The sequence below is a fragment of the Pristiophorus japonicus genome, chromosome 3, assembly GCF_044704955.1.
Source record: "Pristiophorus japonicus isolate sPriJap1 chromosome 3, sPriJap1.hap1, whole genome shotgun sequence".
NCBI lineage: Eukaryota > Metazoa > Chordata > Chondrichthyes > Pristiophoridae > Pristiophorus > Pristiophorus japonicus.
In genome coordinates, this window is record NC_091979.1 from 68,138,288 (window position 1) to 68,210,376 (window position 72,089).

Consider the following 72,089-nt stretch of genomic DNA (forward strand, 5'->3'; position numbering starts at 1 on the left):
CACAACCCTCTGAGTAAAGAAATTCCTCCTCATCTCAGTCTTAAATAACCGACCCCTTATCCTGAGACTATGCCCCCTAGTTCAAGACTCTCCAGCCAGAGGAAATGCCCTCTCAGCATCTACCCTATTAATATCTTATATGTTTCAATGAGATCACCTCTAATTCTTCTAAACTCCAGAGAGCCCAATCTACTCAATCCCTCCTCATAGGACAACCCTCTCATTCCAGGGATCATTCTAGTGAACCTTCGTTCCACCGCCTCTAAGGCAGGTATGTCCTTTCTTGGATAAAGAGAAAAAAACTGTGCACAGTACTCCAGTTGTGGTCTCACCAAAATCCTGTACAATTGTAGTAAGACTTACTTACTCTTGAACTCAAACCCCCTTAGAATAAAGGTCAGTTTATGTAAGCTATCATAATCTTACCCTTGGAGCCGTGGTAACATTCTGGTGAATCTGAGCTGCACTCCTTCCATATCCTTTCTAAGGTGTGATGCCCAAAACTGTACACAGTATTCCAGATGTGATCTAACCAGGGCTTTGTATTGTTACAGAAAACCTTCCTTCCCCTTTATATTTTAGCCCTCTGGTTATAAAGGCCATTAGCCTCTTTGATTACTTTTTGTGCCTGACGACAACGTTTTAATGATCTGTGTAAATGGACCCCTCAATCTCTTTGGACCTCCACTGCTCCTAGTTTATTAAAAATACTCGAATCTATCCTTTTCTTGGTCCAAAATAGATGAATTCACATTTACCTGTGTTGAAATCTGTCTACCACAGTTTTGCCCATTCACTTTATCAATTATCTCTTTGTAATTTTATGCTCCTGTCTACATTACTTACTATGCCACCAATCTTTGTCTCATTGGCAAACTTGAATATATGGCTCTCTATTGTATTACCTAAGTCATTAATAAATATAGTGAATAGTTGAGGCCCTGACACAGATTCTTGTGGGGCACCACTAGTCACTTCCTTCCAATTCGAGTACATACCCATTATCCCTAACCAATCTACTAACCAGGTCAAAAATTTGCTTTCAATTCCATGATCTTTAATTTTAGCTAACAGCCTCTTATGTGAAACCTTATTGAATGTGTTCTGGTCCATATAAACTACATCCATAGACATTTTCCTATCTATTACTTTAGTTACTATCTTAAAAAATTCACTTACATTCATTAGACATGACCTACCCATACAAATTCATGTTGGCTTTCTCTAATCAGCTCAAATTTATCTAAGTGTCCAGTAACTGTCTCTAATTATAGAGTCCAATAATTTCCCCAGCTTTCACTCTCTCCCCCTCCCCTCAGGGTTGCTCCTAACTTACTGTTGTCACTAATAAAAAAGATATGGGCCTAGAACCTGCACTTTCTTTGCATGCTTAAAGTCCACTTAACGACCATTTTACCACTGAAATTATGTATAACGCCCAGATGTTGCCCATTTAGCCACAAAATGGAAACTGACATCCATTTTTAGGAAACTTATCGCCGAGCGTTACTTTCCTCATGTGCTTAACACCGGGAAAAAATATTACCGCCCGCCCACTTTTTTTGGGTGGAATCATCAGAATGGGCGAAATCAACGCCCATAATATCGTCCAGCGTTACTTTTTGCAGTGATTTAACGCCAAGATTCAATATTAACACCCGCCCACTTTTTTTTGTCGTGAAGAGCATATTTACCGAAACTAATGCTCAGCAGGTCGCCCAGTGTCAATTTCACCACCTCGCACACACATCGCCCACAATATCGCTCGCCCAAAAAACCGCCCACAAAAAGTGGAACTGTTCTGAATGAACGGCAGCAGTGTGGCTGGCATTTTAAAAATCCCACTCTTACGTGAGGAGCTGATAACCGAACGATTTGCTTGAAAGAGCGTTGATGTGAGTGACAACGCTGAGACACTGCTGTGTGTGTGCAGCTCAGACATCAATGGTGCCCATCAACTTGGTGCCAGTTAAAGTTTATGTTGATTGATGTTAAGTTGTATTTAACCCTTTCATGGTAAGGAATCACCAGTGTGTAACGGTGCAGCTATGCGCAACAAGGCTGTGTCAATAACAAAAATTTAATACTAACATTGGTGTGAAATCATAAGCATCACAGGCAATAACACCCAACCCCCGCCCACACCCCACCTTTTCCACCATTGACATAAATCACATGTTCAACATGTCCAGCAACACAGAATACAAAGGCAAAGCAAGAGTGTTGTCCCCAGCCCCATACATTGCAACAAATTGCATACACCCAGATGGAGATATAACACAGCCATCACCTGTGGACATGCACTTCACTTTCCTTCTCCCTTCCCCTTCTCCCCACTTCTACCCCTTCCCCTCCTCGCTCCACAGCATCTGGCCAAAGAGCTCCTCAGGCGGTGCCTCATTGGGGGGGATGAGGGCAGATGTGGTCGTTGGACGGGTACGGAAGCGGGGGCAATATTCTCTGATGCAGAAGTAGGATCTTGGTCCTTGCTCTCATCTGTCGTTCGCAGTGGTGGTACGGAACCTAGGGGTGGAGTGCGATGCTCGGGAACCACTGGGAGGCCTGTGGCAGCAGTGTTCCTGGCTATCGCATTCAGGGCCTCCGCCATCCGCGGAATGTAATCGGTCATGATGCCGGAGATGGTGGCCAGCTGTTGGGATATGCCCCCCAATGCTTCGATGAGCTGGTCACTAATGTCTACAGTCCTCCTGGACAACTGTACCATCTCTCCGCTGTTATGTGGGGCTCGTGGCACAGACCTGACGAGTCCATGGGACCTCTGCGGGGTCGGCGCCATCCTGGGGACAAATGGGGTGCCTTGTGGCGAGATGCTTGCGCCCGATAGCTCCAGAGTGGAGGCAGGAATGACCAGAGGACCACTAGATGGCCTTAGGGTGGAATGGCTTCTGGAGCATGGCGATGCAGGTTCCTCAAAGTCCGTGCTCTCATCCGTGGAGAACAGACCCAGCAGATTGATGGGCGAGAATCGGAGCTCCTCAGCACCAGATGTAGTAGGATCGTCCGCCGACTCCTGCCCCACGCCCCCACCTTCTGGCCTCTGTGGTCTTGCCTTGGGACGTGCTGCTGACTGAGCTGCAAAACACAAATGAGGTTATTAGAGGAGAAGGGGGTGCTAGGGTGACAAGGTAAGTCCAGCGCTACACACAGCATATGCACGACAAAAGCACCACCGCGATCAAAATCATCACATACATCACATTTCATGACCATCAACACATTTGCATTCCAGTAATTTTCATTAGGCCATCATTATTTATATGACAATTTTAGAAATCATCTATTATATATGATTATTCCGATATGAGTGGCTGTGGCATCTATTGACTTTACATCACGCAATGGTCTAAGCTTTACTCACATGGCATCACTTCAAGGTCTGCAGATGCATCTGTGGCTGTCCGAGTGTGCTCCCCCACGAGTGCGAGCACACGCTCCTCCATGTCAGTGATGTCGCTTGGGACTGGTGGCCCTCCACCCGTTCGCCTCTGCACGGGCCTCATCGTCGATAGCTTCTTCTGTAAAAGGTGACAGGACGACATGGCATGAGATCATTGCATGATATCATTGCTATGTGCTGTCATAGACACAGATACAACACATAACCGACAGATGTAATCATGATTATTATGATAATTATCATTCTTTACCTTAAGACGTACACTGTGACTGCAGGCTTTGAGTAAAACATTCCCGGTAAAAGTGAAAGACCTCACGTCTGATGATAGTCTCTCATGACTGTTACAAATCAAATTATATAAATACACAAGCACATGTAAATCAATATAATACTTACTGTTGTGGATCCCACAAGGTCGTTCCATTGTTTGCGGCATTGGTTGCCCTCACGCACTTCATTGGTCGCCGACGATGCCACCTCTGCTATTTCCATCCATATCTTCTGATATACCTTTTGGGGTGGGCTTCCCACGCCCTCCCTGTGTCAAATCACCCCAGCGTAACTCGACCTCCTGCAGGGGGGAGGCATTTGCCTCGTCTGAGAACCTTCTGGCTCTTTTGCGCCCTCCAATGTGCTCCTCTCCCACCTCACTGTTCTCTCCAGTGTCAGTCTCCATAGCGTGCTGTGATATGCCTCCTCCTCTCTCTCCATTATAGGCCAAATTCGGTCAAATATTTGGCTGGTAACAGCTATTTTTTGTTTGCCTACTTGCTGTGAATCTCTAAAGTCTCCCTCCTTCCTACCAAAGCAGTCACACCACACCCAGACATGCCTTCAGTCTCTCTGAGCTCCCTCTCTCTCTGTCTCCTCTTCTGCACATGTCATGATGACCCTTGACCTCCAGAATCACGGGAATCGAGCATTGCCATGCCGTTGCTAAGGACGGCCACACTTTACGGCATACGGTCAAAAAAATTTAACGCTACTGCCCATTTTATATCGCTCGCGATAACGGCAATTTTCAAAAGTGGAACTAGTTGCTTTGAGAATGGGCAAGAAGCCGGCGATCTGAAAATCCTTTTTTAATGCCCACGCCGGAAATATCGCCCATTACCACAAAAGTACAGGTTCTAGCCCCAAGTCCCTTTTGCTTCAGCACTGACCCTCAAGTAATACTGATACAAACAGACAAGACCCTCTCATCTTAGCACCACTTAGGTTTCTATCCTGAGTATTGGTGAATAAAATCATTTCCCCATACATTTCTTTTTGCATTTTTATGATTTCTAGTGTTCGATTTTCTTTTTATCTCCCCTTCTGCAACTTACAGTATTGCAAACACTGTTCCACAGTTCCTATACTCACAGTGCAAGTTCTGAGAAGGCTATTTTCTTAGCAGGTCATTAATGATAAAAAGGCATTCTTCTATTTTTCCTTCTTGAAGAATTTCAGCCCCGAAATCACAGCTGATGTGTGTTTTTTTAATACCTATGAGATGTTTTCTTTTATATCCAGTTGAAATTAAAAAAAGAATAGGCAAAGTCCCCGAAAAGATTTGAAATGGTTTATTGTATGAGGTTTCAATAAAGTTTTCATGCATGAAGTTTAATTTCCATTCACTGCAATTTTATTACAAGGTAAGACGAGCCATTTTTTAAATTTGATCTTTTTACAATTTTGATAGGGAAACATGAAAAATGGACAAAATGAATCCAATGCTTGACTTCTTGGTTACTGCATCAGAAAGCAACCTGGAAACGGTAGTACAGAGTCAAATGCTGACAAATGAAACAGCACCTATGAACATCAATTTAGAGCATCCTGACACATCTCATAGTGGAGCAGTTCAGAAGGGTTATACAGAGGTAGGAATCATAATTGTATCATAGTTTTGTGAACACCTTTTTCTGGCCTTTCCTTTTTTTATAAATTTAGCAAGGTCGCACCTTATTAATAAAAACAGAAAATGCTGGCAATACTCAGCAGGTCAGGCAGCATCTGTGGAGAGAGAAACAGAGTTAACATTTCAGGTCGATGTCCCTTCATCAGAACTGGAAAAAGTTAGAGACGTAACAGGATTTTAAGCAAGTGTAGGGGCAGGGAAGGGGAGGTGGGGAGGAAAGAACAAAAGGGAAGGTCTGTGATAGGACGGAAGGCAGGAGAGATTAAGAGACAAAAGGAATGATGGTGCACGGCAAAAGGAGATGGTAAAGGGGCAAGTTAAGAAATAAAAGATGAGTCTGATAAGGTGTAAATGGAAATGGTAGAATCATCAACAGCTGCCAATGGAAAGAGAGAAAAAAAGAGGGAAAAAAAATTGGGGCAAGGGTTATGGTCTGAAATTGTTGAACTTGGTGTTGAGTCCAGAAGGCTGTAAAGTGATTAAACGAAAGATGAGTTGCTGTTCCTTGAGCTTACATTGAGCTTCGTTGGAACAGTGTAAGAGTCACAGACAGAGAGATCAGAGTGGGAGTGGAGCGGAGAATTAAAGTGACAGGCGACCGGACGCTCGGGGTTATGCTTATGAACTGAACGGAGGTATTCTGCAAAGTGGTCACCCAATCTGCGTTTGGTCTCCCCAATGTAGAGGAGACGTGTCTTTGAGCAACAAATATTGTACACTAAATTGAAAGAAGTACAACTGAACCATTGTTTCACCTGGAAGGAGTGTTTGGAGCTCTGCAAAGTGGGAAGGGAAGAGGTACAAGGGTAGGTGTTACATCTCCTGTGCTTGCATGAGAAGCTGCCATGGGAAGGTGAGGGGTTGTTGGGGATGATTCAGGAGTGGACCAGGGTGTGACAGAGGGTGCGGTCCCTTCGGAATGCTGAAAGGGGAGGGGTGGGATCATGCTGGAGGTGGTGGGGTCACGCTGGAGGTGGCGGAAATGTCGGAGGATGATCCGTTGAATGTGAAGGCTGGTGGGGTGAAAGGTGAGAACAAGGGGAACATTATCGTGGTTCTGGGAGTGGGGGGAAGGGGTGAGACCAGAAGTGTAGGAAATAGAACGGACACGGTCAAGGGCCATGTCAACCATGGTAGAGGGGAATCCTCAATTGAGAAAAAAGGAAGACATATCGAAAGCATTAGTATGGAAGGTGGCACCATCAGGACAGATGCGACGGAGATGGAGAAACTGGGAGAATGGAATGGAGTCCTTACAGGAAGCGTGGTGAGAGAAAGTGTAGTCCAGGCAGCTGTGGGAGTCAGTGGGCTTATCGTGAATGTTTGTCAATAGCCTATCGGCAGATATGGAAACAGAGAAGTCGAGGAAGGGAATAGTCGGAGATGGACCATGTGAAGGTGAGGGATGGGTGGAAATTGGAAGCAAAGTGAATAAAATTTTCTAGTTCAAATGGCACCGATACAGTCATCAATGTACTGGAAAAAGAGGTGAGGGAGGGGACCTGAATAGGACTGGAACAAAGAATGTCCCACGTATCCCTCAAAAAGGCAGGCGTATTCCATGCATATTCTCACAGCAGCACCTGTAATTTGGAGGAAGTGAGTGAGTCAAAGGAGAAGTTGTTCAATGTAAGAATGGGGAGAGATTACAAAATGCTGCGGTACAGAGGGATCTGGGGGTCCTTGTACATGAAACACAAAAAGTTAGTATGCAGGTACAGCAAGTAATTAGGAAGGCAAATGGATGTTGGCCTTTATTGTAAGAGGGATGGAGTACAAAAGTACTGCTACAACTGTATAGGGTGTTGGTGATACCAGACCTGGAGTACTGTGTACAGTTTTGGTCTCCTTATTTAAGGAAGGATATACTTACATTGGGGGTAGTTCAGAGAAGGTTCACGAGGTTGATTCCTGAGATGAAGGGGTTATCTTTTGAAGAATGGTTGAGCAGGTTGGGCCTATATTCATTGGAATTTAGAAGAATGAGAGATGATCTTATTGAAACGTGTAAGATTCTGAGGGGGCTTGACAGGATAGATGCAGAGAGGATGTTTCCCTTCATGGGAGAATCTAGAATTAGGGGGCATAGTTTCAGAATAAGGGGTCGCCCATTTAAAATGGAAATGAGGAAGAATTTCTTCTCTCAGAGGGTCATGAATCTTTGGAATTCTCTAGTCCAGAGAGCGGTGGAGGCTGAGTCATTGAATATATGTAACGTGGAGATAGACAGATTTTTGAATGATAAGAGAGTCAAGGATTATGGGGAGCAGGCGGGGAAGTGGAGTTGAGGCTAAGATCAGATCAGCCATGATCTTATTGAATGGCGGAGTAAGCTCGAGGGACCAAAAGGCCTACTCCTGCTCTTAATTCTTATGTTCTTATGTAAGAACAAGTTCAGCCAGGTGGAGGAGGGTGGTGGTGGATGGGGACTGGTTGGGCCTCTGTTCAAGAAAGAAGCGGAGTGCCCTCAGGCCGTTCTGGTGGGGGGATGGAAGTTTTGAGGGATTGAACGTCCATAGTGAAAAGGAGACGGTTGGGACCAGGAAACTGGAAACTGTTAAAGTGGTAGAGGGCATCGGAAGAGTTGCGGATGTAGGTGGGAGGAGAGTGGACAAGGGGAGAAAAAATAGAGTTGAGCTTGGAAGAAATCAGTTCCGTGGGGCAAGAACAGGCTGAAATGATCGGTGCACCAGGGCAGTCCTGTTTGTAGATCTTGGGAAGGAGACAGAAGCAGGTTGTGGGGAATTGGGGAACTATTAAGTTGGCGGCCATGGAGGGAAGATCTCCAGATGAGATCTTCAGTTAGTGACGATCTGGGAAATGATGGCTTACATAGAAAATAGGTGCAGGAATAGGCCATTCGGTCCTTCGAGCCCACACCGCCATTCAATAAGATCATGGCTGATCATTCCCTCAGTACCCCTTTCCTGTTTTCTCTCCATACCCCTTGATCCCCTTAGCCGTAAGGGCCATATCTAACTTGCCCTTGAATATATCCAATGAACTGGCATCAACAACTCTCTGCAGCAGGGAATTCCATCAGTTAACAACTCTCTGAGTGAAGAAGTTTCTCCTCATCTCGGTCCTAAATGGCCTACCCCTTATCCTAAGACTATGTCCCCTGGTTCTGGGCTTACCCAACATCGGGAACATTCTTCCCGTATCTAACCTGTCCAGTCCCGTCAGAATCTTATATGTTTCTATGAGATCCCCTCTCATCCTTCTAAACTCCAGTGAATAAAGGCCCAGTTGATCCAGTCTCTCATATGACAGCCCAGCCATCCCTGGAATCAGTCTGGTGAACCTTCGCTGCACTCCCTCAATAGCAAGAACGTCCTTCCTCAGATTAGGAGACCAAAACTGAACACAATATTCCAGGTGAGGCCTCACTAAGGCCCTGTACAACTGCAGTAAGACCTCCCTGCTCCTATACTCAAATCCCCTAGCTATGAAGGCCAACATACCATTTGCCTTCTTCACCGCCTGCTGTACCTGCATGCCCACTTTCAGTGACTGATGAATCATGACACCCAGGTCTCGTTGCACCTCCCCTTTTCCTAATCTGCCGCCATCTAGATAATATTCTGCCTTCCTGTTTTTTCCCCCAAAATGGATAACCTCACATTTATCCACATTATACTGCATCTGCCATGCATTTGCCCACTCACCTAATCGTCCAAGTCACCCTGCAGCCTCTTAGCATCCTCCTCACAGCTCACACCGCCACCTAGTTTTGTGTCATCCGCAAACTTGGAGATATTACACTCAATTCCTCCATCTAAATCGTTAATGTATATTGTAAAGAACTGAGGTCCCAGCACTGAGCCCTGCGGCACTCCACTAGTCATTGCCTGCCATTCTGAAAAGGACCCATTTATCCCGACTCTCTGCTTCCTGTCTGCCAACCAGTTCTCTATCCACGTCAGTACATTACCCCCAATACCATGCGCTTTGATTTTGCACACCAATCTCTTGTGCGGGACCTTGTCAAAAGCCTTTTGAAAGTCCAAATACATCACATCCACTGGTTCTCCCTTGTCCACTCTGCTAGTTAAATCCTCAAAAAATTCCAGAAGATTCGTCAAGCATGATTTCCCTTTCATAAATCCATGCTGACTTGGTCCAATCCTGTTACTGCTTTCCAAATGCGTTGCTATTCCATCCTTAATGATTGATTGCAACATTTTCCCCACTACTGATGTCAGGCTGACCGGTCTATAACTACCTGTTTTCTCTCTCTCACCTTTTTTAAAAAGTGGTGTTACATTAGCTACACTCCAGTCCATAGGAACTGATCCAGTTGATGTTCAGTAGTAGGCGCATGGCCCAGGGAGAGGTAGGAGGAGGTGTCAGAGAGTTGGCGATCAGCCTCCGCAAGGTAGAGGTCAGTTCACCAAACAACAACAATGCCACCCTTGTCAGTACGCTTCATGACAATGTTGGGGTTGGATCTGAGAGAATGGAGTGCTGAAAGTTCCGAGGGGGTAGGTTGGAATGAGTGAGGGAAGCAGAGAAATTGAGACGGCGATGTCACATCGGCAGTTCGCAATGAAAAGATCTTGAGAGGGTAAGAGGCCAGAGGGAGGAGTCCAGGTAGAGCGGGAATTCTGAAAACAGGAGAAAGGGTCAGTTGTGTGGGACGGGGTGGCGGCGGGGGAGGGGGGGGGGAACGGTTGGGGAAAGACTCCTGTTCAAAGAAGTGGGCATGGAGATGAAAGCGACGGAAAAATAGCTCAGCGTCGTGCTGAGCTCAAATTTCATTGAGGTGTGGGCGTAAGGAGCTGAGGCACAGGCCGTTTCTGAGGACCGATTGTTCAGGGTCAGAGAGGGGAAGGTCAGAGGGGATAGTGAAAACACAGCAAGGGGTGAGATTGAAAGAAGGGATGGGATCAGAGGAAAGTGAAGGGGAAGAAGGTTCTGGAGGGGCGTTGGTATCCAAGAGTTGTTGAAGCTTGCAATCCTTGACACCTGAAAGGAAGAAAAAGAGGTTTTTATTAAAGCGCCAGATGAAGCAAAGGATGAAATGGAACTGCGGACCAGGACAGCTTAGAGAGAGTGAATCGGTGCTGCTGAAGAGTGAGGTCAAGAACGTGCATGTGGTGACTGATGGCGTTGAGCATGGATCGAGGAACGCTGAATATCTTGGAGATATCTGTAATCCTGGGTGGATCCAAAACATGAAGGGTGGAATTTCAGTTGGATTCCACATGGATTAAGTTGGAGCTGGAGATAGTTGCTGAGGAAAGAGATGTGGCTATGAAAGCGAGTTTTGGTAGAAACATGATCAAACACGAGAAGGGAAACAGAAAGCAATGAAGATGAACAAGGTAAGTGAGACAAACGGATAAGTTGTCTGAGGAAAGAGCAGAACATCTTCAAGTTGGGCATTCCTAGAAGAGAAGTGGCAGTGAATTAAACACTAATACAAAAGTAAAATATTGCGGATGCTGGAATTTCTGAAATAAAAACAGAAAATGCTGGAAATACTCAGCAGGTCAGGCAGTATCTGACACCTCCTCCTACCTCCCCCTGGACCATGAGCCCACTACCGAACATCAAGCCATCATTTCCCAGACTGTCACATCTTTCCTCCACGGCCGCCAACCTCATAGATCCCGAACCCCGCACAGCCCGCTTCTACCTCCTTCCTAAGATACACGAACAGGACTGCCCGGATAAACCCATCGTTTCAGCCTGTTCTTGCCACATGGAACTGATATCTTCCTATCTCGACTCTTTTTTCTTCCCTTGTCCAGTCTCTTCCCACTACATCCGCAACCCTTCCGATGCCCTCCGCCACTTTAACAGTTTCCAGTTTTCTGGCCCCAACCGTCTCTTCACTATGGATGTCCAATCCCTTTACGCTTCCATCCCCCACCAGAACTGCCTGAGGGCGCTTCGCTTCTTCCTTCAACAGAGGCCCAACCAGTCCCCATCCACCACCACCATCCTCCTCCGCCTGCTGAACTCGTTCTTACATTGAACAACTTCTTCTTCGACTCACTCACTTCCTCCAAATTAAAGGTGTTGCTATGGTAACCCGCATGGGTCCTAGCTATGCCTGCCTTTTCGAGGGATATGTGGAACATTCTTTGTTCCAGTCCTACTCAGGTTGCTTCTCTCATCTCTTTTTCCGGTTCATTGATGACTGTATAGGTGCCGGTTTCTGCTCTCGCCCTGAGCTAGAAAATTTAATTCACTTTGCTTCCAATTTCCACCCTTCCCTCACCTTCACATGGTCCATCTCCGACTTTTCCCTTCCCTTCTTCGACTTCTCTGTCTCCATTTCTGGCGATAGGTTATTGACAAACATTCACTATAAGCCTACTGTCTCCCACAGCTACCTGGACTACGCTTCCACTCACCCTGCTTCCTTTAAGGACTCGAATCCATCGCATCTGTTCTGACGATGCCACCTTCCATACTAGTGCTTCCGATATGTCTTCCTTTTCCCTCAACCGAGCATTCTTCTCTATCATGGTTAACATGGCTCTCAACCGTGTCCTTTCTATTTCCCGCACTTCTGCTCTCACCCCTTCCCTTCCCTCCCAGAACCATGTTAGGGTTCCCCTTGTCCTCACCTTTCACCCCTCCAGCCTCCATGTTCAACGGATCATCCTCGGACATTTCCGCCACCTCCAGCATGATCTCACCACCAAACACATCTTTCAGCATTCTGCTCCCTCCGCGACACCCTGGTCCACTCTTCAACCACCCCCAACAACACCTCCCCTTCCCATGGCACCTTCTCATGCAAGCACAGGAGATGCAACACCTACCATTTTACCTTCTCCCTTCCCATTGTCCAGGACCCCAAACACTCCTTCCAGATGAAACAGCGATTTACTTGTACTTCTTTCAATTTAGTATACTGTATTCGCTGTTAACTGTTATGCTCATAATAAAGTGATACAACTGAGTACTGTATGCAATGAGTAAGTGTGACCTTAGCTCCTTTAATCAAACTCCAGAGTGTTGGTCCAGAATGGGAGGCCTGCTTATATACAGTGCTCCCAAGGGATGCTGGGATCCCTTGGGACTCCAACAGGTAGGCCCTCTGGTGGTGGTGTGATACAGGTTGCCAAGGGTTACATGCATAACATCACTCCCTCCCAAAGTCAATAGTACACTTATTTACAGGGTGAGACGACCTGGGGCTTTTTTGCTCCCTTGTCGATCGTCTCGGTACAAATGCAGGTGTGGTTGAGTTGGTTGATTCTTTGCTGGGCTGCTGGGCAGCTGGCCTTGCCGGGCTGCTGGGGATGGTGAGTTCAGCTTCGTGGTCAACCGTGATGTTGGTTTCCGCTTGTGTATGTGTTGGAGGGTCAACGTTGGTGGTGTCCTCTTCGGGTTGCTCGTGGCTGATTGTGAATCGCTATTTGGTTTGGTCCAAATGCTTTCTGCACGTTAGTCCATTGGCCAATTTGATCTGAAACACCCTACTCCCTTCTTTGGCTATGACCGTGCCAGCAAGCCATTTGGAACCATGTCCATAGTTGAGTACAAATACAGGGTTATTGACCCAATATCGCATGACAAGTTTGCGCGACCATGGTACATGCTTTGTTGATGCCGCCTTGACGTGATCATGGAGATCAGGGTGGAGAAGAGAGAGCCTTATTTTGAGCGACCTTTTCATGAGCAACTCGGCTGGGGGAACCCTGGTGAGTGAGTGAGGTCTGGTGCGGTAGCTGAGCAGGACTCAGGACAGGCGGGTCTGCAGGAAGCCTTCCGATACACGTTTCAAGCTTTGCCTGATGGTTTGGACTGCCCGTTCCGCCTGGCCGTTGGATGCGGGCTTGAACGGGGCAGATGTGACGTGCTTGATTCCATTGCGGGTCATGAATTCCTTGAATTCAGCACTGGTGAAACACGGCCCATTGTTGCTGACAAGGACATCGGGCAGTCTGTGTGTGGCAAACATGGCTCGTAGGCTTTCGATTGTGGCTGTGGATGTGCTTACAGACATTTATTACACATTCAATCCATTTTGAATAAGCATCCACAACAACGAGGAACATTTTGCCTAGGAATGGGCCCGCAAAGTCAACGTAGATCCTAGACCACGATTTGGAGGGCCATGACCACAAACTTAGCGGTGCCTCTCTGAGTGCATTACTCAGTTGAGAGCAAGTGTTGCATTGGCGCATGCATGACTCTAAGTCTGAGTCAATGCCGGGCCACTACACATGGGATCTGGCAATAGCTTTCATCATTACGATGCCTGGGTGGGTACTGTGTAGGTCGCGTATGAACGTTTCCCTGCCTTTCTTCGGCAAAACCACGCAATTATCCCACAAAAGACAATCCGCTTGTATGGACATTTCATCTTTGCACCGCTGGAACGGCTTGATCTCTTCATGCGTCTCCGCTGGGATGCTGGACCAGCTCCCATGGAGGACACAGTTTTTTTTACCAGGGACAGTAAAGGATCCTGGTTGGTCCAGGTCCTGATCTGGCAGGCCGTAACGGGTGACTTTTCGTTTTCGAATGCATCCATCACCATATCCAGCCCGGTGGTGGGCAATGGTAGCCGACTGAGAGCATCAGCGCAGTTCTCTGTGCCTGGTCTGTGGCGGATTACATAGTTGTATGCAGACAGCGTGAGTGCCCATCTTTGGATGTGGGCAGAGGCATTGGCGTTAACCCCTTTGCTCTCTGAAAATAGCTATGAGCGACTTATGGTCAGTTTCTAGCTCAAACTTGAGACCAAACAGATACTGGTGCATTTTTTTCACGCCGTAAACGCACACCAGAGCTTCTTTTTCAATCATGCTGTAGGCCCTTTCGGCCTTGGATAAACTCCTGGATGCATAGGCGACTGTTGCAATGTTCTCAATTTGTTAGCCTGCTGTAACACACACCCGACCCCGTATGATGACGCGCCACAAACTAGCACTAATCGTTTACATGGGTTATATAGAACAAGCAGTTTGTTGGAACATAACAGATTTCTAGCTTTCTTAAAAGCAACCTCTTGTGATTTCCCCCATACCCAGTCATCTCCCTTGCACAGTAGCACATGTAGGGGTTCTAGCAAGGTGCTTAACCCGGGTAGGAAATTACCAAAATAGTTGAGGAGTCCTAGGAACGACCGCAGCTCCGTCATGTTCTGTGGTCTCGGCACGTTCTTGATGGCCTCCGTCTTGGCGTCGGTGAGTCTGATGCCATCTGCCACGATTCTTCTTCCTAAGAACTCAACCTTTGGCGCCAGGAAAACACACTTTGAGTGTTTCAACCTGAGTCCCACGTGATCTCGCCAACTTAGAACCTCTTCTAGGTTCTGCAAGTTTTCGATGGTGTCCCGGCCTGTGACTACTATGTCGTCCTGGAAAACCACGGTGCGTGGAACCGACTTTAGCAGACTCTCCATGTTCCGTTGGAAAATTGCCACGGCCAAACGAATCCCAAATGGGCATCAGTTGTAGATGAACAGACCTTTGTGCGTGTTGATACAGGTGAGGCCTTTCGAAGATTCCTCCAGTTCCTGCATCATGTAGGCCGAGGTCAGGTCCAACTTGGTGAACGTCTTTCCTCCTGCCAGGGTCGCAAATAGGTCGTCTGCCTTGGGTAGCGGGTACTGGTCCTGCAGCAAAAAACGGTTAATCGTTACTTTATAGTCCCCACAAATTCTGACCGTGCCATCGCCTTTGAGAACCAGAACAATCGGACTGGCCCACTCATTGAACTCCACCGGCGTGATGATTCCTTCTCGCTGCAGTCTGTCCAGCTCAATTTCCACTTTCTGTCGCATCATATATGGCACCGCCCATGCCTTGTGGTGGATGGGCCATGTACCGGGAACCAAGTGGATCTGCACCTTCGCCCCTGAGAAACTTCCAATGCCTGGCTCAAACAACTAAATGCCGAGAATTGCAATTTCTAAGATACTCCATTCTAAACTAGTTGCTCAAAAAAAATAGGAGCAACTCAGGCTGAAACTTGACCCCAATGAGTAGGGAAATTGCAAGTGGCAGACATGTTTAGTAAAGTGCATTCTTGAAAAGTGTGATTCGCTCCTCTGACCTGATACAGTTATTAAACTTTTTGTGACATTGTGTAACCATATGCCGAATGGTGAATTGGCACTAACAGCCCTGGGCCCCTCCTTTCAATTATCTACTGCATCCTCCTTGGGGTCCCCCTTCTATCATTTACAAGCAGTGTTTCACTCCTAAGATTGACTTCCGGAGGCAGCTGTTCAACCTCAGTATCCACAAATCAGAGAGTTCTGTGTCCTACAACATATCTTGCAGCCAAAACTGTGACAGTAATGTTTGACTCTTTAAGCCGCTGCAGCCTTTTAAGTCATATAGCAGAAAACAATTTTCCAGCCCCCAAACAGGAGAATTTCCAGTGAGAGGCATTTCCAATACCTGAGTGTTACTTTGTTGGGACATTTTATTACATTAAAGGCACTGTAATTAAATTATTTTATTTAAATTAAGCTGACCCCGGAGAATATGGTGGAGTCAGTGCTAGTGTCATCAAGCTGGAGGAGGTTCCACCCCATCACATTTCGCTAACGATCATGCAACTAAGGAAAATGCAGGCTAAACCATCAACCAAAGAGTATTTGTTGCTATCACAGCTCTAGTTGAATTCTAGTACTCAAGCAAATTCCTCTTTTCAAGTATAGGTTGAACCTTCCTTATCCGGAAGCCTTGGGACCTGGCCTGCTCTGGATAAGTGATTTTTCCGGACGAGGGGTGGTCACATTAATTTGAATGGTATAGGTACTGAGCAAGGGGATATCAGGGCTGGCTGGCATGGGGCTGGGAGTGTGGCAGAGAGATCATGGGGGGGGGTGGTGTGGGGGTGGGTGGGGGGGATGCAGGGGTGGGGTGGGTTGGTGGTGGGGGAGGGTGAGGTGGGGGGTGGAGGGGTGTGTGGGTGGGGGTGGTTTGATGGTGGGTGGGGTGGGGGGTTGGGGTGGGGTGGGTGGGGGCTGGGGGTGGGGGGGGGCGCGTGGATCGCAGGGTCAGGCCAGCGATTGCGGGAGTCGGCAGCGAGGAAGGACTTCAGTTTGTTCATGTCGGAGTTCTGAGCATGTGCCACCCGGTGGCCAGGAATGGTTCTGGACGTGGGGTGGTTCTGGATAAGGGGTTCAACCTGTACATAGCACATGCTTAAAAATATTTCTTTTGAAAGTAAATATTGTGGAACTAGCTTGGTCACAATTTTTGTTATTGTCAGAGAGAAAAAGAAAGCACAATGAGAGAAAGAAAAGGTTAAAAGTAAATTAATAGACGCCACTGCGGCTTGTTGGTTGGTAATAATTTCACAATGGGTTAAAATGACCTGTAAAACCTAAACAGATTTCCCACTGGCACAGAAAATAAAGCGTTTATCATATCCTTCAGGTCTAAGATAGAGAGTCTGCTTTTTTATTTTTGTCATAAACATAAGAGAAACTTTATCACTGTTCTACAGGTTGTATGTCTGTTTTTGAAGAAAGGGGTTGATATCTCGCTTTGTTATCACAACAGTGAGACAGTCATACATGCGGCTCATTCTGTCGTCCAGGGAATCCTGCTGTTTGCTGTAACTAGAACCAGATTTCCCAAGAGGTGTCTGTTATAGGCTTCCTGGCTGGGGATTCTCCATCAACTCCAACAGGTGCTGGTAGCTGTTGTAATATGAATAATAGTATTGTGGAAGTGAAGGGAGCAAACAATGACAGTGGAACCTAGTTACAATTAATGTAATTAGAGAGTGGCAGGCAAAATGGTCAAGGTTTGAGTGGAATAACTACAAATCAAACACCATCTGCTGACTGCTGCAATAAATTAAAATAATGAATTGGGCTTTATGTCGATTTTCAGTTGAACGTCACTACTTTGTATTTGTTTTTGACTTATTTCAAGTGATAACAGCTGAGTGAACACTGCATGCTTTTAGAATTTTGTAATTTCATTCTCGAAATGTGGGCTTGTAATGTGAATCCCTAGCCATCCTGAGAAGATGGTGGTGGGACTGCTTCTTAAACCGTCTTTTTCTTGAATCGCTGGCAGCGATTTAATACAACCGAGTGATTTGCTAGGCAAATTCAGAGGGCCTTATAAGTCAATCATGTTGGTGTTACACTGGAGTCACATATAGGCCAGACTGGGTAAGGCCAGCAGGGTTCCTTCCTTAAAGGATGTTAGTGAAACCGACAGTTTCATGACCACATTTACTGATGTTAACTTTTTATTTCCAGATTTTTAGAAACTGAATTCAATTCTCAAACTACCACCGTGGGGATATGACTTACATTCTCTGCATTATTAGTCCAGGCCTCTGGATTATGAGTCCACTAACATATATAACCACTATACTACTGTACCCCATATGTCTATTGCAGTTTGCAAAATACATGCACATTTTGAAAAAATATATAGAACTTGCATATGGTGCCTTTCATCTTCAAGCTGTCACCAAGTATTTTTCAGGCATTTAATTACTTCTGCAGTGTAGTCACTGTTGTTTTGTAGGCACATGGGGCAGCTAATTTGCACACAGCAAGGTCCTACAAACCGCAGTGAAATAAATGACCAGTTAATCTGTTTTATGGTACCTGTAGTGTTGGTACAGAGATAAATGTTGGCCAGGACACTGACCGAACTCCCCTGCTCTTCTTTGATTAGTGCAAAGGGATCTTTTACAGCCATCTGTACAGCCAGACAGCACCACAGTTTAACATCTCATATAAAAGAGCGCAACTCCAGCAATGCAACATTCCCTCAATAGGTACACTGAAATGTCAGTTGAATTATGTGCTCAAGTCCCTGGACAGGGGCTTGAACCCACGACTGTCCTAGTGTTACCAAATGATTGCGGTGTGTACCAGGATAGTATGCCAACACTTCAATTAATTAATTGTTTCCACACTGACATGTTTCATTGGCAAAGTTTAATCTGCATGTATGCATACAAACTGTAACCCTACTTATGTTCTCTGTAACAGCAAGATGAATGCCTCAAATTCTTTGGGCTCAAGTTTGCCCCACCGCTTAGAACGGCGCACCTCCGTGAGGTGTGGCAACTTTGTAAAAGAAAAATCACGCCTAAAACTTACCGAGGAATTCTCTCCTCTCCTCAGGACGTCTTCGGCCTCGGCATAGCGCACCACATCCAGTGGGGGGGGCGGAGCCAGGTCCCGGCGCTGAAAACAGTGCCGTGACCTCGGCACATGCGCGGTAGAGTCTGCGCGCATGTGCAGTAGCTCCTCGTCCCCGAATCTCTGCAGGCTGTGTGGGAGGGGCCCAAAGCACGCCGCCCCTAGCCCTGGCCGAATGGGCTCCCTCATCGGTGGCCCGCTGCCTTATCCAGCCACACGGTTGCAATAAGGGTTAAGATCAGGGCTCAGGCGTTTAAGTAGGAAGTGTTAATAGACTCAATAATGGCGTCTTTTGAAAAAAATCCAGACAGGAAAGGCATGCCCGTAAGGGCCAGGCTTCCAATGGTTAAAGAGGATGAGGTAAATGGCAGGAGTTTATGTAATCCACCCATTTTTCAAATGTCTTGTTCGTCACTTAAGCTGTGGATAATTGAGCCCGAGCAAAGAAAAAGTATTGCCTTAAAAAAAGCGTGGGTGCAAATATGAAGAAACGCAAGTTGGGACTGATTTAGTCCGATTGTAACTATTATTAGGCCCAGTTGGCTTGATGTTGAAAAGGCAATGATTTTTTTAATGTCATTTTGGGTGAGTGCACATGCGGCAGTAAATAGGGTAGTTAAGGCCCCCAGGCAGAGGCATGTTGTTAAGATTAGTTGATTGCCTTGTATTAGCGGGTGTGAACGAATTAATAGGAAGATGCCAGCGACAACCATGGTGCTGGAGTGGAGTAGGGCAGAGACTGGCGTAGGGCCTTCTATGGCTGCCTTACCTGCAACCACCTGTGATCAGACCCCCATAATCAGCCGACTCCTCCCCACGATGGGACATGCCTCCCCCCACCCTTCCTGATGTCAGCTCCCCTCCAGATAGCGGGCGCCAGCTGTGGCCTGGAGCCGCAGGTCTACCCACCTGACAGCCAGGGGAGGTGCGTCGGAAGCCAAAATCGGTCAAAGAACCTGGCATGGCCAGGGACGTGGAGGCCCTGCCCCCCGCCACCCCACCCCACCTGCCTCCCCGTCCAACCGGTAGCTTCCCCCCCCCCCCCCGTCCCCGCCCCCCCAGGTCTCCCAATCGACGGCATCCCCCCAGCCTTTCTAATCTCCGACCAGGGCTGATGCTCCCTTCCTAGTACTGGGGACCAAACCCAAGGGTCCCAGGCTGCAGTCTTCTGCTGCTGGAAGTCCCTCCCACTCACCAGCCAGACTGTCCATATGGCCGGCAGCTGGGCAGGAGATGGTATAGACTCTGTGCAACAGTACCCAGCTGCTAGTGTTTATCTGCAGTAAAGCTTTGCTGAAGGTAGGACTTCTATTTTTTATTTGTTTATTTATTTATTTATGGATTGATTATGTGGTCCTAAATTCTTATTTGATTTACATTCAAGTTTACTCTTCATCTGCTTTCAAAAGGAATTCTGTAAAATAGTTTGGCTGAAACTCGTATTTACAGGACTTGCTATAATGTATTTGTTAGTTTACCAATTCATTTTTAATCTAGTTGTTTAGTGCTTTGTAAGTCTTGGTGCTAGGTGCAGGTCCTCTCAGCTTCCTTGTATTTTTTATTTGTTATTGAATGCTTATTTTTATGCTTTGTTTAGTGCTTGGTGCTTTAAATGTATTTGTGCTTCTTTAATGTTGTTGTGAAGGTGTTTAGTGCTTTGCAAGGTCCTCTCACTGCCCTCCCCCCCTCCCCCCCTCCCCCCCACCACCATCTCTGGCTACCTGCGCTGATTTCTTAGCTCACCGCAAGGTTTTTCTGTGCGGACACAAGTGGCCACATACGCTGGCCTAAGTTAATTTGGAGTAACTTTTAGCTGTCTAAACTTGCTTAAACGGCCAAAACAGGTGTAAGTGGCTGGTCCTGCCCTTTTTGAAAAAAAAACTAAACTTAAAAAAAAGCTAACTAACTCACTTAGAATGGAACAAATTAAATGGGCAGAATTGCGACTTTTAAGATACTCCAAAAAAATCTAATTGCTCCAAAAAAATAGGAACAACTCCTGGACAAACTTGGGCCCATTTGAAACTAGAACTCAGAATTCCTGATAAATACATTTAAAAACAAAAGAAACAAAAAAGCTTTTAACCAAAGATGCATTTTAGAAACATGCTAGTTGCAAATTTTTGAAGATTGCGTCAAAAGTGAAGGTGAATCTATGCCTTCCATTTGAAGACACTCAGAAATACAGATGGAGTATTAGTTATGAGGAAATGTTAAGAAAGTTAGGCCTATCCTTGTTAAAAGTGAGATTTCAAAATGACCTAATAAAATTACAAAGGAGTTTGATAAAGTTGAGCAGGCAAATTGTTCACATTACCTTACCAACCTTCAATTACGTTATGCAAACACTGCTGAGTGAATGAATTAACTCTTTCTTGGCAAATGATCGAGACAAGTCATGCACTAATAACTGTTTAATAACTTCAGAATCATAATTAGAAACATAGAAAAATAGGTGCAGGAGGAGGCCATTCGGCCCTTCGATCCTGCACCGCCATTCAATAAGATCATGGCTGATCATTCCTTCAGTACCCCGTTCCTGCTTTCTCTCCATACCCCTTGATCCCCTTAACCATAAGGGCCATATCTAACTCCCTCTTGAATATATCCAGTGAACTGGCATCAACAACTCTCTGCGGCAGGGAATCCCACAGGTTAACAACTCTGAGTGAAGAAGTTTCCCCTCATCTCAGTCCTAAATGGCCTACCCCTTATCCTAAGACTATGTCCCCTGGTTCTGGACTTCCCAACATCGGGAACATTCTTCCTGCATCTAACCTGTCCAGTCCCGTCAGAATCTTATATGTTTCTATGAGATCCCCTCTCATCCTTCTGAACTCCAGTGAATAAAGGCCCAGTTGATCCAGTCTCTCCTCATATGACAGCCCAGCCATCCCTGGAATCAGTCTGGTGAATCTTCGCTGCACTCCCTCAATAGCAAGAACGTCCTTCCTCAGACTAGGAGACCAAAACTGAACACAATATTCCAGGTGAGGCCTCACTAAGGCCCTGTACAACTGCAGTAAGACCTCCCTGCTTCTATATTCAAATCCCCTAGCTATGAAGGCCAACATACCATTTGCCTTCTTTACTGCCTGCTGTACCTGCGTGCCAACTTTCAGTGACTGATGAACCATGACACCCAGGTCTCGTTGCACCTCCCCTTTTCCTAGTCTGCCACCGTTCAGATAATATTCTGCCTTCCTGTTTTTGCCCCCAAAATGGATAACCTCACATTTATCCACATACTGCATCTACCATGCATTTGCCCACTCACCTAACCTGTCCAAGTCACCCTGCAGCCTCTTAGCGTCCTCCGCACAGCTCACACCACCACCCAGTTTAGTGTCATCTGCATAATTAGCAGCACCTAAACTTAACTATTGAATATGCAAATAATTAGTAGATAGGGTTACTAACAAAATGAATAATAGAGGTTCTAAAGGCAGTTTAGTTGTGTCACTGGCCTCAATTTTGGCCGAGCCTGATTTTCGGTGCACTTACTGGAGTTGCGGCACTTATTTACATGCCGAGATGCGCCGGAAAAAAATGCTGCAACTTTGGCCGCTGCTTGGTCTCTTCACTGCAGCTGCGCATCGTAGCCAGTGGACTCGGGGGGCGGAGCCAGCGTTCTGCGCTGCAAACTGTGCCGGGACGTCTGCACATACGCAGCGGATAGTGGTGATGTCCGCGCATGTGCAGTAGCGCTGGGAGTTGGCAATGGGACCCGATGCTTGCCAGATAGGTCGCTCACTCCCTCCGCTTACTCCCTCCCTTCCCCCCCCAGCCTCTCCGTTGATTTTCAGCCTCCTCTTTGTGGGCCCCCGATGCTTGCCAGTTAGGTTGTTCCCTTGCTCCCTTCCCCCGCCCCCACCCCCCACCCCCAGCCTCTCGGTTGAATTTCAACCAGCCAGTTCCATCGCTCCTGCCCCTAGCCCGACCGAGTGGCCTCCCGCACCAGCCCACTGCCTTCCCGGGCTGAGTGCAGAAAGCTGCATTGCATTTTGAAGACGAAGGTAGGAATTTAATTTTTTATTTCTTCTTATTTTAACTGTGCAAAGGAAGGATGGCTGTTCCCTAAAGCTTGGTTGGTTCAGGTCCACGTCCTCTCCGCTTCCCGCCCCATCCCAGGCCGAATGGCCTCCGATGTACCTACCTGTGCCGATTTCTTTAACTCTCCGCAAGGGTTTTCTGAAGTGGCCACATACGATGGCTTAAGTAGAAATGGAGTAACTATTAGCTGGCCAAAGTTGCCTAAATGGACAGAACTGGCGTAGGTGGCTGGTAACGCCCCCTTTTGAGAAAAAAAAACTAACCTAAAAAAATCGTAACTAACTCAGTTACGCTGGTGCAAATTGATTGGGGATACTGGGGATTTTTAAGTTACGCCAGAAAAACCAAGTTATTCCAAAAAAAAAGGAGCAACTCCTGGCCAAAATTGAGCCCACTGTAACTCTGCATTAGCTGGTTTACTGATTATCAATTTAAAGTCAAGACCAGTGTCTGAGATTGATATATATTAGTGAGATTAATTTAGGATTACACTTCTTAGATAGCTTACAAGTTAACAGCATTGGATAGTCCGTCTATTGGAGAGATTAGCATCTATGGGCCCAAGTTTCGGTTGTCCTCCCAGAACGGCACACTCCAAGAGGCCCGCCTATTTTTTAGAATAAAAAAAGCATCTAAAACTTACCTTGCGATTCTCCGAGTCCAGCAGGCCTGTTTCACAGTCAACGCAGCGCAACACAAGCAGCCGGGGGCGGAGCTACAGCTCTGCGCCAAAAAGAGTGCCGGCAACTGCGCGTGTGCGCAGTGGAGGCTGCGCGAGTGCGCAGTAGCTCCTAACTCTCCCAGCACGTCCTGCCTCCGGGCGACCCTATCCCTGGCCGAAGGGACGTCACCCCTATCCTGGGCCGAGTGGCCTGCCTGCCCTTACCTCCTCCATGTGGCCGATGGTATGCATACTGCCCGGCGGTATGTCGCTGATGAATTTCCCGCCGGGTGGTATGTGGGCGGTATGTAGGTATTTTTTGATCAATTTCGCATTTTGGGCGGTATGTCAGCGGTTCGCGGGCAGTATGCGGTGGTATGTCGATCAATTTTGGCTCCCTAGTCTTTAGTCGCACACTTTTTTTCCCTTAATTAAGTCGTCTTCTTTTGTTTTACAATCATCTTGATCACTCTTGTAGATCATTGTTGCAGCACCCCAGAACTACCTCTTTTGCCTTTCAAAGGTCCATTACTGCCAGACTGTTAACTATTTCTGGTTCATTATGTGTAACTGTGAATCAAGTATCACCTGTTTCCTTGTTGGCTTTAAGAGATGCTGCTTTAAGGAAATGTTCTTGAATACATTCAACAAATCTAATCTCTTTCCTATTGGTGCTGCTATTTCTCTTCAATTCAGTCTGCACAGAGCAGGATTAAACGCAGTGCACTTAAACAGAGTGTTTTATTTGGGAATTTGAAAAGAGTGGGAATTCGGAGAAGAGGGGGAAGGAGGTACTGTTTTTTGCCTACACTACTTGTAGATATTTAATTTCATTGCCCATAACTTAATCTAGATCAACGAAGTAGTCAAGAAACTAAACTGTAAACTACATTACTTAAATATAAATGTAATTAAATTTAATTAATGAGAACACGGTCATATAGGGATGGCAGTGCAGGTGGTGTGCTGCAACTGCAGCATATGGGAGTTTGTGGCGAGCATTGTGATCCCGGACAATCACGTTTGCAGTAAGTGCCTGTATCTTGAGGAACTTCAGCTGAGAGTTGTTGAGCTGGAGTCTGAGGTGCAGACATTGTGGGGCATCAGGGAGGTAGTCCAAGAGTCAGTCACACCCTTTAGGTTAGATAGTAGTACAGGTCTGGTTAGTGGTCAGAGACAGGAGGGTGTGACTGCAACTTAGGCATATAAGGTGCAGTGCTGGTGGAGCCTCGGCATTTGTCCTTACCCGACAGGTATGAGGTTCTTACTGCCTGTGGGATGAGGGAAAAGCCTGCAGGGATGGATGAGCAAGCTGACCATGGCACCATGGTGCAGGAGGCCATTCAAGTGGGGGAGTGAAAGGGAATGTAGTTGTGGCAGGGGACAGTACAGTCAGAGGGATAAATACTGTTCTCTAGAGCCATGACCGGGAGTTCTGAAGATTATGTTGCCAGGGTTAAAGTCATCTCCTCACGGCTGGAGAAGAACCTGGGAAGGCGCGGATCCAGTTGACCTGACCCACGTAAGAACCAACGACATAGGTAGAACTAGGAATGAGGTTCTGCTGAGAGAGTTGAGGATTTGGGGTCCAAATTAAAAAGCAGAACCTCAAAGGTAATAATCACTGGATTGCTATCTGAGCCACGCGCCAATTGGCATAGGGATAAGCAGATTAGAAGGTTAAATATATGGCTCAAAGAATGGTGTGGGAGGCAGGGGTTTTGCTTCGTGAGGCACTGGCACCAGTACAGGGGAAAGAGGGAGCTGTTCTGTGGGGACGGGTTCCACTTAAACCAAGCTGGAACCAGTGTCCTGACGAATCAAATAAATAGGCTCGTAAAATAATGAAATGGGAGGATTCAGGAAAGAGTAAATTTAAAAGCAGCAAGAGAAATGTCAAGGCTCTAGAGCAGAGCCGTGTTTAGGGCAAAATAAGCAGAATGGGTCAGGAAGGGACAGAGAGAGAGTAACAAAGGTATCAGTGACTAAGGTGACATCAGGGAAAGATAGAAAAACGTCAAAGCTAAAGACAATGGGGCCAAAATTCACCACTGCCGCCGACATTGCTCTTCTTGATCCGCCCAGTGCCACTTTCCATCCGGAGCGGGCGGGAGGGGCGAGCCGGTGGTAACCACCCGCTGATATCAGTGGACGGCCGAGTGGGGCAAGTGACCTCCCACTCGCCGAGCTCTCAGATTCCTGCGGAAGGGAGTCGGCGGGACTCGGCGGCAGAATGGGGGAAGACCGATGGTTGGAGGCTGGTCTGCCCCCGACGGTGAGTATGAAGAACCTGAAAAAAGATAAGTGAACATTTAATAAATAAATGTCAACAGCGACTTACCTGTATGGGGTGCCCTGAAGGTTTTCAGATAGTTTTTTAAATTTTTAGTGTTGATTTTTTTTTTCAGGTCTTCGATCCTCCGTGGGCCCGACTCCATCCTCGGCGGCACTTGGGCAGCAAGCGCCTCTGTCGCGAGAATGAGACCTCGCGCCCACTGCCGTCTAGATTGGATGATTTGCCGCTCGCTGACCTTTGAGGGACCTCGGCGGCCATCGGCAACACTTTGGGCGGCACTTGGGTGGGCGGAGGCCTTGATGAAAATCGGCCCCAATATATCTGAATGCGCAAAGTATTCACAACAAAATAGATGAATTAATAGCGCAGGTAGAAATGAATAGATTTGATCTAATAGCCGTAATGGAGACGTGATTGCAAAGTGACCATAGTTGGGAACTAAATATTCCAGGATACTTAATTTTTAGAACAGATAGGCAAAATGGAAAAGGAGGAGGGGAAGCCCCGATAATAAAGGATGGGATAAAGACAGCAGAGAGAAAGGATCTTAGCTCGGAAAATCAAGAAGTGGAATCAATTTAGGTGGAGCTCTGAAACAGCAAGAGGTAGAAAACATTGGTGGGAGTTGTTTGTAGGCCCCCAAAAAGTAGTTGTATTGTAGGGCAGAGTATAAATCAGGAAATTAGAGGTGCATGTAACAGGGTTATACAGTAATCATGGAAGACTTTAATTTACATATCGACTGGGCAAACCCAGTAATAGTGTGGAGGATGAATTCATGGAATGTATGCAAGATAGTTTTCTAGATCAATATTTTGAGGAACCAACTAGGGAACAGGCTATTTTAGATCTAGTATTGTGCAAAGAGAAAGGGTTAATTAATAACCTTGTAGTAAAGGGGCCCTTAGGGACGAGTGACCATAATATGATAAAAATGTTATAATTTTCAAAGCGGTTTAGTTAAATCTGAAACTAGGGTCTTAAATCTAAACAAAGCAAACTATGTAGGTATGAGGAGCGAGTTGGCTGAGGTAGATTGGGAAACTACGTTAAAAGGTATGTCGGTAGACAAGCAATCGCTAGCATTTAAAGAATTAAGATATAATTTAAAACAAATATACATTCTTTTAAGGCACAAAAACCCCACAGGGAAAGTGGTCCAACTGTGGCTAACACGAGAAGTTAAAGATAGTATTAGATCAAAGGAAGAGGCTTATAATGTTGCCAAAAAGAGCAGTAAGCCTGAGGATTGGGAAGATTTTAAAATTCAGCAAAGGAGGCCCAAGAGATTGATAAAGAAAGGGAAAATAGAATATGAGAGTAAATTAGCAAGAGACATAAAAACAGATGGTAAAAGTTTCTATAGTTATGTAAAAAGGAAAAGATTAGCGAAAGTAAATGTGGGTCCCTTACAGGCGGAGACAGGAGAAATTATAATGGGGAATAAGACAGAGAAATTAAATAAATACTTTGGGCCTGAAATTGATGCACTCATAGAAACATAGAAAATAGGTGCAGGAGTAGGCCATTCGGCCCTTCGAGTCTGCACCGCCATTCAATGAGTTCATGGCTGAACATGCAACTTCAGTACCCCATTCCTGATTTCTCGCCATACCCCTTGATCCCCCTAGTAGTAAGGACTACATCTAACTCCTTTTTGAATATATTTAGTGAATTGGCCTCAACAACTTTCTGTGGTAGAGAATTCCACAGGTTCACCACTCTCTGTGTGAAGAAGTTTCTCCTCATCTCGGTCCTAAATGGCTTACCCCTTATCCTTAGACTGTGACCCCGGTTCTGGACTTCCCAACATTGGGAACATTCTTCCTGCATCTAACCTGTCTAAACCCATCAGAATTTTAAACGTTTCTATGAGATCCCCTCTCATTCTTCTGAACTCCAGTGAATACAAGCCCAGTTGATCCAGTCTTTCTTGATATGTCAGTCCCGCCATCCCGGGAATCAGTCTGGTGAACCTTCGCTGCACTCCCTCAATAGCAAGAATGTCCTTCCTCAAGTTAGGAGACCAAAACTGTACACAATACTCCAGGTGCGGCCTCACCAAGCCCTGTAATAACACCTCCCTGCCCCTGTACTCAAATCCCCTCGCTATGAAGGCCAACATGCCATTTGCTTTCTTAACCGCCTGCTGTACCTGCATGCCAACCTTCAATGACTGATGTACCATGACACCAGGTCTCGTTTTACCTCCCCTATTCCTAATCTGTCACCATTCAGATAATAGTCTGTCTCTCTGTTTTTACCACCAAAGTGGATAACCTCACATTTATCCACATTATACTTCATCTGCCATGCATTTGTCCACTCACCTAACCTATCCAAGTCACTCTGCAGCCTCATAGCATCCTCCTCGCAGCTCACACGGCCACCCAACTTAGTGTCATCCGCAAATTTGGAGATACTACATTTAATCCCCTCATCGCCCACTCCCACCTACTGCCGCCGACATTACTCCTTGGGTTCTGCCCAGTGCCAATTTCGATCTGGTCTGGAGCAGGCGGGAGGGGAGAGCCACTGGGAACTGCCTGCTGATGTCAACGGACAGCCGCGTGGCATAAGTGGACTCCCGCCCGCCGAGATGCCAGATTGGTGTGGGCTGGAGTCGGTGGGAGTCGGTGCCAGAACGGGGGTGGACCGCTGCGAGGAGGCTGGTCTGTTCCCGACGGTAGGTATGAAGAGCTGAAAAAAAAGGTCAGTAACATTTTTTAATTTTTTCCTTTACAGGGACTTACCTGTATGGGGTCCTCTGAAGGTGTTCCGATGTTTTTTTTAATGCTTTTTCTTTGCAGGTCTTCGACCTACTGTGGGCCTGACTCCATCATTGGCGGCACTTGGGCGGCAAGCGCCTTTGCCGTTGAGATTGGGAGTTCCCGCTGGTTGACGTCCAGATTGGCAGTGTAAATCTCTCATTTGCTCCCCCGCCGCCCTTTGAAGGACCTTTTTGATGAAAACCCGACCCAAAGTACCGTCAGGTACCTCGGCACCCATTGGTGTTCCTTTAGGCGGCATTTGGGCGGGCGGGGGCCTTTACCAAATTCGGGCCCTTTGTGTCTGTCTTCACTGAAGAAGATGCAAAAACCTCCCGGAAATAGTGGAGAAGCAAGGATCTAGAGAGAATGAGGAACTGAAATAAATTAGTATTAGTAAAAAAATAGTACTGGAGAAATTAATGGGCCTGAAAGATAATAAAACCCCTGGACCTGATGGCCTACATCCTAGGGTTTTGAAAGAGGTGGCTATAGAGATAGTGGATGCATTGATTGTCATCTTGCAAAATTCGATAGATACTAGAACAGTTCCCGTGGATTGGAAGGTAGAAATGCAACCCCACTATTTAACAAAGGAGGTAGAGAGAAAACAGGGAACTATAGACCAGTTAACCTGACATCAGTAGTAGGGAAAATGCTAGAATCTATTATTAAGGACGTGGTAACAGGGCACTTAGAAAATAGTAATAGGATTGTGCAGAGTCAACACGGATTTATGAGAGGGAAATCGTGTTTGACAAATCTGTTAGAGCTTTTTGAGGTTGTAACTAATAGAATAGATAAGGGAGAACCAGTGGATGTGATGTTTTTGGATTTTATAAGCCATTCAATAAGGTGCTACACAAGAAGTTATTAAACAAAATTAGGGCTCATGGGATTGGAGGAACTATACTAGTATGGATTGACTGGTTAATGGACAGAAAATAGAGAGTAGGAATAATCAGGCATTTTTGGGTCGGCAGACTGTAATTAGTGGGGTACAGCAAAGATCAATGCTTGGGCCTCAGCTATTCACAATCTATATCAATGATTTGGATAAGGGGACCAAATGTAATATATCCAAGTTTGCTGATAAGAACATAAGAAATAGGAGCAGGAGTAGGCCATTTGGCCCCTCGAGCCTGTTCTGCCATTCAGTAAGATCATGGCCGCTCCCCATAACCCTTTACTCCTTTATTGCTCAAAAATCTGTCGATCTCCACCTTAAATATATTCAATGACCCAGCCTCCACAACTCTCTGGGGCAGAGAATTCCATAGATTTACAACCCTCTGACAGAAGAAATTTCTCATCTCAGTTTTAAATGGGCAGCCTCTTATTCTAAGACTATGTGCTCAATTTTCCCCAGTGATTTGTGCCGTTTATTTGAAGTAGGCTGCTTTTTTTGGCGCATTGAGTTAAATTTTTGGCGTTTTTTTTTCAAACTTTCCCCCTGCGATCTGGGCCAGCATAACGGACTTAGTTACGATTTTTCTAGTGCAGTTTCTTTTCACTCAGAGAGGATGTTCCCTCATGTCTACGCCAGTTTTTTCAATTGTTCACAGTTTGGCCAACATTTTTCTCCATTACATTGACGTATCTGGTCACTCCCCAAAAACCTTCTGGTGAGTTAACCTTCTGGTGAGTTAACCTTCTGGTGAGTTAAGAAACCAGCGCACATTCACAAATCTGCGCTGAAAAGACGTTATTGTTTTTAAATCGAAGATTTTGGAGGGAGTCAAGTACTCTGTCAAAATCAATAATAAAGTTCAACTTTTTTTTACCTGTCAACGTAGAAGTGTAAATTTGTTGGATTTCACGAGTTTTCTCATTTTTTAACTCATTCACACGCCACCACCGAATGTCTTGAAGAAGGCCTGCAGGGTTGTAGGTTTGGCCGGCAGAATCGGCCTCGCGTCCAGACACAGCGGCTCGGGGTCCGGCTACAAAACAAGCCGTGGGGGTGGGGGGAGTGGGGGGGGGAAAGGGGAATAGAGGAGAGGAGGGAGAGATAGCCGATCTTACGACTTGTAGCCTGGGGAGGGAGAGAGATAGCCGATCTTACGGCTTGTAGCCCAGGGAGCGGAAGGGAGAGAGAGGTCACAAGACTCAAGAGGACGGGTTGGGGGGGGGGGGGGGCGGAGAGGAGAGGTCACAAGACCTTTGAGTGTGGTCCATCTGTTGTGTATCTGTAAAGCATGCACTCCCATGTTCCACCACCAGGGAGCTCATCCCCTGAAGTCCCAAGGGGTCCCAGCATCCCTTGGAAGCACTGTATATAAGCCGGACGCTAAGGCCTGTTCCTAACTCTGGAGTGTCTTATTAAAGACTGAGGTCACTGTTCCTTTAACCTCCTTGTGTACAGCCTCATCTGTGTTAGGAACACAATAACTGGCGACGAGAATACGAATCCAACGCAAAGATGCAGCAAACTGTGGGCATCCTGGAGAAGTTCTCGGAGGGTGAGGACTGGGAAGCTTATGTCGAACAGCTAGACCAGTACTTTGTAGCCAATGAGCTGGACGGAGAAGGAAGCGCTGCAAAAAGGAGAGTGGTCCTCCTCACAGTCTGCGGGGCACCGACCTACAGCCTCATGAAGAATCTACTGGCTCTGTAATGTAAATGATGGTCGCGCCACTGTGTCACGGGAAATTGATCTGAATGATCCTGTGTATGTGCTAAACTATGGACATGGTCCTAAGTGGATCGCGGGCACGGTGATAGCTAAAGAAGGGAATAGGGTGTTTCTAGTCAAACTAGATAATGGACAAATTTTCAGAAAGCACCTGGACCAAACGAGGCTGCGGTTCACAGACTGCCCTGAACAACCCACAGCAGACACCATCTTTTTCGAGCCAACAACACACACCCAAAAGGATCAACAACACCATGCCGGACCAGGAAATCGAACCCATCAAACCCAACAGCCCAGCAAGGCCAGGCTCACCCAGCAGCCCTGCAGGGCGAACAACACGCCAGCCCAGCGAGGGCACAGCCAACACACCAGAACAGACATTTGTACCGAGGCGGTCCATCAGGGAAAGAAAGGCTCCCGACCGCCTCACCTTGTAAATAGTTTTCACTTTGACTTTGGGAGGGGAGTGATGTTGTGTATTTGTAAAGCATGCACTCCCCTGTTCCGCCACCAGGGAGCTCATCCCCTGAAGTCCCAAGGGATCCCAGCATCCCTTGGGAGCAGTGTATATAAGCCGGCCCCTAAGGCCTGTTCCTCGCCCTGGAGTGTCTTGTTACTTTAACCTCCCTGTGTGCAGCCTCATCTGAGTTAGGAACACAAAACCATCCATACAGACCTTGGGGAGAGAGAGAACTGCGAACCTGTGCTGCCTGCTTTCCTGCCATTTTGAGCTTCTTTGAAAGTTTAACTTTAAGTATGGGGGGCAATACTGACAATGCCATACCTTGTGCGAGCCTTCTGCATCATGGTGCTACGTAGGAGACAATTGATTAGAGCTTATTGCATTAGGAACATCAGAGCCCATAGGGTGCTGGGCAGGAGGCCTTACCCACCTCGGGTATATCGAGACAGGCGTTTGTACCTGCACCTGAGTGATGCAGATTGTGTCAGAAGGCTGCGTTTCTGCAAAGAAGTTGTCCGTGAGATCTGTGAGTTTGTGAAACCAGACCTGCAGCCGAGAAGCATCAGGAGCACTGCTTTGTCAGTTCAAGTGAAGCTTACAGCTGCACTTTCATTCGATGCCTCTAGATTGTTTCAAGCTACAACTGGGGATGTGTGCGCCATCTCTCAGAATTCTATACATGTCTCCATTCGCCCGGTCACGGCTGCACTGTATGCGCGGAGGAATGACTTCATCAAGTTCCCCATGACCGCCCAAGTAATCCATGACAGGGCTGTGGGCTTCTCAAGGATTGCTGGCTTCCCAAAGGTACAGGGCTGTATTGATTGTACCCACATTGCCTTGCGAGCACCTTTGCAGGAATCCGACATGTACAGGAATAGAAAAGGCTTCCACTCCATTAATGTGCAGCTCGTGTGTGATGACGTGCATCGCATCATGTCAGTCGATGCAAGATACCCTGGCAACACCCATGATGCGTTCATCCTATGCGACAGCATTATATTTGCCATGTTTGAGCAGCAGCCAGAAGGGCAGAGCTGGCTACTGGGAGACAAAGGGTACGGCCTCGCCACCTGGCTCATGATGCCCCTACGTGTAACCCGGACGGAAGCTGACCGTCAATACATGTCGCACATTGCGACGCGCAGCATCATTGAGAGGACCATTGGCATATTGAAACAGCGTTTCCGATGCCCAGACCATTCCGGACGCTACTTGCTGTACTCTCCTGAGATTGTTGGCCAGTTCATTGTTGTGTGCTGCATGCTGCATAACTTAGCCATCATGAGGCAGCAGCACCTGGTAGTGGAAGACCCACCTGCGGTGAGAGCCATGATCAGCCATGATCTTATTGAATGGTGGTGCAGGCTCGAAGGGCTGAATGGCCTACTCCTGTATTTAGTTTCTATGAGAGTGGCTGATGATAATGATGTGGAAGATGCAGGTGATGAGCAGGAGGAGGAGGGGGAGGACGAGGAGGGGATGATGACGAGGATGAGGAAGCCATGCAAGTGCCTGATGCCGGAGCACGACGGCGGAGGAGGGCGGCCCATTGTGCTCCTTTAACGATTGCTCGAGCCTTGCGCCAGCAGCTCATCCATGAATGCTTTATTGATGCGTGAGGGCTCAGCGACAACTATTCCACATGGACATGTTTATTGTTTGAAGCTGTTCCGTAATGTTGTGTTGTGTTAATGGAACATGATTCAGTTTTAATGTAAAATATATTTTATTCAAAAATTTACAACGCACTTATCTGTAATAAAAATTATTCTTGTCTCAAACTTTACTTTAATATAACCTATAAACTTGTAAATTTACATAACTTACAGAAAACTTTTCATTTGAGAACAGTTACAACAGTACAATAATAATAACAATAACAGCAGCAAAGAAAGGCTGCACCCATCTCTCATCCCCCTTAATCTAAGACTGCTCGCTGGACTTAGTCTTGGATTCTCCACCACCCCTGCCCGCAGGCAGTGGCGCAGTGTTTTTGGGCTTGGTACCAAGCTTATTCTTTCTAACATCTTGGGTACTGCGCACCTCTTGAGGGTGGGAGGCGTCAGCGTCAGGCGCAAGTTGGAGGGTCCGGCTCGGGGCTCTTCAAAGGCTGGTGTGGGGATTGCAGTGGGAGTGGCAGTTGATTTTGTCAATGAGTGCGGGGTCTGGGTGTTATGTCTGTAATACACTTATGAATGACTCCACGAGGCAATGTGTTGTACTCAAACTGTAGTGGCCTCGGTCCTTTATTCGTAACTCCAGAGTGAGGCATAAGCATGGTGGGCAGCATTTTATACTGGGCCCTGCACACCTATGCAGGTGACCCTCAGGTCTCCCACTGCAGTGCACTCTGGAGAACAGCCTCTGCCACAAGGGCAGGAAAACCCAGTCTCCACCAGTTGCACCCTCTAGTGGTACTAGCATAGTATATACACAGTGTAAACCTTATTGATATTACATCAGGTAAAAAGTCTCCATCTTATGCAACTATACAGTGACTACACAGAGAGTATATCTATAGTCTGCATATATAACACTGGGCGTGTTCCCTTATTGCAGCAGCTAACTCACACATGCCGTCCCTCATGCACCTCCATGAGCGGAACGTCCTCCATATTCAGTACAACAGTGGGAGCTTCATCCAGCTCAATCCACTTCCCCCCATGTTCTTGGTTGGATTGTAAGATGTGCTCCTCTTCAGGCTCATCCTCATCTGAATCTTCTTCTGCATCGTCAGGGTTGGCCTCTGGTTCTGCAAAATATAACAGAACAGGCAAATGGTTAGCAGCAGAGGAGGGGCAGGATGGGTGGCATGAGTAGGCTCACATATCACAGGCCAGGCAGCAGGTTGATTTGAAGAGCCACGATGAATTTGCAGGACTTACCCTCTCCCTCGAGTGTGGGCCCAGCTTGTGCAGCACTCATTGATTTTTTCCAGGCAAAACCCATCAATGCAGCAACTCTCTCTTCCAAGGGTGTCAGTGGGTGCAGATTTGCTGGGCCTCCTCCTGTTTGAGTTCTTTCCCTTTTGTTGTGTGCCACTTTCCTCTGCAAAGATGAAAATGCAACTTTTTAGAGAGGGTGTCTTTCTGCTGGGTGGGATATCTACAGCTGGTTACATTTACAATTGCATTGAATAACTGAAAATATTACTTACACTAACTACTTGACCAAGGTCCTGCCATTTCTTTTTACATTGGCTTCCAGATCTCTTGGTGTTCACCATTGCGCAGTAATCTTCTGCAACTTGATTCCAACATTTCTTTTGTTGGAACTTTTATGTGACCTCTGCTGGTATCCAGCTCCTGCCATCGGTTCTCAATCACAGTAATTAGTGTCTCCACTTCTTCCAGCAAGAAATTCTTGGTCCTTGGTCCGCGTTGCATCTTGTATTGCTCCAGCTGTGATTTTTTTCCAATGCTCTCACACAGCACTCCTTCTCTCACACACACACAAAACTGGCTCTTGAAAAATGGACGATTGCCAAATCCGAGCTGTACTGAGCATGCGCATCCATTGGAAAGACGTCAAAAACGTAATTTTTTTTCCATGTATGCGCAGAAGGTGTGGTATTGTTTTTTGCTGCAGACAGCAGGCTCCACCCCCCAAGGAGACTGGACACGCTGCGCGTTGCCAAATTCGAATTATACATCGGGAAAAGTTAGGCAAAATATTTCTGGCGCATTTCTGGCCTAGAAAAGCCGGTGTAATTCTGGCAATACACCAGAAAACGGGCTTGGGGAACATTGAGCCCTATGTCCCTTAGTTTAATTTCCCCAATGAGTGGAAATATCCTCTCTGCATCCATCTTGTCAAGTCCCCTCATTATCTTATAAGTTTCAATAAGATCACCTCTCATTCTTCTGAACTCCAATGTGTATCGGCCCAACCTACTCAACCTATCTTCATAAGTCAGCCCCCTCATCTCCAGAATCAACCTAGTGAACCTTCTCTGAACAGCCTCCAGTGCAAGTATATCCTTCCTTAAATATGGAGACCAAAACTGTACGCAGTACACCAGGTGTGGCCTCACCAATACCCTGTACAGTTGTAGCAGGACTTCTCTGCTATTATACTCTATCCCCCTTGTAATAAAGGCCAACATTCAATTTGCCTTCCTGATTACTTGCTGTATCTGCTCACTTTTTGTGTTTCATGCACAAGGACCCCCAGATCTCTCTTTACTGCAGCATTTTGCAATTTTTCTCCATTTAAATTATAATTTGCTTTTCTATTATTTCTGCCAAAGTGGATAACCTCACATTTTCCCACATTATACTCCATCTGCCAAATTTTTGCCCATTCACTTAGCCTGTCTATATCCCTTTGCAGATTTTTTGTGTCCTCCTCACAACTTGCTTTCCCACCCACCTTTGTATCATCAGCAAACTTGGCTACATTACACTCGGTCCCTTCATCCAAATCATTAATATAGATTGTAAGTAGTTGAGGACCCAGGACCGATCCCTGTGGCACCTCACTAGTCACTGTTTGCCAACCGGAAAATGGCCCATTTATCCCGATTCTCTGTTTTCTGTTAGTTAGCCAATCCTCTATCCATGCTACTATATTACCCCCAAACCCATGAGCTTTTATCTTGTGCAGTAACCTCTTATGTGGCACCTTATCGAATGCCTTCTGGAAATCCAAATACACCACATCCACTGGTTCCCCCTTATCCACCCTGCTCGTTACATCCTTAAAGAACTCCAGAAAATTTGTCAAGCATGATTTCCCTTTCATAAAACCATGCTGACTCTACTTGATTGAGTCATGCTTTTCCAAATGTCCCACTACTGCTTCCTTAATAATGGACTCCAGCATTTTCCCAATGATAGGTGTTAGGCTAACTGGTCTTATGTTCTTATGTTCAATTATATAGGGCACTGGTGAGACCACATCTGGAGTATTGTGTACATTTTTGGTCTCCTTATCGAAGAAAGGATATACTTGCCATAACGAAGGTTCACTAGACTGATTTCTGGGATGGGGGGATTGTCCTATGAGGAGAGATTGAGTAGACTAGGTTTGTATTCTCTTGAGTTCAAAGAATGAGAGGTGATCTCATTGAAACTTACAACATTCTTACAGGGCTTGACAGGGTAGATGCAGGGATGATGTTTCCCCTGGCTCGGGAGTCTAGAACCAGAGGTCAAAGTTTCAGAATAAGGGGTCGGCCATTTAGGACTGAGGTGAGGAGAAACTTCTTCACTCAGAGGGCGGTGAATCTTTGGAATTCTTTACCTCAGAGGGCTGTGAAAGCTCAGTCGTCGTGCATATTCAAGACAGAGATTGATAGATTTTTGGATATCAGGGAAATCATGGGATATGGGGATCGTGCAGGAAAGTGAAATTGAGGTAGAAGATCAATCATGATCTTATTGAATGGCGGAGCAGGCTCGAGGGGCTGAATGGCCTACTCCTGCACATATTTTTTATATGCAAGTTAATGTTTCCCATTATTACCACAGTTTTCTTCTTACAGGCTTCCACCATCTACATACAGGTTCCTTTGTTAAGTCATCACAGTCAAGTGGTCTGTAAAATACTCGCAGTAGTGTATTGAATCCTTTCCTTTTCTTTAATTCTAAGCACAATGAAACTACCTGTTGATTACACTCAATTTAGTCCCTCCTTTCTATCACTGCAATGACCCTTTGTTAGATTTGCCAACTAAGGCATAAAAAATGTTGGTAGAAAGCACTAATGGGCTGTTCATAGAAACATAGAAACATAGAAAATAGATGCAGGAATAGGCCATTTGGCACTTCGAGCCTGCACCACCATTCAATAAGATCATGGCTGATCATTCACCTCATTACCCCTTTCCTGCTTTCTCTCCATACTCCTTGATCCCTTTAGCCGTAAGGGCCATATCTAACTCCTACTTGAATATATCTACCGAATTGGCCTCAACAACTTTGTGGTAGAGAATTCCACAGGTTAACAACTCTCTGAGTGAAGAAGTTTCTCCTCATCTCGGTCCTAAATGGCTTACCCCTTATCCTTAGACTGTGACCCCTGGTTCTGGACTTCCCCAGTATCGGGAACATTCTTCCTGCCTCTAACCTGTCCAATCCCGTCAGAACTTTATATGTTTCTATGAGATCACCTCTCATTCTTCTAAACTCCAGTGAATACAGGCCCAGTCGATCCAGTCTCTCCTCATATGTCAGTCCTGCCTTCCCGGGAATCAGTCTGGTGAACCTTCGCTGCACTCCCTCAAAAGCAAGAATGTCCTTCCTCAGATTAGGAGACCAAAACGGAACGCAATATTCCAGGTGAGGCCTCACCAAGGCCCTGTACAACTGCAGTAAGGCTTCCCTGCTCCTATACTCAAATCCTCTAGCTATGAAGGCCAACATGCCAATTGCCTTCTTCACCGCCTGCTGTACCTGTATGCCAACTTTCAATGACTGATGTACCAGGTCTCGTTGCACCTCCCCTTTTCCTAATCTGTCACCATTCAGATAATATTCTGTCTTCCTGTTTTTGCCACCAAAGTGGATAACCTCACATTTATCCACATTATACTACATCTGTCATGCATTTGCCCACTCACCTAACCTGTCCAAGTCACCCAAGTTCATCTAGGTTTGGCACTCCTCTGAAGATTAGTATTCCTCTAAAATGGAATATTAACAACAATTGAGAGGGAAACCATTTTTGTCCCACTGCTCTTATGTTAAAATAGAAAACATATATATTTGAAGGTGGCAGAATGAAGTAGGTGGTTGGTGTCCACGCATGATACAGTTCACCTGTGAGCAAACTATTGCAGATCTGTTTGTAAGGAAGAGTTTAAAAAGGATGTGGTTTGTGAAGATTGCAGGAGTGGAGATGGGAAGTCAAAAAATTAACTGTTTATAATCCTAATAGTTAAAATCCATGGGTAAATAAGTTATTTAATATATAGTAATATTTTCCTATTAACATGTTTTTGTAGTCAGAAGAAAGGCCTTTGGATGTAAATTGCAACAATCTTGATGGCCTGACTTCCCTTATTTTAACTGTACAAGATGTGGACATGTTGGAAAAACTGGGAGATCTTACACCAGCAGAATACAGACCAGTGGAGATTGTTCAAGAGCTTCTTACACATAACGAGTAAGTGTGAATTTAATACAATGGAGAATGTCTTGTCTTCAAACTATAGGGCATCTAAATGAAGCTCTTTTGGTTTGTTATTGAGTCCAGATCAATTTGAATTGCTTATAAAATGTTGGTGACTTTCAGACTGGAGTTAAAAATAAGCTGGCCAGCCACAATTGCATTGCTTTAATATTCAATGAGGCCAAACTGCCAGTTAATAAACTTTAGCCACATCAAAATCAAGAGTGAATAAAATAGTGATATTTTTAAAGTTCAATCGCATATCAATCTTTAAAGCACCACATTGATTATCACATACTACAAGTAAGTTGCTAGATATGAGGGAGAGAAATACTTTAATGGATTCTTGATCATTATGATCTTGACAATCAAACTATTGCTTAGGCAATAATGTACATTACAATTCATTTATGCATTTTATTTTATTTTACAACATTCAATCCTTTGTTCTGCTTGTACATTGTTTATTACATTTTGGTGTTATAAATTGTTTATCTTATGGTTATAAAAATGTTGGATGCATAAAGTGTTAAAATTAATCTATCTTTTGAGCAATATTAAAAACTATTATAGGCTATATTCTAACTATTTTCAGTCCGCTTTACATATGTTGACTATCTATAATAATAATAGTCAGTTTTTGTCCATCTGGGGCGGGGGCATGGGTTGGGAGCACGTTGTCCGGACTGAGTGACAATTGCACCGACCAATGGGCGATCAGTGCCCACCTAGCCTCGCAACCAAGGGCGGGGAACAATGGCGCGAATTTTTAAAGTTTGATTGACGCTGGTCTGCTCCAATGAAGAGGCGGCAGTGGATGCAGCGGGGCCAATGGGCAAGGGCATGGGGAGTAGGGGCATTGCTGCAGAGCCGAGAGGAGAGCGTGGCGGGAGAGAGAGAGAGAGAAAGAGAAAGAGAGAGGGAAAGGGAGGGGGAGCGAGAGAGAGAGGGGGGAGGGAGATAAAGGGGGTGAAGGAGAGAGAGGGGGTGAGAGGGAAGGAGAGAGAGGGAGAGAGAGGATGGGAGGGAGATGGAGGGAGGGAGAGAGAAGGTGGGAAAGAGAGAGAGAGAGAGAGAGGGTGGGAGGGAGAGAGAGAGGGAATGAGAGAGAGAGAGGGGAGAGAGGGTGGGAGGACATTAGTGTTGATTCTATAGACGAAAATGATAACAGTCTAAACAAGTACTAGAAACATAGAAACATAGAAAATAGGTGCAGGAGTAGGCCATTCAGCCCTTCTAGCCTGCACCGCCATTCAATGAGTTCATGGCTGAACATGAAACTTCAGTACCCCCTTCCTGCTTTCACGCCATACCCCTTGATCCCCCGAGTAGTAAGGACTTCATCTAACTCCCTTTTAAATATATTTAGTGAATTGGCCTCAACTACTTTCTGTGGTAGAGAATTCCACAGGTTCACCACTCTCTGGGTGAAGAAGTTTCTCCTTATCTCGGTCCTAAATGGCTTACCCCTTATCCTTAGTCTGTGACCCCTGGTTCTGGACTTCCCCAACATTGGGAACATTCTTCCTGCATCCAACCTGTCCAAACCCGTCAGAATTTTAAACGTTTCTATGAGGTCCCCTCTCACTCTTCTGAACTCCAGTGAATACAAGCCCAGTTGATCCAGTCTTTCTTGATAGGTCAGTCCCACCATCCCGGGAATCAGTCTGGTGAATCTTCGCTGCACTCTCTCAATAGCAAGAATGTCCTTCCTCAGGTTAGGAGACCAAAACTGTACACAATACTCCAGGTGTGGCCTCACCAAGGCCCTGTACAACTGTAGCAACACCTCCCTGCCCCTGTACTCAAATCCCCTCGCTATGAAGGCCAACATGCCATTTGCTTTCTTAACCGCCTGCTGTACCTGCATGCCAACCTTCAATGACTGATGTACCATGACACCCAGGTCTCGTTGCACCTTCCCTTTTCCTAATCTGTCACCATTCAGATAATAGTCTGTCTCTCTGTTTTTACCACCATAGTGGATAACCTCACATTTATCCACATTATACTTCATCTGCCACGCATTTGCCCACTCACCTAACCTATCCAAGTCACTCTGCAGCCTCATAGCATCCTCCTCGCAGCTCACACTGCCACCCAACTTAGTGTCATCCGCAAATTTGGAGATACTACATTTAATCCCCTCGTCTAAATCATTAATGTACAATGTAAACAACTGGGGCCCCAGCACAGAACCCTGCGGTACCCCACTAGTCACTGCCTGCCATTCCGAAAAGTACCCATTTACTCCTACTCTTTACTTCCTGTCTGACAACCAGTTCTCAATCCACGTCAGCACACTACCCCCAATCCCATGTGCTTTAACTTTGCACATTAATCTCCTGTGTGGGACCTTGTCGAAAGCCTTCTGAAAGTCCAAATATACCACATCAACTGGTACTCCTTTGTCCACTTTATTGGAAACATCCTCAAAAAATTCCAGAAGATTTGTCAAGCATGATCTCCCTTTCACAAATCCATGCTGACTTGGACCTATCATGTCACCATTTTCCAAATGCGCTGCTATGACATCCTTAATAATTGATTCCATCATTTTACCCACTACTGAGGTCAGGCTGACCGGTCTATAATTCCCTGTTTTCTCTCTCCCTCCTTTTTTAAAAAGTGGGGTTACATTAGCTACCGTCCACTCGATAGGAACTGATCCAGAGTCAATGGAATGTTGGAAAATGACTGTCAATGCATCCGCTATTTCCAAGGCCACCTCCTTAAGTACTCTGGGATGCAGTCCATCAGGCCCTGGGGATTTATCGGCCTTCAATCCCATCAATTTCCCCAACACAATTTCCCGACTAATAAAGATTTCCCTCAGTTCCTCCTCCTTACTAGACCCTCTGACCACTTTTATATCCGGAAGGTTGTTTGTGTCCTCCTTAGTGAATACTGAACCAAAGTACTTGTTCAATTGGTCTGCCATTTCTTTGTTCCCCGTTATGACTTCCCCTGATTCTGACTGCAGGGGACCTATGTTTGTTTTTACTAACCTTTTTCTCTTTACATACCTATAGAAACTTTTGCAATCCGCCTTAATGTTCCCTGCAAGCTTCTTCTCGTACTCCATTTTCCCTGCCCTAATCAAACCCTTTGTCCTCCTCTGCTGAGTTCTAAATTTCTCCCAGTCCCCAGGTTCGCTGCTATTTCTGGCCAATTTGTATGCCATTTCCTTGGCTTTAATACTATCCCTGATTTCCCTAGATAGCCACGGTTGAGCCACCTTCCCTTTTTTATTTTTACACCAGACAGGAATGTACAATTGTTGTAATTCATCCATGCGGTCTCTAAATGTCTGCCATTGCCCATCCACAGTCAACCCCTTAAGTATCATTAGCCAATCTATCTTAGCCAATTCATGCCTCATACCTTCAAAGTTACCCTTCTTTAAGTTCTGGACCATGGTCTCTGAATTAACTGTTTCATTCTCCATCCTAATGCAGAATTCCACCATATTATGGTCACTCTTCCCCAAGGGGCCTCGCACAATGAGATTGCTAATTAATCCTCTCTCATTACACAACACCCAGTCTAAGATGGCCTCCCCCCTAGTTGGTTCCTCGACATATTGGTCTAGAAAACCATCCCTTATGCACTCCAGGAAATCCTCCTCCACTGTATTGCTTCCAGTTTGGCTGGCCCAATCTATGTGCATATTAAAGTCACCCATTATAACTGCTGCACCTTTATTGCATGCACTCCTAATTTCCTGTTTGATGCCCTCCCCAACATCACTACTACTGTTGCAATAAAGATACAAATTTGACCACAAATGTTTCACGGGTCTCTGCTTGTTTGTAAATAGAACTATGTTTAAAATTGCAATATATGAACATAAATACACTTGTATGAAGTCTATAATATTTTGTAAAGATCTGATTTAACAACTTATTAAGTATTTACATTAGTGGGACATTTACTATTCCAAGGAGGTTGGAGTGGAGAGGCGAGTTGTTGCACAGCAGTCAATTTGTTGGTCCTGAAATTGTGTTGTGTATGACAGTGTACTCTCATGCGCTTGGGCATGCATGAAATCCAAAACTTGTGGCCTGTCAACTTGTGCATTGACAGGCCATCCGCGGGGGCCCCAAAAATGCAATCATGGCACAAGGCCTGCTTGCATCAGTGTAAGGTGATATCCTAAATTATGCACATACACTGTATTAAATTAGTTTATGCAAATATTGGCCCAGATTACAATTTTAATGATGTATAAAATTATCAAAAATTATATTTTTATTGAGGTTGGTGCAATGAAGATAATTGTGAATAAAATTCCAATCTGTACATTGTATCATTTTCGATTTGGGGATTCCATTGCATATCATTCGGGGATTCTCTCCGTAAATGATTGAAATGGAATTCTGCTTATTGATTGGAGGACCGGGCCCACGTGATCCCAGGTACACTTCTGAACTGCCTGTGTCCCTGGCATCCATGGGCCATTATGCTACCCTCTACCTCGAGGCCTGAGACTGCAACTTTCTGCAGCCTGGGCGCCAGGAAGTACTTCGTAATTGTTTCGCAGATCGGAGGCATAGTCCAGAGATATGCCTCCAACCACAATTTCTAGCCCAATGAATTGAAATATGCTGAAAATATGCATTCAGCTTTACTAAAGGACCAAGACCAAAACAACAACACACACATGCTGTTAGACCTGCTACCACAGGCTTTTAGACCTGGTAATAAGTGCCCTTCTAAATTCTTCATCAGTGGCAAGTCTGAGCAAATTGGATCCCAGTTCAGGCGCTCAGTATTTATTTTGTTCACTTTTTCTCCCTCCTGCTTCTATTGATTTTTAGTTCCATCAGGCTAAATCTTTAATTGTATCATTTGTTTCTCTATCACCATCACACCATCAACATTGATTTCTTCAGCATTTTAAATCCTTTAATTGTACATTAACAATACCTGTATAATATTCAATCAACACAAGTAAAAAACAAAAAGATTAAATTAAAAAAAAAATGCTCGAAATACATAGTAAACCCAACAACATCTGAAAAGAGAAAGGATGGGTGCTTGTTTCAGGTAGAGACATTTTGTCAGAACTGGGTTCACTTTTATGTTAGATTATCAATTTTTGCAGTATTTTATGGACACAGGAATTTACTTTCTCTTTTAGTTTTAATATTGTACAAATGTTTATACAGTTCCTCCTGACTTATTATGCATTTGCCCTACATCCAAACATGAAATTGAGGCATGCCCATTTTTGGGGGCAAAGAGAATGATCCCTGTACCTGAATGGTGAGGCTTGAGGCGTACCCGATTTTGGGCTCAGGCCTCATTACCATTGAGCTGGTGAGCTGTGGACAGTAAAAGGCAGCTCGCTGGCAAAGTGAGTTGGAAGATCGGACTGCTGCAACACCAGCAGTAATAGTATATTACATAATGCATGCACTTCAAAACTTTTTCCCCCAAAATTAAAGATTTAAAAATATATATATTTTCCCTTTAACCTCCTCCACTTTTATAATATCTACAAACTCCTTCACTTTTATAAATATGCATAAAAACGTAAGTTCCTATCGTATTCCTATTGACATTGTGAAATATTATGTTGTGCATTTTAGAGATTTGAATCTTTGCGATTCAAACAGGAGGCCCGTTTTACAATATGCAGCCCAAGTGAAAAGCACAGTAGGAAAACATCTGACTGATGTATTACCAAATCAGCTATCACTACAAGGTAAACCTGCTTGCTTCCATTTGTAGATAGAGACATAAAATTACAAAGAGATATTAAAAGATTAAACGAATGGGCAAAACTGTGGCAAATAGATTTCAATGTAGGCAAATGTAAAGTCATCCACCTTGGACCGAAAAAGGATAGAATAGAGTACTTTCTAAATGGTGAAAAGCTAGAAACAGTGGCGACCCAAAGAGACTTGGGGATCCATATACATAAATCATTAAAATGGAATGAACAGGTACAGAAAATAATCAAAAGGGGTTATGGAATGCTGGCCTTTATATCTAGAGGACTAGAATACAAGGGGATAGAAATTATGCTACAGCTATACAAAGCCCTGTTTAGATCACACCTGGAGTACTGTGAGCAGTTATGGGCATCACATCTTAGGAAAGATATATTGGCCTTGGAGGGAGTGCAGTGTAGGTTTACCAGATGATACCTGGACAACAAGGGTTAAATTATGAGGAGCGATTACACAAACTAGGGTCATATTCCCTGGAATTTAGAAGGTTAAGAGGTGATTTGATTGATCTTTTCAAGATATGGGGAACTGATAGGATAGATAGAGAGAAACAATTTCTGCTGGTTGGGGAGTCTAGGACTAGGTGATATAATCTAAAAATTAGAGCCAGGGCTTTGAAGTTAGGGATCATCTCTACACACAAAGTGTGTTAGAAGTTTGGAACACTCTTCCACAAATGGCAATTGATGCTAGGTCTATTATTAATTCTATATCTGAGAGACATAGGGCCGGAAATTGATGAAGGCCAAGGCCTGCCCAAGTGCCGCCCAAAGTACTGCCAATGGCCGCCAAGAGACCGGGCAGCATTTTGTCAGGAAGGTTCCTCTAAAAGAGGTGGCGATACCGACTGGTGACAAAATAACGGCTTATGCCGTCAATCTGGGCAGCAGCGAGCGGGAGCTCTCAATCTCGGCGGCATAGGCTCTTGCCGCCCAAGTGCCGCTGAGGATGGAGTTGGGCCCAGGGAGAGTGGAAGAGCTGAAAATAAAAAGCATTACAAAAAAGAAAGCAATGGAACACCTTCAGGGGACCTCATCCAGGTAAGTCGCTGTGAAAATAAAATTTTAAATATGTTCACTAACCTTTTTTTTCCGTTCTTCATACCTACCGTCGGGGTTAGACCTGCTTCCCCCTGCTGGCGGTGCAGACTCCCACCCACACCAATCTGGCATCTCGGCGGGCAGGAGGCCACTTGAGCTACTTGGTCGCCAGAGGACGTCAGCGGGCGGTTCCCCGTGGTACTCCCCTCCTGCCTGCTCCAGCCCAAATCGAAACTGGGAGAGAGATGAAACCGGAGGCAAAACTCGGCGGCAGTCGGTGGCAGCAGGCAGCAAGGACACCAATATCGGGCACATGGATTTTTGTTAACCAAAGGTATTAAGGGATATGGAGCAAAGGCGGGTATATGGAGTTAGGCCACAGATCAGTCATGATCTCATTGAATAGTGGAACAGGCTCGAGGGACTAAATAGCCTACATCTGTTCCTAAGTTCCGATGCTCAAACCCAGCCCAGAAGGCCTGAGAGTCAGTTCAGAATCCAATCTAATTGAACATAATTGAGTAATAGCTCATATTTAATTCAGTATCATAATGGCAATGGTTGCAACTATAGCCACAACATATTTAGAATATTCAATGGACCCCTAAATGGTTAAAAATAAGATGTTACATTTTAAGAGGTGTATGGCTGAATGCAAATGATTGCCTTAGGATCAGGAGTATCTAACAAGCTCTGCAGATGCGAACAAAAATTAAACTGGGCCCACTGCTCTTAAATCAAAACAAAAATATTTTGAGGAGGTTCTGCCCAAACTTTAAAAAAAAAATCTTTATATCTTTGTCCTTGTTTTTGTAGCCATGAAAGCAGAGGATATCTTTGACTGCTCTCCTCATAGAGAATCACCTTTTTTAGACAACTTCCTTGCAAATGGAGAAAAGAACTGGATAAACAATGATTTGAGCATCCGCGGTTCACAGGTAACATGATCTGTTTCATTTTCCTGTTGAAACAGAAGTCCGTTTTGACCAAAATAAATAAAAACATGTTCCACCTAACATAAGGGGTTTATTTTAAGCTCCAGTAATGTTGATTACCTCAAACTTATAATTACCCTATAAACAAATCTTTTGGAACTTTTTTTCTGTTGATGTTATCAAAGAAATAATAAAGGGATGGATGAGCTTATCAAACATTTTATCATGTTCAGGTACTTCCCTACAACATGCAATGAAATACAACCTGATAGTACTACAGTTCAAATCATATAGTACTATACTACAGCATTAAGTTTGAATCATACTATTTATATTAAGGAGCCTGTCCTTGCTGGCATGGAAGACTTGGTGAAAATACCTTTGCAAAATGTTGAACATTTCTATTAAATTGCCCGTAAACTAGTGAATACAGTCCTAATTTTCATCCTTGGTATCATTCTAGTAAATCTATTTAATTATTTTCCACAGCTCCAACATCCTTTCTAGAATGGAGAATGCCCAAAACTGCATACAGTACTTCAACCAATGTCTTGTATAGATTCATCATCACCTCTTATATATATTCTTTTATATGCAATGCCCCTATATAAAATCTAAAATCTCTTTTACCCTTTTTGTGGCGTTTGCCATTTGCTTTTATAAATATACATATATCTGTTCCACTATATCTTTCTGTTCTTCCACTCCATCACCAACTCCTGTTCCAAAACTGTTCCCAATGCCCCACAAACTCACTCATCCAACCACACATTCAGTTGTTTAATCTTCTGCCTGTATGGTTTAGTGCATGACAGAGAAAGTATTCCAAAGAATACTAGCTTTGAGTATCAATTATAAAATATAAAAACTGCAGAGTTTTGTGCTCAGATGTAGAGACAGAGTTATTGTAATGATCGGCTGGCAAGATTTGGACACATCAGCACAACACTGTATGGAAAGATCCTTTGAGCTTCTCAAAGTGAGTGAAGGGAACCCTTGTGGTTCAGTGGCAGCAAAAGAAGAGGGCTGCACTGGAGATATACATTGGGCTGGAATTTGCGGTTGTAGGTGTACCGCCAGAGTATGCCTTCGACCTGAAAAGAATACAAACCTACCTACTGGCTACTGGGCTATAGAAACTTCAGGTTCTGGGCCTGCAGATGTATGCCTGCGTAAAGGCCCACGGATCCCAGGGATGCAGGCAGTTCGGAAGCATCCCTGTGATCATGTGGGCCAGGTCCTCCTATCAGAACGGAGTATTCCATTGCTGTCATTTTCGAACAGAATTCCCCAATGACAAGCAATGGAATCCCCAAATTCTAATAAAAATAAATGTTCCCATTTTCACTTTTAATTAAAAGTCCCTTTAATGAAGCGTTTACAATAAAAAAAGTTTGAAAAATATTTTAATCCGGGCCAAAATTTACATAAAATAATTTTAAATGTTTGTAGATGATTTTTTTTATGTTTACATTTTTAATTTAACATTTATATTAACCCCTATGCTGGTGAAAGCAGGCCCTATGCCAATAGAAGGTATCTGAAGCTCTGCATTATGCATCTTATATCCTTCAATTACATCTCTTTCTGAAAATGCATCTAATTGTCTCTTGAACCTATTCCAATAACCTTCCCTATTGACTTATTCCATAGATCTATTACTTTATGGGTGGGAAAAAGTTCCAGCTGACTTCTCTTCTTTCTCTGAATTTCTTAATATTTAACTTGAGTCTCCTGACTCCCCACTCCATGGCTGGAGAGATGGTGCAGGAGGGACGGCTTTAGATTCCTGAGGCATTGGGACCGCATCTGGGGGAGGTGGAACCTGTACAAGCCAGACGGGTTGCCCTCAATAGAGCCGGGACCAATATCCTCGCTGGGGTGGGGGGTGATGTTGCTAGTGCTGTTGGGGAGGGTTTAAACTAGCTTGGCGGGGCATGGGAACCTGACAATAGATTCAGTAGGGAGGGGAGTAAAGCTGGAATTAGAAAGCAAAAATGTAGAAAGTGAGTTTGAAGGACAGAGGAAACAAGCAGGGAAAAAAAAGTTTAAAAAAAACAAATTTAAAAGCTCTTTGTCTAAATGCATGTAGCGTTCATAACAAAATAGATGAGTTGACGGCATAAATAGATACAAATGGGTATGACCTGATAGCCATTACAGACACGTGGTTGCAAGGACTGGGAACTAAATATTACGGGTATTATATATGTAGGCACCTTGTTAATGACTCCACGAGGCAGGGGTATGGTTCTTAAACTGTGAAGACTGTAGTCCTTTATTGCAGCTCCTAGATTGAGGACACCAAGGCATGAGCTCCTTTTTATACTGGGTTACCTGCAATTAGGTCTCCAGCAGCAACACCCTCTGGTCTCTGGTGTACAGGTAAGGTGTGTACAGGATGAAGGTACATTCAGTGTTACAGAACATCATAACAATACAAGCATGCATACATAACGATACTCCCCCCTAAGCATTATTGCCATGACCTGGGGAGGTGATCAGTAGTGGGCTGTGGGAGGTTGTGGTGAGGGTTGTGTGGGTGCCAGGTGTGATCCCTGTACTTGAGGCTGGCCTCATACATTTCCCCCCCTCCCCCTTACACACAGACCATGTGGGTGTCACTGTTGTGGGATCCCTCAGTGGGGTAGCCAGTGCAACAGTGGGTAGGGTACATACTCTGTAGTGTGGGTAAATGTGTGGTGGTGGGCAGGGCCACAGGACTGGGTGGCTTCTTATCCTCCATTTGGGATGAAAGTCTAGTCATCCCAGGGTTCGCCAGGAAAGCTGGAGGCTACTGGCCTCTCACTCCTGGTGTCGGTCCTGGTAGCAGGGGGTAGAGGGCTGGTCTGGACAGGTTGCCAGTGGTGTTGGCTGTGATGCCCATTGACCGCTGTCCCTGCCGTGGGTCTGCTCCCACTGGGTGTGTGTGAGCCCTTCCTGGGGCATCACATTTGTCCCAAACATTCCAGGCTACATGGTCAGGTAGCCCGCTGGACCTGGGGGTCTCTGGCATTCCTCTGGCATTTACATTGTTCCTGTAGAACCCAGTGTCCTTTAACAGTCTACTACCTGTATACAGTCTACTACCTGTATACATGACACATTGGCTCCGATCATACATAGTCAAGTCTACATTATTAACTACCTTTACATTGTTAATTACAACATTTACGTCACTTTCTTGTATCACTGTCTGTCTCTCCATACATGGTTACATTTGTCATTTTGAACTTTCTGTCATAATGATTAGGCATTACTAACTTGTTTTTAACCTTACACAAGCATTCATTTCATTTTTCTCATCAATTACTCCGGCATCACAATTCCACGTTACATTATCATACCTGCATACGCTAACTGCATTTTTAACTTTAAAGTCCTTGTCATCTTTAGATTGAAACTGTCCCTTTAAATTCTTTGGGTTACCGGTCTCCTTTAAGGGGACCTTCCAATCTGGTTCGCCGCTCGGTGCCACGTGTCGCTCCTCCAACGCTGCCCCTCGTTTTCTGGTTGCAGCCATTTTGATTTTAGGTCGTGGTGTGGCCGCCATCTTCTCGCTCTCCTCCGGGTAGGCTGTGGTGATCTTTTCCTCCTCCGGTTCAGCCATGGACTTTTGGAATTCACTTTTTGCGATGATATTCGTCTCTTGGAGTCCTGCCACGGCCCGGAAGATGAAGTTTGGACTTTCAGTTCTGGAGATCTCGCCACAGTGTTGTGAAGTCGAACGGGACGGTGGGATCTCCAGGTGCAGCGAGGGATCCATGCATGGGATGTCGATTGCTGGAGCCCGGAGGCCGTCATCACTTCGAATGACTTGGACCTGCTTCATCTAACTTCTTCCCAGCAGTGTTGGACCATCGCCAGCAACGATCCACAGGGGGAGTTTGTTCATCATGCCGCCCTGGGAGACCTGGACGTCCACGCTGCCAATGACTGGGATTTTACCTTTGGTGTAGGTGAACAGCTTCACTTGGACCGGAGACAGTTTTCGTCGGTTGGCGGGATTGATCCAAAGTTTTTCAAAGGTCGTCTGGCTCATCAAAGACTGGCTCGCCCCTGTGTCGATCTCCATTGAAACTGGAACTCCGTCGATGTCTACTTCCTTCTTCCACAGGGAACTTTCGGAGGAGCAGGCATAAATTCCGTACTCTTCTTCCAGGGGTTGAGCAGCTCCGTCTTCATCTGGGTCGGAGCCCCGGTGATCAGCCAACTCTTCAGCGACGCAGTGAGTAAAGCTTTTTCTGCACATTCTCTGAAGGTGCCCTTTCTCTTTGCAGCCTTTGCAGGTATAGTCTTTGTAGCGGCATTGGTGGGCCATGTGGTTTCCTCCACAGCGCCAGCGCGGGGCCAGCCGGTTTGCCCCATGTGGCGGACTCAGGGTTGCGGGACTTGGGGCAGCATTTCTGCCTTTAGAAGTAGTTCATTGGTTTAGAGTCCTGGGTGTGGGTCAATATTTGCTTGGAGTCGCCGACTGAAATCATGTAGGCCTGGCTCACTTTAATTGCCTTCTGCAGGGTGACTGTGATGTCCGCAGAGAGCAATTTGTGGAGGAGGCCCTTGTGGCCGATTCCGATAACAAATATGTCCCTTAGTGCTTCGTTAAGGTGGTCGCCAAAATCACATGGTGCAGCCAATCTTCTTAAATGTGCAGCATACTTAGCAATTTCTTGGCCTTCGGGTTGCCGGTGAGTGTAGAACCGGTGCCTGGCTGTGAGGATGCTTTCTTTTAGTTTTAGTTGCTCCTGTATTAGTGTTACTAGTTCCTCATAGCTCTTGGTTGTCTTCTCTGGGGCTAGCAAGTCCCTGATGAGACAATGGCTGGTGGGCCCACAACTGCTAAGCAGGATGGCCCTGCGCTTATTCGGTAGTGTAGCCAGTGTGTCCCCATCCAGGTCGTTGGCCATGAAGAAATGTTCTAATCTTTCCACGAAAGTGTCCTAATCTTCCTCATTGGTGAATTGTTGAAAGTTGCTGAGATTCGACATGTTGTGCGTGTAGTTCATGACCTCGTCGCCAGTTATTATATATGTAGGCACCTTGTTAATGACAATTAACAAGGCAGGGGTATGGTACTTAAATTGTGAAGACTGTAGTCCTTTATTGCAGCTTCTAGAGTGAGGACACCAAGGGATGAGCTCCCTTTTATACTGGGTTACCTTCAGTGTGCAGGGTGAAGGTACATGCAATGTTACAGAACATCATAACAATACAAGCATGCATACATAACAATGGGGAATTTGACAATTCGGAAGGACAGACAGAAAGGAAAAGGAGGTGGGGTAGCACTGTTAATAAAGGATGGGATCAGTGTGTTAGTGAGAATCGATATTGGCTCAGAAGATCAAGATGTTGAATCAGTTTGGATGGAGATAAGGAATAATAAAGGGAAAAAGTTGCTGGTGGGTGTAGTCTATAGGCCCCCTAACAGTAGCTACACTGTTGGACGGTGTACACATCAAGAAATAATGGGGGCTTGTAATAAAGGAACGGCAATAATCATGGGTGTTTTTAACTTTCATATTGGTTCGACAAAGCAAATTGGCCAGGGTAGCCTTGAGGAGGAGTTCATAGAGTGTATCCGGGATAGTTTCCGTGAACAGTATGTTGCAGAACCACCCAGGGAGCAGGCTATCTTAGTTCTAGTACTGTGTAATGAGGTAAGATTAATAAATTATCTCGTAGTAAAAGTTCCTCTAGGAATGAGTGACCATAATATAGTTGAATTTCAAATTCAGTTGGAGGGTGAGAAAGTTCATGCTCAAACCGGGGTCCTAAGCTTAAATATAAGAGACTACAAAGCTATGAGGGAAGAGTTGGCTAAAGTGGACTGGGAAAATAGACTAAAGAATGGGACGGTTGATGAGCAGTGGCAGACATTTAAAGAGATATTTCATAACTCTCAACAAAAATATATCCCAATGAGAAGGAAAGACTGTAAGAGAAGGGATGACCATCCATGGTTAGGAAGTAAGGGAGCGTATCAAATTGAAAACAAAGGCATACAATGTGGCCAAGACTAGTGGAAGACCAGAGGAGTGGGACATTTTTAAAAGCCAGCAGAGAACGACTAAAAAAATTATTAAGAGAGGGAAGATAGATTATGAAAGTAAACTAGCACAAAATATGAAAACAGATAGTTAGAGTTTCTGCAGGTACATAAAAAGAAAAAGAGTGGCTAAAGTAAATGTTGGTCACCTGGAAGATGAGACTGGGGAATTAATAATCGAGAACAGGGAAATTTCAGAGACGTTGAACAAATATTTTGTATCGGTCTTCACAGTAGAAGACATTAAAAACATCCCAATAGTGGAAATCAAGGGGCTATAGGTAGGGAGGAATTTAATACAATCACTATCACTAATGAAGTAGTACTAGGTAAAATAATGGGACTAAAGGCAGACAAGTCCCCTGGACCTGATGCATACATCCTAGGGTCTTAAGAGAAGTAGCTGCAGGGATAGTGGATGCATTGGTTGTTATCTACCAAAATTCCCTGGATTCTGGGGAGGTCCCAGCAGATTGGAAAACTGCAAATTTAATGCTCCTATTTAAAAAAGTAGGCAGACAAAGGAGGAAACTATAGACTAGTTAGCCTAACATCGGTCGATGGGAAAATGTTGGAGTCCATTATTAAGGAAGCAGTAGCAGGGCATTTGGAAAAGCATGATTCAATCAAGCAGAGTCAGCATGGTTTTATGAAAGGGAAATCATGCTTGACATATTTGCTGGAGTTCTTTGAGGGTGCAACGAGCAGGGTGGATAAGAGGGAACCAGTGGATGTGGTGTATTTAGATTTACAGAAGGCATTCAATAAGGTGCCACATAAGAGGTTACTGCACAAGATAAAAGCTCATGGGTTTGGGTGAATATATTAGCATGGATAGAGGATTGGCTAACTAACAGAAAACAGAGTCGGGATAAATGGGTCATTTTCCGGTTGGCAAACAGTGACTATTGGGGTGCCGTAGGTCCTCAACTATTTACAATCTATATTAATGACTTGGATGAAGGGACTGAGTGTAATGTAGCCAAGTTTGCTGATGATACAAGGATGGGTGGGAAAGCAAATTGTGAGGAGGCCACAAAAAATCTGCAAAGGGATATGGGGCTAGAACTTCCACTTTTTTTGCCTGCTTAACGGCCATTTAACACCCATTTTACTGCTGAAATGACGTATAATGCCCAGGAGATCGCCCACCGTCACTTTCACCACCTCGCACACATCGCCCACAATATCGCTCGCCCAAAAAAACGCCCGTAAAAAGTGGAACTGTTCGGAACTAACACCAGCGGTGTGGCTGCCATTTTTTTAAATCACAGGTCACTTCATTCAAAAGGCTGCTTCAGCTTCGGGGGAGTTTGCATTGACTCTGGAGTTCTTCTCAGGTGAAGTGAACATCTCAACTGACATATTTTCAGACTCTGGACTATTGGGGGTTTACTCTAGGTGTATTTTAGTGAGGAAATCATTGCTTCTGATCAGTCGCTATTATACTTTCAATGCAATGGGGCCAGCCATTTCTCAGCCTGCATCGATTAATATGCAGATGCTGCAGAGTGCAGATGGCTCAATGTGTGATGCACATCATTATGTCCCCAATTTAAGACATGCAAGAATGAGGAGGAGGGCCAGACCATACACACCCTGCACGTACAGGGAAAAGAGGTCTTACCTCGACGTCTCCCACCACACCTGCCTTCGGAGACTGCGCTTCTACAAGGTGGTGATTAATGAAATATGTGAGCTCATCAGGCCACATATGCAGCCTGCCATCAGGCCATCAGTGTCAGTCGAGGTCAAGGTCACCGCGACACTGTCTTTCTACGCGTCCGGTTCCTTTCGGGCCTCCATGGTCGAGATTTGCCCTCTGTCTCACCATGCCACCCATCGCTGCATTAGACAGGTCACGGAGGCCCTGTACACGAGAAGGATGGACTTTATCAGCTTCCCCATGACCACAGAGGCTCAGACTGACAGGGCTGGAGCATTCTACCGCAATGGTAAGTTCCCCAGGGTGCAGGGAGCTATACAATGTACTCACATCGCCTTCTCAGGATGCAGAGCGTTTTCGTAACACAAAAGGATTTCACTCCCTGAAGGTCTAACTAGTTGTCGATCACAACCAGATCATACTGGCAGTGAATGCCAAATGTCAGAGCACTTTCGATGAGTGCTCTGACATCTTTAAGAGTCAGCCACAAGGACAATGCTGGATGCTTGGTGGTAACCGATATGGCCTAGCCATTGGCTGATGCCCCTCTGCGTGACACCCACAGCGAGGCCGAAAAGCGATACAACCGGAGCCACAGAGACACACGCAATGTGGTCCAGAAAACAATAACTGTGCTTAAGCAGTGCTTCAGATGTCTTGATTGATCAGGAGGGGAGCTACAATACAACCCTGAGCAAGTAGGTAAATTTGTGGTTGTGTGCTCGATGCTGCACAACCTGGCTATCAGGAGGGGCCAAGAATTGCCAGAAGGCACTGATGCTCCACCTCAGGAGTGAGAGCAAGAGGACGACAAGGGGCTGAACGCTGATCTCGGGCCAGACCATCAGGCTGGCTATGCAACCATGTCCACAATCCCCTCCAGATCGCAGGAAAGGGTCTGTTGTGGCTACATAGCTGCAAGACTCTTACGTGAGGAGCTGATAACTGAATGATTTGCCTGAAGGGACGTTGATGTGAGTGACAACGCTGACACACTGCTGTGTGTGTGCAGCTCAGACATCAGTGGTGCTCATCATCTTGGTGTCAGCTAAAGTTTACATTGATTGAAGTTAAGTTGTATTTAACCCTTTCATGTTAAGGAATCACCAGTGTGTAATGGTCCAGCTCTCTGAGACAATGCGCAACAAGGTTATGTTCAATAAAAAATGTTTTATACCAACATTGGTCTGAAATCATAAGTATCACAGGCAATAACACCCAACCCCGCCCACACCCCACTTTTTCCACCATTGACATCCGATTCTGTTGGTCGGAGCATAAACCAGGAAATAGTGGGGGCTTGTAAAAAGGGATCAGCAATAATCATGGGTGATTTCAACCTCCATATTGATTGGACAAATCAAATTGGTCAGGGTAGTCTTGAGGAGGAGCTCATAGAGTGCATAAGGGATGGGTTCCTTGAGCAGTATGTAACGGAACCAACCAGGGGGCAGGCTATCTTAGATCTGGTCCTGTGTAATGAGACAGGATTAATAAATAATCTCGTGGTAAAGGATTCCCTTGGAATGAGTGATCATAGCATGATTGAATTTCAAATTCAGATGGAGGGTGAGAAATTTTTGGATCTCTAACCAGCGTACTAAGCTTAAATAAAGGAGACTATGAAGGTATGAGGGAAGAGTTGGGTAAAGTGGACTGGGAAAATAGATTAAAGTGTAGGACGGTTGATGAACAGTGGTGTACATTTAAGGAGATATTTCACAACTTTCAAGAAAAATATATTCCAGTGAGGAGGAAAGGGTGTAAGAGAAAAGATAGCCATCCATGGCTAACTAAAGCAATAAAGGACAGTTAACAACAAGGGCATACAAAGTGGCCAAAACTAGTGGGAGGACAAAAGACATGGAAGCTTTTAAAAGCCAGCAAAGAACGACTAAAAAAATGATTAAGAAAGGGAAGATAGACTATGAAAGTAAACTAGCACAAAATATAAAAACAGATAGCAAGAGTTTCTATAGGTATATAAAAAGTAAAAGGGTGGCTAAAGTAAATAATGGAGAACATGGAGATGGCAGATATTCTGAACAAATATTTTGTATCAGTCTTTATGATAGAGGACACTAACAATATTCCAACAGTAGATAGTCAAGGGGCAAGAGGGGAGGAGGAACTTAACACAATCACAATCACTAAGGAGGTGGTACTCAGTAAGATAATGGGACTAAAGGCAGATAAATCCCCTGGACCTGATGGCTTTCATCCTAGGGTCTTAAGAGAAGGAGCAGCAGGGATAATGGATGCATTGGTTGTAATTTACCAAAATTCCCTGGATTCTGGGGAGGTCCCAACAGATTGGAAAATGCAAATGTAACACCCCTATTTAAAAAAGGAGGCAGACAAAAAGCAGGAAACTATAGACCAGTTAGCCTTACATCTGTGGTTGGGAAAATGTTGGAGTCCATTATTAAAGAAGCAGTAGCAGCTCATTTGGAAAAGAAAAATTCGGTCAGGCAGAGTCAGCATGGATTTATGAAGGGGAAGTCATGTTTGACAAATTTGCTGGAGTTCTTTGAGGATGTAATGGGCAGGGTCGATAAAGGAGAACCAGTGGATGTGGTGTATTTGGACTTCCAGAAGGCATTTGACAAGGTGCCACATAAAAGGTTACTGCACAAGATAAAAGTTCACGGGATTGGGGATAATGTATTAGCATGGATAGAGGATTGGCTAACTAACAGAAAAAAGAGAGTTGGGATAAATGTTTCATTCTCTGGTTGGCAACCAGTAACTAGTGGGGTGCCGCAGGGATCAGTGATGGGACCCCAACCATTTACAATCTATAGTAACGACTTGGAAGAAGGGACTGAGTGTCACGTAGCCATGTTTGCTGATGATACAAAGATGGGAGGAAAAGCAATTTGTGAGGAGGACACAAAAAATCTGCAAAAGGACATAGACAAGCTAAGTAAGTGGGCAAAAATTTGGCAGATGGAGTATAATGTTGGAAAGTGTGAGGTCCTGCATTTTGGCAGAAAAAAATCAAAGAGCAAGTTATTATTTAAATGGAGAAATATTGCAAAGTGCCACAGTACAGCGGGACCTGGGGGTACTTGTGCATGAAACACAAAAGGATAGTATGCAGGTACAGCAAGTGATCAGGAAGGCCAATGGACTCTTGACCTTTATTGCAAAGGGGATGTAGTATAAAAGCAGGGAAGTCTTGCTACAGCGATATAAGGTATTGGTGAGGCCACACCTGGAATACTGCGTGCAGTTTTGGTTTCCATATTTACGAAAGGATATACTTGCTTTGGCGGTGTTTCAGAGAAGGTTCACTAGGTTGATTCCGGGGATGAGGGGGTTGACTTATGAGGAAAGGTTGTGCAGTTTGGGCCACTACTCATTGGAATTCAGAAGAATGAGAGGTGATCTTATCAAAACATATAAGATTGAGGGGGCTTGACAAGATGGATGCAGAGAGGATGTTTCCCCTGATGGGGGAGATTAGAACTAGAGGGCATGATCTTAGAATAAGGGGCTGCGCATTTAAAACAGAGATGAGGAGACATTTCTTCTCTCAGAGGGTTGTAAATCTGTGGAATTCGCTGCCTCAGAGAGCTGTGGAAACTGGGACATTGAATAAATTTAAGACAGAAATAGACAGTTTCTTAAACGATAAGGGGATATAGAAACATAGAAACATAGAAAATAGGTGCAGGAGCAGGCTATTCGGCCCTTCGAGCCTGCACCACCATTCAATATGATCATGGCTGATCATGCAACTTCAGTACCCCATTCCTACCTTCTCTCCATACCCCTGATCCCTTTAGCCATAAGGGCCACATCTAACTCTCTTTTGAATATTTCCAAGGAACTGGACTCAACAACTTTCTGTGGTAGAGAAGTCCATAGGTTCTCAATTCTCTGGGTGAAAAAGTTTCTCCTCATCTCAGTCCTAGATGGCTTACCCCATATCCTTAGACTGTGACCTCTGGTTCTGGACTTCCCCAACATCGGGAACATTCTTCCTGCATCTAACCTGTCCAATCCCGTCAGAATTTTATATGCTTCTATGAGATCCCCTCTCATTCTTCTAAATTCCAGTGAATATAAGCCTAGTCGATCCAGTCTTTCTTCATATGTCAGTCCTGCCATCCCGGGAATCAGTCTGGTGAACCTTCACTGCACTCCCTCAATAGCAAGAATGTCCTTCCTCAGATTAAGAGACCAAAACTGCACACAATACTCAAGGTGTGGTCTCAGCAAGGCCCTGTTCAACTGCAGTAAGACCTCCCTGCTCCGTTACTCAAATCCTCTCACTATGAAGGCCAACATGCATTTGCTTTCTTTACTGCCTGCTGTTTCTGCATGCCTACTTTCAATGACTGATGTACCATGACACCCAGGTCGCGTTGCACCTCCCCTTTTACTAATCTGTCACCATTCAGATAATAATCTGTCTTCCTGTTTTTGCCATCAAAGTGGATAACCTCACATTTATCCACATGATACTGCATCTGCCATGCATTTGCCCAATCACCTAACCTGTCCAAGTCACCCTGCAGCCTCTTAGCATCCTCCTCACAGCTCACACTGCCACCCAGCATCGGGTCATCTGCAAACTTGGAGATATTACACTCAATTCCTTCATCTAAATCATTAATATATTTTGTAAATAGCTGGGGTCCCAGCACTGAATCTTGCAGAACCCCACTAGTACCTGCCATTCTGAAAAGGACCCGTTTATTCCCACTCTTTGCTTCCTGTCTGCCAATCAGTTCTCTATCCATGTCAATACATTACCCCAATACCCATGTGCCTTAATTTTGCACACTAATCTCTTGTGTGGTCTGCAAACTTTGAAATTATGCTCATTAAACCCAAGTCCAGGTCATTAATATATATCAAAAAGAGCAGTGGTCCCTATACCAATCCCTGGGGAACACCGCTGTATACTTCTGTCCAGTCTGGAAAAAAAACATTCACCACTACTCTTTGCTTCTGCCCCTTAGCCAATTTTGTATCCATGCTGAAACGGTCCCTTTAATCCCATGGGCTTTAATTTTGCTAACAAGTCTATTATCCAGTGCCTTTATACACATCAACTGCACTACCCTCACCAACCCTCTCCATTACTTCAATCAAGTTACTGAAACATAGAAACATAGATAGAAACATAGAAAATAGGTGCAGGAGCAGGCCATTCAGCCCTTCTAGTCTGCACCGCCATTCAACGAGTTCATGGCTGAACATGAAACTTCAGTACCCACTTCCTGCTTTCACGCCATACCCCTTGATCCCCCGAGTAGTAAGGACTTCATCTAACTCCCTTTTGAATATATTTAGTGAATTGGCCTCAACTACTTCCCGTGGTAGAGAATTCCACAGGTTCACCACTCTCTGGGTGAAGAAGTTTCTCCTTATCTCGGTCCTAAATGGCTTACCCCTTATCCTTAGACTGTGACCCCTGGTTCTGGACTTCCCCAACATTGGGAACATTCTTCCTGCAGCCAACCTGTCCAAACCTGTCAGAATTTTAAACGTTTCTATGAGGTCCCCTCTCACTCTTCTGAACTCCAGTGAATACAAGCCCAGTTGATTCAGTCTTTCTTGATAGGTCAGTCCCACCATCCCGGGAATCAGTCTGGTGAATCTTCGCTGCACTCCCTCAACAGCAAGTATGTCCTTCCTCAAGTTAGGAGACCAAAACTGTACACAATACTCCAGGTGTGGCCTCACCAAGGCCCTGTACAACTGTAGCAACACCTCCCTGCCCCTGTACTCAAATCCCCTCGCTATGAAGGCCAACATGCCATTTGCTTTCTTAACCGCCTGCTGTACCTGCATGCCAACCTTCAATGACTGATGTACCATGACACCCAGGTCTCGTTGCACCTTCCCTTTTCCTAATCTGTCACCATTCAGATAATAGTCTGTCTCTCTGTTTTTACCACCAAAGTGGATAACCTCACATTTATCCACATTATACTTCATCTGCCACGCATTTGCCCACTCACCTAACCTATCCAAGTCACTCTGTAGCCTCATAGCATCCTCCTCGCAGCTCACACTGCCACCCAACTTAGTGTCATCCGCAAATTTGGAGATACTACATTTAATCCCTTCGTCTAAATCATTAATGTATAATGTAAACAGCTGGGGCCCCAGCACAGAACCCTGCGGTACCCCACTAGTCACTGCCTGCCATTCCGAAAAGTACCCATTTACTCCTACTCTTTGCTTCCTGTCTGACAACCAGTTCTCAATCCACGTCAGCACACTACCCCCAATCCCATGTGCTTTAACTTTGCACATTAATCTCCTGTGTGGGACCTTGTCGAAAGCCTTCTGAAAGTCCAAATATACCACATCAACTGGTACTCCTTTGTCCACTTTATTGGAAACATCCTCAAAAAATTCCAGAAGATTTGTCAAGCATGATCTCCCTTTTACAAATCCATGCTGACTTGGACCTATCATGTCACCATTTTCCAAATGCGCTGCTATGACATCCTTAATAATTGATTCCATCATTTTACCCACTACTGAGGTCAGGCTGACCGGTCTATAATTCCCTGCTTTCTCTCTCCCTCCTTTTTTAAAAAGTGGGGTTACATTGGCTACCCTCCACTCGATAGGAACTGATCCAGAGTCAATGGAATGTTGGAAAATGACTGTCAATGCATCCGCTATTTCCATGGGGAGCGGGCGGGGAAATGCAGATCAGCCATGATCTTATTGAATGATGGTGCAGGCTCGAGGGACCGTATGGCCTACTCCTGTTCCTATTTCTTATGTTCTTATATTCTTATGACATCAATCAAATATTCAACATGTCCAGCAACACAGAGTACAAAGGCACAGCAGGAGGATGGTCCCCAGTCCCCATATATTACAACAAATACACCCAGATGGAGATATAACATAGCCATCACCTGCGGACATGCACTTCACTTTCCTTCCCTCCTCCCCTTTACTCCTTACCCTCCTCGCTCCATGGCGCCTGGCTGAGGAACTCCTCAGGCGGTGCCTCATTGGAGGGGATGAAGCCAGGTACGGTGGTTGCACGGGTACGGGAGCGGGAGGTGCCGAGGAGGCAACATTCTCTGATGCAGAAGCAGGATCTTGGTCCTTGCTCTCATCTGTCGTTCGCAGTGGTGGTGCGGAACCTAGGGGTGGAGTGCTGTGCTCTGGGACCGCTGGAAGGCCTGTGCCAGCAGTGTTCCTGGCTATCGCATCCAGGGCCTCCACCATCCGTGGAATGTATTCAGTTATGATGGCCAGCTGTCGGGATATGCCCCACAATGCTTCGATGAGCTGGTCACCAATGTCTACAGTCCTCCTGGACAATTGTACCATATCTCTGCTGTCATGTGGCTCTCGTGGAACAGATCTGCCGTGTCCATGAGGCCGCCGCGGGGTCGGCGCCATCTTGGGGACAAATGGGGTGCCCTGTGGCGAGGTGCTTGGGGCCGGTAACTCCAGAGTGGAGGCGGGAATGACAGGAGGACCACTAGATGGCCTTGTGGTGGAATGGCTTCTGAAGCATGGCGATGCAGGTTCCTCGAAGTCTGCGCTCTCATCCGTGGAGAATAGACCCAGTGGATTGACGGGCGAGAATCAGAGCTCCTCAGCACCAGATGTAGGATCGTCCGGAGGGTCGGGCCCCGCGCCCCCACCTTCTGGCCTCTGTGGTCTTGCCTTGGGACGCGCTGCTGGTTGAGCTGCAAAACACAAATGAGATTATTCGAGGAGAAGGGGGTGCTAGGGTCACAAGGTGAGTCCAGCGCTACACACAGTATATGCACGACAAAAGCACCACTGCTCTCAAAATCATCACTGACATCACATTTCACGACCATCAACACATTTGCATTGCAATGATTTTCATTAGGCCAGCATTACTTCTATGACAATTTTAGAAATAATCTATCATATATGATTGTTCGTATATAAGTGGGTGTGGCATCTATTGACTATACATTACGCAATGGTGTAAGCTTTACTCACGTGGCATCACTTTGAGGTCTGCAGATGCGTGCGTACCTGTCCGGGTGTGCTTGCCCACAAGTGCGAGCACCCGCTCCTCTATCTCTGTGATGTCACTGAGGACTGTTGGCCCCCCACCTGTTCACCTCTGCATGGACCTCATCGTCATTAGCTTCTTCTGTAAAAGGTGACAGGACAACATAGCATGAGATCATTGCATGATATCATTGCTACATACTGTCACAGAGACTGATACAACACATAACTGACAGTTGTAATCATGATTATTATGAAAATTATCTTCTTTACCTAAAGACGTGCACCGTGACCGCAGTCTTTGAGTAAAACATTCCCGGTAAAAGTGAAAGACCTCACATCTGCTGATAGTCACTCATGACTCTTACAAATCAAATTATATAAATACATAAGTACCAATAAATCATTGTAATTCATACTCTTGCGGATCCCACAAGGTCGTTCTATCGTTTGCGGCATTGGTTGCCCTCACGAACCTCGTTGGTCGCTGATGAGGCCACCTCTGCTATCTCGGTCCAGGTCTTCTGGTAGGCCTTTGGGGTGGGCATCCCATGCCTCCCTGTGTCACATCATCCCAGCGTAACTCAACCTCCTGCAGGACGGAGGCATTTGCCTCGTCCGAGAACCTCCTGCCTCTTTTGTGCCCTCCAATGTGCTCCTTTCCCACCGCACTGCTCTCTCCAGCATCAGTCTCCACAGCGTGCTATGATGCCTCCTCCTCTCCCTCAATTATAGGCCAAAGTTGGGCAAATATGTGGCTGGTAACAGCTCATTTTTCTTTCCCTACTTGCTGTGAAGCTCTAAAGTCTCTTTCCTTCTTCCCAAAGCAGCCACACCACACCCAGACACGCTTTCAGTCCCTCTGAGTTCCCTCTCTCTCTGTCTCCTCTTCTGCGCATGTCATCATGACGCTTGACCTCCTGAATCGTGGGAATCGAGCGTTGCCATGCCATTGCTAAGGACGGCGACACTTTACGGCAGAAGGTCAGCAAGATTTAACGTTACCGCCCATTTCATATCGCTCGCGGTAATGCCCATTTTCAAAAATGGAGACTAGGTGCTTTGATAATGGGCGAAAAGCAGGCGATCTGATAACCCATTTTTACTGCCCACGCCGGAAATAATGCCCATTTTTGGGCGATATGCATAAAAGTGGAAAATCTAGCCCAAAGACAGGGTAAGTGAGTGGGCCAAAATTTGGCAGATGGAGTATAATGTGGGAAAATGTGAGGTTATCCACTTTGGCAGAAATAATAGAAAAGTAAATTATTATTTAAATGGAGAAAAATTGCAAAGTGCTGCAGTACAGAATGACCTGGGGGTCCTTGTGCATGAAACACAAACAGTTAGTATGCAGGTACAGCAAGTAATCAGGAAGGCAAATGGAATGTTGGCCTTTATTGCAAGGGGGATAGAGTATAAAAGCAGAGAAGTCCTGCTACAACTGTACAGGGTATTGGTGAGGCCACACCTGGAGGACTGCGTACAGTTTTGGTCTCTGTTTTTAAGGAAGGATATACTTGCATAGAGGCTGTTCAGAGAAGGTTCATTAGGTTGATTCCGGAGATGAGGGGGTTGACTTATGAGGATAGGTTGAGTAGGTTGGGCCTATACTCATTGGTGTTCAGAAGAATGAGAGGTGATCTTAACATGATAATGAGGGGGCTCGACAAGGTGGATGCAGAGAGCATATTCCCACTCATAGGGTAAACTAAAACTAGGGCACATAGTCTCAGAATAAGGGCTGCCCTTTTAAAACTGAGATGAAGAGAAATTTCTTCTCTCATAGGGTTGTAAATCTATGGAATTCTCTACCCCAAAAAGCTGTGGAGGCGGGGTCATTGAATATATTTCAGGCGGAGATAGACAGATTTTTGAGCGATAAAGGAGTAAACAGTTACGGGGAGGGAAGTGGAGCTGAATGCATGATCAGATCAGCCATGATCTTATTGAATGGCGGTATAGGCTCGAAGGGCCGAATGGCCTACACCTGCACCTATTTTCTATGTTTCTATGTTTCTATGTTTCGATGTTCTTATGTTCTTATGATGTGGTAAACAATTTGCTTGGATTTTTGTCAGTTCCCTTCACAATCTTGAAACCTTGGGCTAGAATTTCTATAAAATCTGCCACCACCGGATCGCTGTCCAAAAGATCCCTAAGATTCTTAAATTAACACCAGCGAAAGATTGCACACAAAAAGGAAAAAATACCGCCTGCCAAGAAAAATGGGTCTTACACGCAGATTCCCGGCGGAAAACGCAATCCTGGACAAATTGGGCGGTTCCCAACAAAATGGGCGGTAATTACTTAAATTTAGACTGAGGCTGCGGATTGGGCCTAGGAGGGGGAAAACACAAAAAATATTTTTTCCAAAAAACAAAATTAAAAAATCAGAAAACATTTTCAGGACCCGTTTCAATTTAATCGCTGTAAAATAATTTAAAAATAATTATAAAAAAACACTTTAACCTACCTTTTTTCGTAGGGCTACTTACCTACTGCCCAGCTGCTTTTCATGAGCGTTTTTTTCAATCTTACTTACGGGTCACCGCTGAACCCAAACTTCGGTAGTAGCAGTTTTTTCGGCGGTGCACGCCGTCAGTCCGCTCCCTAGCAGTATTTTGAAACCGCCGGCGGAACCCTTTGTGAAATGTAGTGGAAATTTTTGCCAGGTGGTTTTCCGCCGAAAACAAGCAGTACCGCCTAGAAAACCGGCAGAAATGGAGTGGAAATTCTACCCCCTTGAATTAAAACTTTTTGAAATCTCTTTTTCCACAGAGTGCAAGCCAATTTCTTTAATCCTTTTTCACAGTTGAAATTCCTAATACTGCGGATCATTTTAGTTGTCTGCCTCTGTACCCTCTCAATGGCAGTATGATTAGGGGCCGTGACTATAATATTTCAATAGACAATAAGGAAATACTTTGAACTAAAAGTACTCCCTCTAGACTTTCCTTCTCCTATAAATCTCATATTATTTGGATTAATCTACTGAACATAATATAAACAAATCTTTTGGAAAAAAAGTATCCAGAGATAAATGCACCCAGCATTTAGCTGCACTTAAAAGTATGATAAATTAAGGAATACTTTACTAACTTATGAAACTGTAGCTCTTGAATCAGGTTGCTCCTTTTATCAGCTGACCTTACAAAGGCTGTAGTTCTGATAATGCAGCTGGTCTTTATCTAATGGCAGTAATGATGAGCGTCTAGAAACAGATGGTTTGCTAGCAATTACAGAAGCCAGGTAATAAAGCAGTTTTGACTATAATAATCAAATACTGCCTTTGGGGATTGTTTAAATAACATTCTTTTCAATTATCAAAATTTAGAAGTTTTATTAATTTGTGCACAAATAAACTCTTTCAAGCTGATATTATGAAAGGATATTTTGTCTTATTCCAGCAACTTGATCCTCCTTTATAGAAACAAAGATACTTTCATAATTTAATATTGTCTTAACCTCAATTTATACAACATTGTTACAAACACTGTGACACAGAGTTACAGATAAGCAGGGACTACTTAGAAGAGTTCCTGTCAGGAATTAACCTGAAATGGATTTTGCTCTTATATTGTCTGTAGCTCCACACTGTGAACGCCTGTGTTATTGCAGCTAGTGCTATTTAATAAAGAGCAGGTCACCTGACCAGCAGGTCAGAAGTTTCCGGAACCTGTAGCCATCTTACAGGTTGTGTGTTGTGTGCTCTCTGAAGATATAACATTTGACGACGAGGATGGGATGTAATCGGATAATACAAAGCTGAAATTTTTGTTGGTGAAGGATTCAGCCAGCCGACAGAGAGTGTTTGAGAGCTTTTCTGTTTTTGGAAACAGCTACAAATCCGAGGTAAATTACGAGCACACTTGGTTAAACTACCAGAGTCAAAATGGCTGCCCCTATGGGAGTTATAGGACATTTGGGGGCATTTCAACTTGACCGTGAAAGTTTCAGAGCGTATGTGGATTGGCTAGAAATGATTTTCACAGAAAATAATATCATCGAAATCCCCGGTAATGAAAACAATAACCGGGCAGTGTTGGAACGAAAAAGAGCTATATTCTTAACAGAGGCCGGGCTCAAGTTGTATGAAATGCTGATAAATTTGCTTGTGCCTGACAAGCCAAAGGATACAATGCTGAAACAGATTCTAACATTACAGCCCTGTTCTGTTAGAAATTGCTGAAAGTTATTGTTTCGGAATACGAAATCAGAAGGCCAAAGAAAATATCAGTGAGTACATTGTAGCATTAAAAAAGCTACCTATTCACTGTCAGAACTGAGCATTGTGAGACTGCTTTGTTTGTGGGATGAAAAATGATGCGATCAGAAGAAAGTTATTGACGACGCCTAACTTGACTTTTGATTTAGCTTGTCAGAGAGCTAGGTCGATGAGCATGGCCGATCAATATTCCCAAGAAATTCATACTAATTTCAGTCATCAGACAACCGAGGTGAATCGTCTTCAGGTTCAAAGTAAAAGGTGGTGGGGTCCCAAAGTCTCAGAAACTGGAAATGGTAACAGAGCAGTGACGTCCTGCTATTGGTGCCTGGGACAGCACATTGCTCAAAGTTGTCCATATGTGAAGGCAGAGTGTTTCTTCTGCAAGTAAACTGGGCATCTTGCGAAGGCATACCAACTGAAGGGTAAACCAGCTTTCAAAGCTATGAGTGGAAATCCCCAGAGACTACATAGCATGGATGAACAACAACAGGGTGAGGAGATGTTAGAGTTAAATGTCATCAGGAGCACGAGGTTAACAGACGGCGATTCGAAAAGTATCATAATCCACATAGATGTTGCAGGATTCAAGATACCCATGGAAATCGACACTAGTGCATCCGTGAGTGTAGTACCAGAGTCGCTATACTTCACCAAATTGCGGGATTTCCCATTAGAGAAAGCCAAGATAGAGCTGTGAGGTGAAATACAAGGATCAAGTTCAGAGCTTGCTTCCAATAGTAGTGGCAGGAGACAAGCCTGCCTTACTAGGAAGAAATTGGTTGGGATCACTGAAGCTGGATTGGAGTGAGATTTTTCATATTGAAATAAGATTTGCGTCAAAGGATGATGTCATCAAGAATTATCCGAAGGTGTTCTGTGAAACGGGCAGTCCGATCCAAGGCTCCAAGGCGAATGTCAGGGTACAGAAGGATGCTAGATCGGTTTACTGCAAGCCACGTTCCATACCATATGCACTCAAGGAGAAAGTTGAGTAAGAACTCAAAAGACTAGGGACTGAGAACATTATTTCTAAGATAGACCGATGTAATTAGGCTACACCCATTGTTGTTGTAAGGTAAGATTGTGTGGTGATTATAAAGTAACTGTAAATCAGGTTCTAGGGAGTAATGTCCCCAATACATTGCCAAATATAGAAGATTTTTTCACATTGGTCATATTTTACCCACAGACATGGAAGTAGCTGAGAATGGGAGTGATTCAATTATTTCTGACTCATCAGATAGTTTTGATACACCAGTAGTGTATCCTACATCCAATGTACTGGAAACAAATCCAAGAGAAAGTCAGAATTTAAGTCTGAGCCCAAGTCAGGAAGCCAAACAGTCTGAAGTTAGAGAGAGTTCAAATGGAAATCAAGGGCATCCCTTCGAGAAAAACTTCCCTCAGGATCAGCCTTGAATGAGTTTAAATTCGACAGCATGTTTGGAAGGTTCTGTTCGAGAGTGAAGGTATCCTCTTCAAAACAGAAAACAAGTGGTTAAGCTTGATTTGTAAATATGGCAAAATAAGTCCATATCCTTTGTTATGTATAACCATGTAAGTTATGTATGATGATTGTTTGTTATACTAACTTCTTCATTAAGGAGGAAGAAGTGTAATGTCTGTAGCTCCATGCTGTGGATGCCTGAGTTACTGCAGCTAGTGCTGTTTAATAAAGAGCAGGTCACCTGACCAGCAGGTCAGAAGTTTCCGGAACCTGCAGCCATCTTACAGGTTGTGTGTTGTGTGCTCTCTGAAGATATGAAACCTCTCATGTAGTTTGGTACTGTGCTGTAACTTTATATCACCTTTGTGCCACCATATAGTAAAATGTGGTATTCATAGCAGCTCCTCATTTACTCCTGTCTTGTGCATTCTCCCTGCCCTTTCATTTGGTCATACAATGTTCCTGATCTCTCTTAGTCTTTATTGTTGGCCTTTATTGCAAGGGGGATGGAGTATAAAAGTAGGGAAGTCCTGCTACAACTGTACAGGGTGTTGGTAAGACCACATCTGGAGTACTGTGTACAGTTTTGGTCTCCTATTTAAGGAAGGATATACTTGCACTGGAGGCAGTTCAGAGAAAGTTCATGAGGTTGATTCCTGAGATGAAGGTGTTGTTCTATGAGGTAAGATTGAGCAGGTTGGACCTATACTCATTGGAGTTTAGAAGACAGAGAGGTGATCTGATTAAAACGTATAAGATTCTGAGGGGGCTTGACAGGGTAGATGCAGAGAGGATGTTTCCCTTAGTGGGGGACTCTAGAACTAGGGGGCATAGTTTCAGAATAAGGGGTCGCCCATTTAAAACGGAAGTGAGGAGGAATTTCTTCTCTCAGAGGGTTGTGAATCTTTGGAATTCTCTGCCCCAGAGAGCTGTGGAGGCTGGGTCAATGAATGTATTTAAGGTGGAGATAGACAGATTTTTGAACGATAAGGGAGTCCCCGATAAGGGAGTCAAGAGTTATGGGGCGTGGACGGGGAAATGGAGTTGAGGCCAGGATCAGAGCAGCATGACCTTATTGAATGGCGGAACAGACGCGAGGGGCCAAATGGCCTATTCCTGCTCCTATTTCTTATGTTCTTATATAGTCATCTAGTGCCATCTGATTTATGGCATTCCCACGGTCTTCTTCCATTTACGTTAGCATACGTTTTGCCAGCACCTGACTTCATCAACTGTGGCATGAGATACATGGAGCAGAGAGACAGAGGCATTCAATTCTACAGCCTTTCTGCTTTCCGTATGATGCAGGGGACTATCGGCCATGTGACTCAGAAGACACCAATTTTGAACCGACTGCCATACATCAACAGGAAGGTAAAGATAGTCATTGCCTGGCACTTATTTGGCATGAATGTTACTTGCCATTTACCAGCCCAAGCCTGAATGTCGTCCAGATCTTGCTGCATGCAGGCATGGACTGCTTCATTATCTGAGGAGTTGCGAATGGAACTGAACACTGTGCAATCATCAGGGAACATCCCCCCTTCTGACCTTATTATGGAGGGAAGGTCATTGATGTATATATGTGGATTTGTATTTACTCTGTACAGCCACCAGAGGGCTCATGAAAAGAGCACTTAAGACAAGGCTCTCGTTAGTTCACCCTGATCTACATGAACAAGTAGAGAGCAGGCGGCTTCAACAAAGTGCTTACCATGATAGCGCAAATGTGTCACACGAGATTGAAATCAATGATCCTGTATTTGTATTAAATTATGGACAAGGTTCCAAGTGGCTTCCCAGCACTGTCGTGGCCAAAGAGGGGAGCAGGGTGTTTCGGGTCAAACTTTCAAATGGACTCATTCACCGGAAACACTTGGACCAAATCAAACTCAGATTCATGCACTATCCTGAGCAACCCACCTTTGACCCTTCCTTTTTTGATCCCCCAACATACACACCAGTGGCAACTGCCACCACGGTTGACCACGAAGCAGAACCCATCATCCACAGCAGCCCTGCAGGGCTTAACACACCTGGCAGCCCAGCAGCCCAGCGAGGGCCCAACAAATGATTCAACAACACCAGCTTTCACACCAAGACGATCAACCAGGGCAAGAAGGGCCCCAGATCGACTCACATTGTAAATAGTTACACTATTGACTTTGGGGGGGGGAGTGTTGTTATCTATGTGGACTTGTATTTACTCTGTACAGCCACCAGAGGGCTCATCCCCTGGAGTCCCAAGGGATCCATAATCTCTTGGGAGCACAGGTATTTAAGGAGGCCTCACAGGTTGGAGAGGCACTCTGGAGACCTGCAATAAAAGACTAAGGTCACACTTTACTTTGAGCTCACAGTGTTCAGTCTGACTCTTTCTCCATACACAACAGCTGAAGATGGTTGTGTCTAGGACACTGCCCTGAGGAAGTCCTGCAGCGTTGTCCTGGGGCTGAAATGATTGGCATCCAACAACCGCAACCACTCATGATGTCATAGCTTATGACACCATTCTATGTGACCTTCAATAAAGCAGTGGTGTGTTATGAAGAGCCTGTGCAGTGACCAAACATATGGTGAAGAGGACCACAGGGCTTCTGAAAGGCTGATTCAGATGCCTGCACAAGCCAGCGGTGTCTTGTGTACGTGCCAGAAAGGGTGGCAAGAATAATTGTGGCCTATTGTGCACTTTAAACTTTTGCATTACAGAAAGGGACATCCTTGGCGAGGAGACAGTTGCACCAGAAAGTCCTGAGCTGCAGGCCCTGGAGCCCATAGATGATGTCTGCTCAGATGTGCCATCACTTGAAACAGCCTGTTACAGAGATCTTCAGAACCCAATTGCTTCCATCTACAGAACAGAGCTGGCTTACTCTCGCTCCCACTTGCCAATAAAGATTGTCTGAAACCAATGCGCACCCAAGCACATGACAACTCATCAGCCTTTTTTTCCTGAATATGACTATGCCAATTGTCGTAACCTGCATGAATAAGTCTGCACCAAGTGAGTGCACCCTTTTCAGTATGACTGTTCTCCATGATTAACAAACCAGAGAATAAGTGCGCATTCAACTTCAATAGAAAAAAATGGCAAAACACAAACAAGCCTCCATGAATGTCAAAGCATAGCATTCAACCTGAATACATCAATGACAAAATACAAACCAGCCTCCATAGAACAGAATATGTGCATATTGAAGTTTAATACAGAAATGGCTAAAGATGAACAGGCCTCCAACAATAATTCAGAACTGACTAAGTGCACAGTCAACCATCATATGACAATGGCAATGTACAAAGCAGCTTCCATGAATAAATACAAACAAAGTAAGTGCACTTTGGAGTGAGTTCTGGCCAGCCTGGTCTCACCTGCTGAATTCCACTGACATACTACTCTGAGGGTGAAGGCTGGAGTCCTGGCAGGTGCTGCTGTCTTGAGAGAGGGCATCATTATGCACTTAGACTGCAACCATCACCCTTCGAATTGGTTCTGGGTCTGTGGCCCCAATCATCAGCTGGATGGCTGGTGGAAGGCACTCGAAGGCACGATTAAAGGTGCCCTCCAATATTTCTCCTAATGCTGCCACAGCTTCACTCCATGCTTCCATGGAAGTGGAGACCCTCTACTGTCCGTCTTTTACTGAGGGATCTACTGTAGACCTTAATGCAGATGATACTTGCTATATAAGTTTTTGCAGGCCAGACAATGCCTCCATGATGTCACCGCAAATCAGAGCTGTGGACACTGCATGCATACCTGTGTGATACCACAAGTCATGGTAGATCAGCCCTAGAGCAATCACTTACCTCTGATGTTGCTGGTACATGTGTCTTTTGAGGTGAGTACCTATGAAATCTTGATGCCAGAATTCTGAGATCTTTGGTTACATTTTAGTCAGCCTCTGTGAAGTGGCTACACCCTCCTCCACTTGATGCCAGAATTCTGAGGTCTTTAGTTACCTTTTAGTCAGCTGCTGTGAAGTTGCTACACCCTCCTCCACTTGCCACTTTTCTGGATCTTCTGTACTTTGGCTAACTAGCTACTCCTTCCCCTTCCACCTCCGAGCCCCTCCAGTTCTAGTCTCTGTGCTTGTGCATGGAACAGGTGAGCTCAGTGACAGTGGGAAAAGATGGAGGGGATTGGGGTTCTTGAGCATGGTGAGCTTTCATGGAAGGATAAAAGAATACAGCCCTGCTCTTCTGCTTTATCCTCACATTCTCTTTCATCTGGGTCTTCAGAAAGGTGGAGACCCAAGCTTTCCTCGCTTGGAATAGATAATACCCCACTAGTGGTTTGCCTCTGGTGGGAATTGTGTGGTAACTTGTGTAAAGATGAAAGAGAATGTAGGTGAAACTTGCAGTTGGTCATTGTGTGTCAAGTGTCATTGCAGAGATAGTTTGCGAGAGGTGCAGGTGTGCGGGTGCCAATCTGGTGGAGCATGTTTGAGGGTCACGCTAGTCAGTTACTGTGTGTTTAAGGATTTGTGCAGACATGTATACTGCAGAATAGGGTGCTAGAATTTCAGTATTTTACCTGTCAGAGTAGTAGTGTGTGATCTACCAATTGCATTTGTTACAAATG